The sequence below is a fragment of the Mercenaria mercenaria genome, chromosome 7 (assembly GCF_021730395.1).
Source record: "Mercenaria mercenaria strain notata chromosome 7, MADL_Memer_1, whole genome shotgun sequence".
NCBI lineage: Eukaryota > Metazoa > Mollusca > Bivalvia > Venerida > Veneridae > Mercenaria > Mercenaria mercenaria.
Genome location: NC_069367.1, coordinates 13,114,904 through 13,186,992, shown reverse-complemented (window position 1 = coordinate 13,186,992; position 72,089 = coordinate 13,114,904). Strand labels below are relative to the sequence as shown.

Sequence of the window (72,089 nt, the reverse complement as noted above, 5' to 3'; positions counted from 1 at the left end):
TCACGATTCACATTTGTTTGCCGAAATGGCATACTAGGGAAAAGGGTTTCTTGCACCATGTATTCTTTAATAAGAAAAGTTTATTATCTAGAACTTCATTGTTTTAACACTTATTGAGACAGTATTTACTTTAGGTGATGAAATCGAAACACTATTTCAAGTAAGACAAGATCTGTCAACCTCCATCCCCTCCCACTACTGGAAAAATAAGGAGCAATTGCTTGTAAATTATCTGTTATTTCCAAAATGGATTTAGGTCTGAATGGTATTATTGCCAGTAACAATTATTTCAAAGTCCTATTGCACAAGAACAAAACAATATCTCAAATTCCAAGATGCATGTTAATACCGCAATAATATGTGACAATTTCAGATGTGTGCTATATAAAATGTATCTGTTTTATTGTAGAAATATCCAAAAACATACCAAGCAAGTACAAATTCCTCACTTTATAATTTTGTTGACGATGTGCAATGATATCCCAGAATAATAAATAAAGTAAATCACTTTTGATTTTTAAATGCAAATGAAGCCTCTCGGGACAAACTGAAATATGGGTGAAAACTATCGACTTTTAAAAATGTCAAGCACGCCTACCCACTCGTTGGAAGGGGCCGGAAATCAGGGACATTCCTTTTTAATTATTTTTTACTCTTTATATTTTCAGGAAGAACTTAAATACATGCTACGAATTTGTGGAAAGTAAGATTGGAGCGGGATTTGCAAGATATGGACGTTTTGTTTCCCACCATGCTTGGAAAATTATAATGGCAACAGTCATTGTGAACGGAGCGCTTGGAATAGGAATGATAAAGCTCCAGAGTGATATTGAAATCGGAAACGTATATCTTCCTTTTGGTAAGAGTACTCGCTTCATGAGCTTTTTACACAGAAATCAGAATTATAATGTTTGTTAAACTTATTAAATTGGTTCGTAATATTGCAGAAATATTACTTATATTTCTCGCCTTTTCCAAGTATTCATGATACATTTCATTGTCTCTTATGCTATTGTGGTGGGAGGGGCGTGCGGGAGGGAGTGGGGCAATCAGCTTAACCTACCAGATTTTGGGACAACCAGAAATAATTATTTCCCCATAGTGACAGTAGACATCACATCCGTATCAGTACATCTAATTGCTCTCCAAAAGCTGGCCTTTATCCTTTATCTACTGTTAGCAACAAGATTGCTGTAAAAAATTAATTCTTTGGGTCAACATTTGGGGATGAGGCAGACCATATGCTACCCACCTCCTCTCAAAACTGGGGTCGGGGGCGCCATCTCACCCTGCCCCTCCTCTCATGCTCCTACGCCTATAACATAACACATACTACTAACAAGCACTTCGATCAATGTTTGATGATAAATGTTAGTAATTTTTATATCATTCACAGGAACAGAGTCACGGGATGATCTCGCACGGGTAGATGACATTTTTTCTGATCTTAGCGGCTCTAATTTCAACCCACTTACAGTGTCAATTGTGGACGGTCTATATGCAAGGGTCATTGTTAGAGCTACATCAGGAAATCTTCTCGACAAGACAGTGTTAGAAGAAATTAAAACGATGTCGAACTTCATTCAAAACATCGAAACCAAGAACGACAATGGATCGACAATAAAGGTGATGTTGGTGTGATTGATTCGATGTCATACGGAGCGGCAGTTCCTATGACGATCTTCCAAAGTTGCTATATAATCTCAGGTCAGACCCGTAAGCATCTACGTAAAGTCTAGGTAATGTTTCGCTGCAGATCAGTTTGTTGTTCTAAGGCGGTTTTTACGCCGAATTGTCCTGAACTGAAACGGCGAGATATCATTTTTTTGTAATTTAGATCCGTTTATCTGCAAGCTCATCAAGAAGACTGTTTAAACTCATGTGTGTTTGTAGGCATATTCATAGTCTCCATCGGTAGCCCAAATGAACGACAACTCAAGAAGACTGTTTGCAATATTTTAGTGGGAGGATTGTGCAAGATACAGTCGACGCTCCAGTTTCACTGGTTCTTAAACTTGCCTGGTGTAAAGCACCCATGCATGCAACTCAAAATTTTAGTAATTTCAGTTAGAGGAGCGGGGTCTAGAACTAAAGACCCCTAATTTCGTAGGTAGATAGGGTAACATTGGACCACTTCGTCCGTTCTTGTTCAAACCATGTATGTATTTTATACTTCAGTTTTCTGACGTATGTGCTAGATCTCATTCCCGCTGTGCTGTGGAGGGGAACATTTTCTGGGATGAAGAATTTTTCAAAGCGATAGACAATAACAATGTCACTTATCCTGTGTTTGTCTCTTCGTCAGCTGGCGGTCAAGATTATTCTTCAGTTGTAGGCTAGTATCATGTATACAACGCATTATGAAAACTTGGAACAGCTGTATCCAGTGCCATTTGTACATTCACAAAATATTCGCTTTTAATCTTTACTTATTGTCAGTTGTTACTAGTCAGGTCCATTATGTTGCTTGTTTTGGTTTTGACTTCTTGGTCCCATGTGTTACTAGGAATAGGTTCATGTGTTACTAGGAAGTTAAATGAAAGGGTTAGTAAGGTTATTCCATAGTCCCTTGTGTTAGTAACGAGACACTTTTCACTGAATTCTACTGTTTTAATGCTGGTATCTAATTGTGAGTTAATAATGCATCATGAAAGTACACTGCTATAATGGGTGAAACCAATAAACCTGTATTGTTATCCCATTCTTAAGCAAATTATTTTAAAATTTTAAAATCAAAAGCACAATACATGTACCAAGGGTCATCTTCAAATACCAAAACCACTTTGAACGGGAAAACCTAACTAAATAGATAAAGGGAGATAATTGTAATTCAAAAATATACCTACCCTTAAAATCAAGACTGAAGGAGAAATCGGTAAAGAAATTTTGTTGTAGAATGTAAGCTGTCGCCAGATCCTCAAAGACATTTGCAGACCTTTGCAGCCAAAACCATTGGCTCTTAGATGTCTTCAATACTTAATGAGTTTTAAGCTCATAATAAAGTACATGTAATACTAAAAAACTAAAGTTGACAAAAACAAACATGTTTTATCTATATTACTGGCACCAAAAGAAAATTTTATATATGTTTGATTAATTTCTTAATTGTATTATGATATGTAGGAAAGGTGACACTTGACAGTACCGGGAAATATTTGACAAGTATGGAATTTCTTCGCCTTGGCTTCAACATACGGACGGACGAGGATAAATACAAGGTCATGGCCGAAAAATGGGTATGATCTTCTTCCACTTTCAATGTGAGATCTAGTTCTTACAAGACGGGGCAACAAAGCAAGCAGTCTATCGATATTTTGGTGTTTATTGATAAAGCGTATGAAAAATTGCCATAAACTGGACATAAATGACCAAAGAAATTTAACACTTTCCTTTAAATTCGTTGTTATATGTTTCGTGTTATACGCTTTTATGTGCATGTGTAGTTGTCGGGATTTCAATTTCCTCTCATTACGTGCTTATTGCAAAACATTAATAAAAAATACAAGATCCATTATAACTTCGTTTATCTTTACTTAAATTATCATTTGTAGGTAGCAGAATTTCTAATACGTCTGCAGTCATACACGGGCAGTGACAAGTTTGAGTTCGCGTATCGTCATCATAATTCCCTGAACGAGGAACTCGACGAGAATGTGTCAGGAGATATAGCACTGTTCGCCGCCACAATCGCCATGATGATAACATACGCTTGTGTCGCCACATTATCTTCAAGGTATTATGGAAAATCACAAACGTGGAACCAAAATTAGCAATATTACTTTACACATCACCCTATCCATATGATATTAAAATGAATGTTGGCTCTAATTTAAGTCAGCTTCGTTTCGGAGATAAAGGTGATTGCAAGTAAGCTCTTCGAAACAAAACTTCATTATTGCAGCTGTTTGTTTAACATATCGGACATTATACCAACGTGCTCTTGGCTCTGTAAAATTCTGATAAAATCCTATCGTCTGAAAGCATATAAGCAGCATCTGAAAAATTTAGATTTATTTTTCTACATACTGCTACACTGTAGCAGTTAAATGAAATGCATGTCAATTTAACGCATTTATGAAGATATACCCTCTATACCGTATAGAATAACGGACCAAGTTGGACAACGCATGTGGCTAGGTTTCGGTGGGATTTTGGCAGCAGGGCTCGCAATCGTGTCTAGTTTTGGTATCTGCGCTACTTGTGGTGTCGATTTCGTCAGTATAGTTGGCATCGTACCTTTCCTCATAATTGGTATGTCTATTTTTTCACTTCTATTTGCACACTAATGTGGAAGGACCGCCGACAGACAGTGAAAAGGCTTCTATATTATCACATTATCTAAAACTTAAGAAAATCTTTGTAAGTTTAATCAATTGCCCTTTCGACTTTTACCGGTGCATTTTCATGAGACTTTTCGTTCAGAAAAGACTAGACTAGACAGATGACGAATTTAGCTACTCAGCTAATATTCGATGGTCGACGGTTCTACCCGGGTGTCAGAAAAAAAGCTCGTAGGTCTTTTTCCACCATGAAAACTGGGAATTCGCCCACTGTATCAGTGTCGCTTAAACCCAAGCGACAAAAAGCAAACAAAGACATTGTAACTTTTTCTTATAACACAATTTTAGCATAAATGTAAGAATAATACTCGTATTTAAGGATAAGAATTATCAACACTAGTTCAAAAAATGAAATCTAAGGTTACCATCCACATCAATCTCATCTACAGCGTAAACACCACGTACAATCGTTACTTTGGGAAACCGGATCGAACGGTTGATTTTTCTGTTATTAAGAAATGACCATCAAGGAAGGCATATAGCGAAAGATGTGCTCCGAACATTATGGAATACTCTGTGTCTTACGGTGACTCTTCGTTTTTCAATAAATATAAGCTCTTTTGTCAATTACTTTAAAAAATCATGCGAATATAACAGGTAAACAATGCAGAAAATAAATATTATTTCCAGTACGTTCAAGAAACTGGCAAAACTGCTATATTACCACTTCCATGGTACCACAAATACATTTGTGACATAAATGATGAATTGAATTTGTCGGAAGACCGATATAAAGTGATTCATGACCGAACTGATCGGAAACGCATGCGACTGCAAAATGCCAGGAGACATATATGTATTCACTTAATTATCAAAACAGTTCAGATTTATCTACTTTCAGTCTGAAAAAGGAGCATTTACACACCAGTCTAAAACATTTAAAACCGTCAGAGAGATTTTACCCTCTGAGTATTACAAGACACATAATGGCGGACCAGTTCTTACTTAAGAAATCTTTAGAGGTATGCATGCGTTTTTAAATTTCATTGCGGTTTTTTTTTGACATTTTGGTAGAAACGCATCAGAACTCCATTTTAGTCTGAAAGGTTGTTCCAAGTCACAGCATTTTACTTCTTATCTCAGAAAAACTCTCTCGAAAATACATGACCCTTACCTTTCTCGACATTTTATGCCAGTTTTAATTGTTTGCAGTTATAATCTGAAATGGGGCAAACAAACTGTTGGCATTTCTTATACTTAATATAGAAAATGTAGAAAATAAGATTCAGTACATGCAAGACCTTTTTTATGTCTAAACATTCTGACGTGAGTGCGACCGAATTCCTGCCTTAACGATAGTATAACAAGGTCCTCAGAAGAAGTATCCATTCTGAATGTTAAATATAAAAACAATACTTTCGTTTGACTAGGACGTTATTGGACAAGTTATCGCTGTTTCGATGATAATTGATAAGTATTCCCTTGAACGTTGTGACAATGAACCGAGAATTCGTTGTATTTTGCAGCGCTGAACATGCTCTGCTTACGATCGTTTGGTTATGAATTGCCTTATATCAGTCTTCCAAGAACATTAATTCATCATTTGTAGCACAAACATGTTACATGAATGTATCCGTGATATCATGGCATTGGTAATATTGTATGTTTTGTAGATTACGTACTGGAAATAATGTTTTTTCTGACACACGGAATTGTTAACCTGCTATGTTCGCATGATATTCTGAAATACTTACCATAAGAGCTTAGATTTACTGGAAAACAAATAGAAACGAGTATTCTACAATGTATTGATCACATCTTGTGCTATATGCCGTCTTTGGCAATAATTTTGAAATACCACAAAAAGGCTTTCCTACCCAAAATCACCAAAACCGCTCAATTTGTTACGAATTCATACGCTACTTATCCGGTTTCTCAAAGTAACGATTGAACGCGGTGGTAAAAAGGAAAAAAAACTATTTCATATGACAGCTATGTTTTAGGTATTGGTATTGACGACATGTTCATACTGCTGTCCGGTTTATCAGAAGCACAGACAAAACAGTCGGTGGAAGACAAGATTGCGGAAACATTACGTATTTCCGGTGTAGGGATAACAATAACTTCCGTTACAGACTTCATTGCTTTTATGGTCGGTTCGGGATCAAGCTTCATCGCCGTCAGAAATTTCTGTATTTATACAGGTACTAGTCAGTAACTAATTTTAGCATGACTGTTGCTTATTGACATGAACAATGCACAAATAAATGAATTCATATAACATCTATCAGCCGCATTTTGGCTACATCTGACAAAAAATTGAAAGGAATTGAAACAAAAGTCTTGAAAAATATTCTTTATCGTATTTTCACACAATTTCCTAGCATCAAGTGCTTTCGGCAGTCAAAGGTCCGTTGGCTCAGTTCACATCAAATGACAATTAGTATAATTCATAACATTGTGCAATACTTGTTATCAAATAATTTTTTTACTGATCCGTTTCGTGCCAAACTTTCGTTAGTGTTTTGATGTTAACTCTAGATTTAATATTTCACAGGCGTTGCCGTCGTTTTCTGCTACATCAACAACGTAACTTTATTCGCCGCATGCATTGCTATAAACGAACGCCGTGTTAGGGACAACCGTCACTACATGACCTGCAGACGCATTCAAACAAAAGAGGTCTTAAAAATTGAAAACAAATCAAAAAAATACATTTTGTGTTGCGGAGGCCGCCCACCCAGAAACAGAGAAGAGGCCGAGAGTTTTGTGGACAAACTTCCACGTTGGTTAATTCCAAAGATTGTTTTGAAGCTTCCTTTCAAAATTATGATAATCATTCTGTTTCTCGGATATTTAGCAGCTGCGATTTACGGATGTGTTAATCTGAAACAGGGCTTACTGTTCACCCAGTTAGTGAGCGATGATTCGTATTTTTTCAAGTATTCCGAATGGGAGCAAAACTACTTCAAGCGAAATGACGCCGTGACTTTTGTCATCCCGAGCACGCGCACGTATTCTAAACCGGAAACACAATCAATGATAGATGAACTGATCTCAAGTGTTCAGTCAAATAACTACTTCGACGATGATTTTGAAGTAAATTGGTTAAAGACGTACATGAATTCCGAATACATCAATGGCTCATCAGAGTCAGAATTCATTTTTGGTCTCCAAAAATTTCTAAGTGACCCGCGATATTCCATATTTGTAAACGACGTTAAAATTGATTCTATAAATAATCATATTACATCTTCACGAGTATATGTTCTGACGGTTGATTTAGAAGATAGCCAAGAAGAAGGCAAAATGATGCTAGAGTCTCGAGAATTAGCGAGCGCTGCAACAATTGGCTGTTTTGCCTTTGCGCCGTCTTTTGTTGTGTATGAACAATACGTTCGTATATTAGGCCAAACTCTTCAATCTGTGGGCATAGCTTTAGTGTCTGTGTTTATAATCACGTGTATCTTTATGCCACATCCGGTGATGATCATTTTTGTCACAGTGGTTGTTACAATGATTATGACTGGTGTGTTTGGATTTATGTATTATATAGATGTCGCTTTGAGTGCAATCACGATGATTAACATAATTATGAGTATTGGTTTCTCAGTTGATTTCACCGCACACATATGCCATGGCTACATGATTTCGAATGGTGCTACACGTGATATAAGGGTCAAACAGGCCATAGATAAAACTGGGGCACCGATATTTCATGGCGCTGTTTCATCTCTCCTTGGTATATTAGTTCTTGTCGCGGCAAAATCATATATTTTTAGAACATTTGCAGCTGTAATGTCTTTTGTTTTGCTTTTCGGAATTGCGCATGCGTTACTGCTGCTTCCGGTCATATTGTCATGGATAGGACCAGGTAGAATTAATTCTGGGGATGAAGGAACAATTCCGGAAGATAAACTCGAAAACGAAACAGTGAATGCTAATAATGATATGATTAACTTTAAAAAGTATGCCACAGTGTATAAACTCTACATTTCTGGTTCAGATGGTGAATATTCATGGCATAAAATCAAATAAATGAATTAAGTATTCCTACGCAATATATATACGGAATGATTTTTTTCTTGTGAAAAAAATGTACATACCACTACTTGGCTTTAATATATCTATTACCGACAATATTAGAACGAAAGGCAAGTCACATAAAATGGACTAATAACTGACTGTTTTCGCATTAGCACAGTGAAGTTTTAAATATAATTGTGTGTTTGTAGTCTTGTATCTCAACAAAATGTTCCTGGAAAAACAATATGAGCGGCTAATGAGAGTTAAGAAGTTAGAAGTAGTCCAGTGAGTAAATTTTAACATTTAATCGATATATACACACACACACACACACACTATATATATATATATACACTTAAAGATGTATGTCAGGTTCAGACCTTTTCAAGTGTATTGAGGAAAAAGATATGGTTGTTTTTATGTTTATTGGCGGCTAACATCAGCAAATATACAACACAGACGGATGTTATTTTACAACTATACAATAGTGTTCGGCAGCAAGATGAATATGTAGACTTATGTTCAAGGAACGATGTGACCATATAATCAAAGCCTTGAAATGTCTGATGGTTGCGGGTTTTTTGGTAGATTTATTTTCTGTTTAAATGCCAGTCTATGAATATACATGAATGAGAAGCAAATACAAATTTTATGTGCCTCATATCTAAGATGAACTCTGCCTGATCTAGCTTGTGATGTAACCATGGGCTGGAATACCTTATCATTGATAGTTCTTATATAATCTAAATGGTCAGTGTGAGATTAAGAACTGCTTGTTCATTGATAATTTATCCGCACTGTTCATGAATGGGACTATTTTGTGTAGCACATGAACATCCTTTGGATGCGATTCGGAATAAAATAAAGATGCTATGATTGTCAGAAATACACTTTAACTTTGGTAGCGGGATAAACCCGCAACCAAAAATCTTTCAGAGGCAATGCCATGAAAGAATGCAAAATCAAAATTATTATGTCAGTACGTCCGATAGTGGCTTGCAATTGCAGCAAAGCAAGATGTAATTTCTGCTTTTGTCAGTATTGTCCCATACAAATAATTTTTACGCCACATGTATTGGATTCTCTGGCATCATTGATATTATTAGAATAAAAGTACATTCACTCAAAGGCCGAATAATATTTATATATTCAGGGTTGAATTTAACAGGTATTTTAGAGTTAAAATTCAAAATGCCATGAATTCGAAGAGAGTATTCAAAATACTTGAAATACATTCTACCAGTATCATAATAATCTTAACATGTTATCTTTATCTTTATAATTATAATTTTTAGCACAAACCTTTTACAACGGTAGTAATTATTTTTAAGCGTTCCTTGACAAAAATTTACAGAACATTCAACATATGCCGTACCACAAGCTGCAAGCATCTAGACAACAAATTCTAAGTGGGAGGTCAGATATAAAAACAATATGGAACATTAATATTTTATTTTTGTATTTTCTTGACAATTTCATTCAAAGACTGGCCATGTATTTGTTACTGTTACGCCTCACATGCGGGTGTACCCAGCCCGTCTTTTTCCTTCCAGAAGGGCAAGCTTTATAAAAAGGGAAGAGCAATTTAATAGTTGATGTTAAATTTGTAATGAAAGAATAGCGTTCCTAAATGCATGCTTGTCTGGTTGTAATAATGATCTGAGGTCGAACTTGTGTATGTTGCTGTTTCACTCAATTTGTCAAGGTGTAATTGGTCAATCTAGTCCATCTGTTTCCCACAGAAAGGCCTCCAGAAAAGCATGTTAGATTTAAAAGAATAATATTGGATATCAATTGTTGTTTTAGTTTTACTAAGACAGCTATATTTGGTGTTTAATACAATAGCCAATGACGTCAGAGTAACAATACTGTAAACACACGTATTTTCGCGGGGTCAAAATTTCGCGAATTTTATATATTGAGTATGTTCTCTAGGTTCTATATTTGCGGAATTGTAAAAAAGTAAATTTGCTTCTTTCGGCTTTTAGTGAAAAGTTAGCTTCAGACTGTCTACCTTAAAGATCGATCGCTATAAATTGTATGGATGTGCAGTATAAGTCAAGTCGAAACGCTCCTCCTTAACACGTAACTATGTGTACAAGAAATTTGTTCATATCAATGCAATTCGTAACGTCATTGGGAAGCCAGCAATAGTTAACGGTAAAATGGACGGAATCTGTTATGAAAGTTATAACGCAAATATTACAAAACGAGATCTTAAATTAAATCAGAAACGTTCTTAAACAGTTCGGAACCATTTTTGTTTCATACATAGAAAAATGATGAACAGGTTATCTTATTTATATCTTTTTCATGACTTAAACTGTTGTTAAGCCTTGAACTTTGAGTTATTATTAGATATTTTGTGTGTGTCACTTGTTTTACTATTAAGGACCTTTCTAGAATTTTAAAAGTCCCTTCTGCAGCCTTTGGAGACCTTTCAAATGATTTATAGATAACATCTGGACAACTGAAATTAACGAATAAGTTGGTGGACCAAACAGAAAATCATTTTATATAGTTATAGCACATTAAAACGTTTGATGATATTTGTATTTTGTGAAACTGTTTATACATGAAACTGAAATGTAACGCTATGTAACTGAGATCTATATATCGCGTTATCAAATGAATCTATATTTTTTGTTGTAGATTAGGTTGATTATAGTTACACAGAAAATGCAAAACAAATTTATTTTTGAAATAGCTCTATCTTTTCACGTATGTTATCAGGATTAACTCTTCCGTTTGATTTCCGTTGATAAAGAAATGTGGTGACGCTGAATAATGTTCCATGTATCTATGATCGGCTGAAGAGGAGAAAGGTATTCTTAAAGTAAGCTATCAATTTCGGAGATAGAGGAATCGGAGTCTCAAATCAAAGTGCTGATAGTGCAGTACTGATAGAATGTGATTTATGATAGTACACGTATGAAAAGTATCCATTCCAAACATGACACGAGCACTTTGATAGTTAGAAACCAAATACATATAGGATTTGATTCAGCTGATCATATCAATATGATACTGCGATTTGGTGATATATACAGTTATGTTTACAACCCCCCTGTAAAGTAAAAATATGTTAGAATAAGTAAAGGCATGCAGCCGATAGATATTCGTAGTAATTTACTGCGCCATTAGTACATATTCAAAGTATGTCGAACTACCTTTTACTGGGCATTATTAGTCCCCTACTGGTTGAAAACCAGTTTCGGGGACTATAGGAATGCACTTTTCCGTCATTCCGTCTGTCCGTCCGTCCGTCTGTCCGTCCGTCCGTCCGTCCGCAATTTCGTGTCCGGTCCATAACTCTGCCATCCATGAAGGGATTTTAATATTACTTGGCACAAATGTTCCCCATGATGAGACGACGTGTCATGCGCAAAACCCGGACCTCTAGCTCAAAGGTCAAGGTCACAATTGGAGGTCAAAGGTCAAGAGGGCTTTTTTCCTGTCCGGTCCACAACTCTCCCATCCTTGAAGGGATTTTAGTATTACTTAGCACAAATGTTCCCCATGATGAGATGATGTGTCATGCGCAAATCCCGGACCCCTAGCTCAAAGGTCAAGGTCACAATTGGAGGTCAAAGGTCAACAGGGCTTTTTTCCTGTCCGGTCCATAACTCGCCCATCCATGAAGAGATTTTAATATTACTTGGCACAAATGTTCCCCATGAGGAGACGACGTGTCATGCGCAAAACCTGGACCCCTAGCTTAAAGGTCAAGGTCACAATTGGAGGTCAAAGGTCAACAAGGCTTTTTTCCTGTCCGGTCCATAACTTTCCCATCTATGAAGGGATTTTAATATTACTTGGCACAAATGTACCTCATAATAAGATGATGTGTCATGCACAACTTTCAGACCCCTAGCTCAAAGGTCAAGGTCACACTTAGCAGTCAAATGTTAACATAGCATGAACAGGGTCTGTTTCGTGTCCGGTCCATAACTCTGACATTCATTAAGGAATTTTAATATCACTTAGCACAAGTGTTCCCCATGATGAGACGACGTGTCATGCGCAAATACCAGACCCCTAGCTCAAAGGTCAAGGGTCACAATTGGGGGTCAAAGGTCAACAGAGTTTTTTTCCCTGCCCCGTCCATAACTCTGCCATCCATGAAGGATTTTAATATTACTTGGCACAAATGTTCCCCATGATGAGACAACATGTCATGCGCAAAGCCCAGACCCTTAGCTCAAAGGTCAAGGTCACAATTGGAGGTCAAAGGTCAATAAGGTTTTTGCCCTGTCCGATCCAGAACTCTGTCATCCATCAAGGGATTACAGTATTACTTGGCATAAATGTTTCCCATGATGAGACGACGTGTCATGCGCAACACCCAATACCCTAGCTTAAATGTCAAGGTCACACTTTGAGATCAAAGGTCAAGAGGATTTTTTCCTGTCCGGTCTATAACTTTGTCATGCAAAGCAGGATTTAGATATCAGTTGGCACAAATATTCCCCTGGATGAGACAACATGTCATGCGCAAGAACCAGGTCCCTAGGTCTAAGGTCAAATTCAAGAATGACTTTGTACGGGACATTTCTTCTTCATGCATGGAGGGATTTTGATGTAACTTGGACCAAATGTTCACCACCATGAGGCACCCTTGTTTTTAGAATTACGTCCCTTTGTTGTTACTATAAATAGATTTTATTGTAACTTTTTTATTACTGGCGGTAGAGAAAAATCGAGACCACTTTTCTGTGGTACAGCATGCATGTTACATCCAATTTTTAGGTGTATTTTGACATATCTCTACCTGGTAAAGAGTTTCTTGTTGACTTGTATTATATAGATTTTTTTTTTTTTTTTTTTTTTTTTAAGATTAATTTCCCTTTGTTGTTACTATAAATAACTTACATGATAACATTTTTATAATCAGCCAATAAATTTTAATCCAAGTGTTTTGTTATAACATATTGTATATATAGTACAATATTGTTTATACATCATTGACAGATATCAGTTCATTATGTTATACTGCAGTAGAGAAAATTAGGTGCCTTCCAGTAGGGGACTTTGTATTGCATGGCAATACTTCATTCACTTGTTACTTGTAAGTTTGTGATGAAGTCCACGGCTGCCTTCAAGGTAATGATAGAGTAGGCCAAATTTTTGTTCAGTAACGATAAAGACGTCAGAGATGGTAACTTCTGCATTGAACTACATTGTGCAACGGATAGATACGAAATAGTTGTGAGACAGTCTATTCCTGATTAAATTCTGCGCGGTTATATAGAGAAGGTGATTTTGATAAATTACCTTCCAGTAAACAAGAAAATAGCATATTCGAAGATGAATCCAATGATATCATATAGATATTGCATTCCGGAGGCTGATATGAAAAATGGTCACCTAGAGATATATAAATATCGACCAATGGGTCATTTTTCATATCACCATCTCAGAAATGCACCATTTATTTCATCATACCGAAAACATATTAAAAGGTCTAAACATCGACTGGCAAATCATCAAAATTAAGATTACAAAATAAATAAACAAACAAAAAGAAGGAGATATATATTAAAAGGATCATTACAATAGTAGCTAGATTTGGGATTTTGTATTGGGTTCTCGTGGATTTTACAAGGACGGGTCACACTCGGCGCGTGCGCGCCTCGTAAGATCCGATCTTTCAAAATCCACTCGAGCCAGCTTCCAAGATCGAGCTACTGTATTATTAATCCCTTTATATCTCAAAATGTTCAAAATGGCAATAAGAGAATTTTAAAACATGGTGATGATAAAGCAAATGTTAACAATAATGAAAATGTATAATGACACGTAGGCAGTCACTAGTAGGCCAATTTTCACTATTCCGAATTATGTCTCGGACTTGACAATCTGCATTCGTTAACAAATAATAACTGGAATTGTGGTCCGCATGGAAGTCCGTAGACTGGTTACCGGGTTGAAATGGATTTTCTCACCAAAGCTAAACATTTTTATCCCGCTACCCAGACCGTTAAATATAATTGAGCCGTGCCATGAGAAAACCAACATAGCGGGTTTGCGGCCAGCATGGATCCAGACCAGCCTGCGCATCCGCGCAGTCTGGTCAAGATCCATGCTGTTCGCTAACAGGTTCTCTAATTGCAATAGGCAATGAAAGCGAACAACATGGATCCTGACCAAACTGCGCGGATGCGCAGGCTGGTCTGGATCCATGCTGGTCGCAAACCCACTATGTTGGTTTTCTCATGGCACGGCTCATATATTGACTGAGTATACGTGTATGAATTCTTACAATCAGGCAGAATAAACAAGAGCTGTCACAGGAGACAATCGCGCTCTACTATTTCGATGCGTGATAGCGAAACTGGGCGCATCTGAGGAAGTTAGAGCTGTCACTGGAGTGTTTAATGACTCCAATGGTGGTCGAAGATATTGCACAATAGTTTGAGTCTGTGTCAACATATTAAATGATAAGAGAGATAAAGATAAAGATAAAGTGTATCAAAACACTATAAAAGTATAATTCTAGGCAAAAAGAGGACATAATTCATAAAATATTGGTGCAAGAGTTATGCTCTTTTGTGTCATATGACTAGATGATGATGTGGAACAACTACTTCAAGTTTGAATCAAATCAATTTAGTAATAACTGAGATATTGCGAAAGTACATCAAAATTAATCTTAAATTGTCAGTAAAAGGGGGCATAATTCATGAGAAATTGATGCCAATGTTAGGCACCTTGTGTCATATTATGTGGTCGATAATGTGGAACAACTATTTTAAGTCTGAATCAAATTAATTTAGTTATAGAGTGAAAGTGCATCAAAATTTAAGTAAAAGGGAGATCATTCAAGCAGTATTGGTGCAAGAGTTATGGCCCTTGTATCATTTGACGCGAGTGATGATGTTGAACAGCTATTTCAAAGTTAAATCAAATGTATTCAGTAATAACTGAGATAGAGTGAAAGTGCTTCGAAATTTCAACCCGAAATTCTAAGTAAAAGGGGGATAATTCATTAGATATTTGTACCAGAGTTATGCATTTTGTGCCATATGATGTGGGAGATGATGTGGAACAACTACTTTCAGTATGAATCAAATCCATTTAGAAATAACTGAGATAGAGTGAAAGTGCAACAAAACTTAAACCTGAAATTCTAAGTAAAAAGGGGGTGGGGGATAGTTCATGAAATATTGGTGTGGGAGTTGTGACCCTTGTGCCATATAATGTGGATGATGATGATGAATAACTATTTTAAGTTTGAAATAAATCCATGAAGTAAATACAGAGATAAAGAGAAAGTGCATCAAAATTTCAACCAAGGTGCGGAAGAACGCAGACGTCGACGCCGACGACGTTCCGAGTAGGATAGGTTTCCATACTTTGTATAGTCGAGCTAAACAAACTGTGAAAACCCTTAATAAACACAGAACGAAACTAGACAACATAATACCACACGATTTAGTCTGTTCATGAAAGATGATGAAATTAAGAAATAATTTATAGCAAAATAGTGCTTTAACACTTTTTGTCGGGCGTAATAATTGCACGAGGGCGCAGCCCGAGTGAAATTATTTGTACGACGTATTACCGCCCGGGTGTATAAATAGTGTTAAAATACGGTTTTGGTATCAATTATTTCGATTCTAATATGCCCATAATCTAAAACAGTAGATAAAATATAGAAGCGCTCTTTCTTAGTCGCAACAAAAACTTTGACATCACCGCACGTTAACGTGACGTCATTCTAGCGTAAGAGTGTTTTAACAGAGGTAAGCATATCAGAATATGTAACACTCCTCACGTTCCCTAACACTAGCATAGTTCTAATGAAATGAAAGTTAACTATGTTTCTCTCGGATTTTGTGTATAGGCCTAATATGTATGCCATAATATACTGACTAAAGGTTAGGGTTAGGATTACCAAGGTTATAATATACATATTTAAATCGCTTGAATCCGGTATATACCGGAGTCTGTATTGTATGACAGGCGCTCCAGATCTGTTTTTTAATCACAATTGATATAGAATGTCCACAATAGCTGGTCCGAAAGCAGCAGAAAATACAACAATACTGAGACATGTCTAAGATGTGTCAAATCTGTATATGGGTATGTTTCTGTTAAAATATAAATGATATCGAGACAATGTTATAGAAGAATATGAGCCTGTAAAACTCAACAATATTATACACAATGATTTAGAGATGATACCTAAAGAATCAAACTGCATCTGATATTACTTTCTGTTGAAAACTTAATACCAGAGTACCTCAATTATATAATGGTTTCACTTTCATATTTCATTTTTCATGCTGAAAGGTAATATTTAATCCGAAAAATTTAGTCCTACTTGGAAAAGTGAAGCCGGTGAAAGACAACTCTTCTAGGACTATTTAGTTATGTGAACAAAGTATGCATAGATTCGGATGTGTTTCCCAAAAATATAGTTTACTTCAAGCTCTATGAACAATCATTCAAACAGAAAAATTGAGCGTTATCTTTCATTTTCAAACGAATTTATTCAAAGACAATTTATTTTATTTATTACTGCCGATAAATTACAGGTGTGGTATGATCATATGAAAGAAAGCATTATTCGTGAGAAAAAATATAAACAGACTATATGAATTTTACGACATCGAATCCCTCAACATTTTACAAAATTCGTTTGCCGAGAATAATCAAGGCCTTAAAATGTACGATTTAAAACAGAGCGATATAAAAATGTATATTCTATCTGATGGTCACACCAAAACCATACCAAAAACTATGCCGAAAGAAGTTATTTCACTTTTTATGACACGCACCTTGTGTTTACAAATGTACCTAATTTGCATATTGACCGATGCGTGCGGAACAGCATTTACCTTGCGGAATCTACCGTTACAGAAACTTCTGTTAATATAATGCAGACGTTCTTTAGTATAAATAAAATGGTTGTGTTAGTTAAAAAGAAATGAGAATCACCTTTCTTTAGCTAATCCACAAAAACAACGAAGCCGGTATCGCTGTCAAAAGTTCCCGTATTTACTGCGCGGTGCTGTGTTAAAATATTGCTAGTGTGAGAAAAGCGATATGCGCTTCAGTTTTGCACTTGATTTGTTGTTGTTGTTGTCATTGAATACGTAGCCTTAGGTACCATCTCTACACAATGGCATCCATTCAAAATAAAGTATGTGAAAAGACACTTTGAAAGCATAAAATGCAACCAAACAAAATTATAGCAGACTCGGTTTGATTAAATCTGTTCATGAGAGGTAATGGAAAGTGCTGCACCTCTCACGAACATCCCCTATCCCCACCCCCACAACATCAGCTTAACCGTTATTCCATATAGACATTGAATGGACTGCATGATCCAAAAGGAATAGAGACTTTTTACGTAGGTAGAGACGTTTTACGGCCGCTACATAACACATAAAAATACTGTTGTGACAGTTGATAAAATATGTGAAAAGATAAAACCTATTTATTGACGGCATAAGCAAACGAAATATTTGAAATTAACCCTTGAAAATAGTTTTCCTATATAATCTATTGCTCAAAATAATGTTTTGTTTTATTTATTCAATCGAGAAACTAATATTGATTATCGAGTTACTTTCAAGGGGGGGGGGGGGGGGGGGGGGGGGGGGCAATCTATCATGATATGCCAGTTGAAATATAATAAGGCTGGGGATGATTCCAAGTATAAGCAACAGTATATTTCTTTACATTTGTGAATGTTTTAGCACATATGACATATACATTAATTTCTCCGGTTCAATTTGATGTAAAAATATTTATTCTTGTTGAGTATCTTCTTTCTAAAATTATCACCTTCACTTACATTGAGCATATAGTGAAAATCACTAAAATTTCCAATTCCTTTCCCTTTACAGGCAAACGAATTATGTTTTTTTTTCCAAATATACAACTTATTTTTAAAAAATCCGATTCATTTTCCTATCAACAAAGAAGGCTGCAAACCGTGAATTATTATACAACAATTAACCTTTCTCACGTCACAATTATTACGTCATAGCGTCAAACGGCATAGCGGCGCGCTGGAAAAGAAACCAATTGAAAACGGGCAAATATTTAATGAATGCCGTCAAGGATGTACTTTAAAGTCCTTGGTAACGTGTTAGAATCGAAATAATATATCTCATTTAGTGATTTGCTCTTGAATAAAATCAATGTTTGTCGTTCAGATGCGTATTATTATATCACTCGGACTGCGCCCTCGTGATATAATTCCTTTGCATCTGAACTCCAAACAATGATTTATTCAGCGACAAATCACTAAATGAGATATATTATTTCTTAATTAGCACATATTGAACATTATGATGACATATTTACAACTTTAAAAAGATAAAAGCTACTTACTTCCATTAAACGCCAAAGTTAACCAAGAAACTAAAAATCTGGCGGTTATCTTATCGCTATATTCTTACTCATCCCCAGCTTTTATTATATTTGACTGGCTTATCATAGTAGGTTGTCCCCCTTGAAAACTATCCGATAATCAATATTGGTTTCCCTACTGATATTAGTTTGAGCAGTAGATTATATAGGAAATTTATTTTCAATGATTAATTTCAAATATGTCTTTTGGTTTGTAAATATTTTACCAGATATGACAGTAAACTTCAATTTCTTCTCTTCAATTTAATGAAAAAATATTTATTCTAACTGAACATCTTCTTGCTTCCAATTTTGTTTTAAAAGTATCACCATCGCTTATATTGAACATATAGTGAAAAACACGAAACTTTTCAATTTCTTTTACTTTAGAGGCAAATAAATTATATTTTCCAAAGCATGACAATTTATTATCACATATGTAGGTATTTTTGATTTTATAAACAATACAATAATATAATTATAAGTGTTTTAGGGTAAAGGCTTCTTGCTTCCATTTTACTTCAAAGTGTATCAAGAAATAAAAAAAACTTGTGGATTTCTTAAATTTCTGACGTAACTTAAACCGTGTTAATTTACGGAACTGCATACACCAACAACTGACATACGATTCACTATAGTCTTTTGGAATAATAACGTTCATAAATGTCTAATTAGTCAAAAAATAGAAAAAAAAATAATAAAAGAACAGAATAGAACAGAGCTTTGATTTTTCACCAAACTGTGTATGAGAACAATACGAATCAACATACATTACATAATTTCTGACTGAAAGCTAAATATCTTTGGGATACTGAAACATTCGACGACAGGAGAATAACTATGTCAAAGAATAATTTTCTTATGAAATAGTGTAATTTGCAAGCTAGGCGCTCATTGAAAGCTGGTGAGAGGGGGAGAGAATGTGTACATTTATTTAAACAAAAGACACAGCATGGTTTCCACGATATGCAAAGAAAGGTGAAATTAACAGACGCGCAATATCATGTCTATTTTAGAAATGAAATCCAAGCTTGTAAAAAAGAAGAAAAAATGGCGTGCTTTCCTTGAGTTTGCACGGCAGGATTATCTCTTTAGTACGACCTACATTTTTGTCACGGCTTTGTTCGTGGAAAGCATGCAAACTAGCCACCTTTACAGCTAAAGGCTTTAGTAAACACGATAAATTTGATTTCATGATTGAATTGTATAGTATGTACAAACACATATCTGAATGGTATATTTGATTCATGTATATCATTGATTATACAAGTAACTTATACACTATAAATAAGTAGACAGGGTGAATCAGACCTAATTGTTTAAAAAATGAGTCCGAATCTCTATGATACATCAATGCTGATAAGAAGAATCAGACACTTTATTCATAATTAGATATATTCTTTCTTTCTTTCTTTGATTTCTATGGAAAACCTTGGATTAAGGCCAGTTAATAAAACATGTATGTACGTGTTTTAGTAACATTTTTTTTAAGGTTTGTTAAATTGCTCGGGTTTTTCTTTGCCATTGCCTGTCAAATACAGTATTGCTTAGTTTATTACTTTATTTTATCATGTTTTAGAGTAAACTTCTAGGCATGAAAGTTAAACAAAAGTACCGTTACATGGACAAGAACAATCAGACAAAATGGGAATACATGTATCTTCACACAAGTTTCGTTTTTCTCGAGGAAAACTATTATACATGTTTTTGTGGGAAAGCTCGTTTATGAAATAATTATCGGATTTCAGTGTTTAGCGGGATTCAAAGTGTCAAAAGAAAAGAAAAGAAATTTATTTAAATGTTTTCATTTTCTGTTACATGACAACACGCATTTTGCAATATCATAAGCTAACATAATGGGTTTTTTTAGAGAAATGTTTTATATCTTTACGAGAATAATATTTCTATATGAATCTATAAAACAACATGATTTATATCAAAAACTGGCCATTTGTTGCTTTCTATGGAGTAACTTGCGAGCTTAATTTCCATGCAATACCTAAAGCAAAAATTTAGATCAATGCAAAATCCATGACAAAGAATATGAATGACGCGACCTTAGCTAATGTAAGGGATGCAATCCAATTTGAAGGGAATTGCTTTAACAAGTCAATAATTAAGGGAGAAAATTCTTGCAAATTCTCGTTAAAAGCTGACCATGTTACGCGGTTTTGATTTGCAGAATTAGAAATACCAAGAAATGACAATTCTTTCCAGGGATATGAAAAAATAAAGTTCATAATAACGAGGAAAGTATACCTTATCAGATAATAACAGAACAGAACAGAACAGACTATCTATTCCAGCTGTTTTAAGAAAATATGACCAAGGGCTGAATAATTACGAATTAATTAAGGCAAAACAGTAAGATATTCTAAAGCATTTGATGCTAGGAGAAAAAAAGTCACTAAGAGTCAGATTGTGGAAAAGAGTGTTATCTTGTTTGTGATTTCGGCGAACTGTAAAAGTAACGAGTTGGGAGCGGAATTGGTGCAACTATTTGAAAAAAAAGATACACCGTAATTTTTACAGATCACGGGAAAATAACAGACAAGCAATACCATGCTCATTTTATCTAGGAAAAACTAAGATTAAAAAAATAAAAGAATGCTTTCCACGAGTGTGTACAGTGGGATTAACTAGACCTTACTGCGACTTTCATTTTTTTGCACGGTTTTGTTCGTGAAAAAGCATGCAAAACTGTCACAATTATTGCTCGGGTAAATTTTATTCCATGACTGAACTGTATAGTCAGCGCAAACAGGAATGACACTTTACATATACAAAAGATTCATTACTTGAAAAGTTTCCGTAGACCCAACTAGAGCTATCACTAAAGGTGATGAATGTACCCCCCGCATGCACTGACACAGTACATTGCAATTTGATGCACATAAGATTGCATAATTATGTGGACTGTATGTATATAGACTGTATGTATACAGTATAGTAACAAAAAACAAAGTCCCATAACTATGCAGAATATTTATCTAAAAGAATGTAACATGCACCATGCACAACTAGGGTTGGTACTGATCACTTGTGTGAAGTTTCATTAAATTGTGTGTAAGGGTTTGGTAGATTAGGCACGCACAAGACTGCATATGCAGACTGTATGTACATAGTATGTTAACAAGAAACAAAGTCCCATAACTCTGCAATTTTTGTCGCTGAAAGAACCTAACATGCCCCATGCACAACTACTGTTGTTACTGATCACTTGTGTGAAATTTCATTAAATTGTGTCAAGGGGATGAGGAGAGATGGTGCGCACAAGATTGTGTCTATGTATATAGTATAGTAACAAAAAAATAAAGTCCCATAACTCTGCAAATTTTTTTCTGAAAGAACCTAACATGCCCCATGCACAACTACTGTTGTTACTGATCACTTGTGTAAAGTTTCATTAAATTGTGTCAAGGGGATGAGGAGAGATGGTGCGCACGAGACTGTGTCTATGTATATAGTATAGTAACAAAAAACAAAGTCCCATAACTCTGCAAATTTTTTTTTAAAAGAACCTTACATGCCCCGTGCACAACTACTGTTGGTACTGATCACTTGTGTGAAGTTTCATTAAATTGTGTCAAGGGGATGAGGAGAGATGGTGCGCACAAGATTGTGTCTATGTATATAGTATAGTAACAAAAAAAAACAAAGTCCCATAACTCTGCAATTTTTTTTCTAAAAGAACCTAACATGCCCCATGCACAACTACTGTTGGTACTGATCACTTGTGTGAAGTTTCATTAAATTCTGTCAAGGGGATAAGGAGAGATGGTGCGCACAAGATTGCGTCTACGGACAGACGGCCAGACGGACAGACGGACAGACAACCTGAAACCAGTATACCCCCCCTTACAACTTTGTTGTCGGGGGGTACAAAAATGCAACAGATGCCATCATTTCATTCCTGTATTTCAAAAATGTCCGTGAGGATACCCTCTGACCAACTAAATAGGAGGGCATGACCCCCTAACGTATCTCAAATTTTGGAAACAAATGCAACAGGGACCACCATTTCATACCTATATTTCAAAAATGGCAAAAGAAAGACCCTTTGACTCCACTGTCGGGAGAGGGTTAATCTCCGTACCTCAAAATTTGCAGCAGAGGCCACCATTTTTATATATATTTTTCAAACATTTAAAGGCAGACACGCCCTGATCCACCTAAAATGAGGGGTTACCTCCTTCCGTACTTAACCCCACTCCGTTCGCCGATGCCGCCACCATTCTTTAACTGTTGCTGCTCCCCGCACCCCAATGAAATATTTCTGGAACCGGGTCATTTATACATACACTTCGTATTGCTCTTAATTTTATAAGAGATGTCTGAAAAGAATTTGTCGTGTTTTCGTGTCGGCGGGGCGAAAACCCGACAACACGAAAACTCGACAAATAATGTATTTGTCGTGTTTTCATGGTGTCGTGTCGGTTGGGCGAAAACACGACAACTAGAACACACGACAAATACCTAATTGCACAAATCCATATTATAGGCATAGTACTAGAGCCGATTTACGCAATCGAATACCGCCGGAAGTAGAACATTTATGTCAACACCAGTTTCGTATTTTCACGTGAAAACGGCCGAAAACTGAGAGGTTATCAACAAATTATAAGTTTACGGGTACCATGAGGATTTTTCATGCATTTAAACGGTAAGTATAATGTTTATGGATTATTCAATACAATATGAAAGTAGACTGTTACGCTTTAAATGGAAATTATGAAAGAAAAGTCGATAAGAAAATATTGACTTTCTACTTTCACTTTCATTGTCGCTTTTTAAATTGCCCAAAAATGTTCTTTCTATTAATTTGTTTTTTCTTGTTTTTTGTTTGTAGATACATAATCCTATGGCAAATTAATGTGTGAAGTGACAGCTTATTTAAAGCATCCGTTATTAACTAGGCCTAAGTTTACCGATTTTTCCTTTTAGAGTGACCTTTGACCTTATATTAGCTTATAGTCTGTTCTATGTATTTTAGCTGTAGTCAGAACAGAATGTAATTGAGACAATCTGACTAAAGTACATCTCCTATTACGCTACGCATAGGATCTGAAAACGACCTATTCATTGCTCGTTCTGACGCCCTTTCACTAGCCAATCAGAGCCAGCTACAACTCTTGCAAATCTACCTCAGCATTGACTTTGATATTTACAATTCTTATGTCGTAATGTATCAGATAGATGTTAGCTCAGTCGGTAGGCCACTTGCTTGTAAGCGAGGGTCCCGGTCGAGTCTGAATAACTGCATATTTTTCTACCTTTGACAATCGAACAGTCGCCTGATTGGATAACATAAAAATAGCAAAAATGGAAATCAAAATATACAGAAGACGAATTAATGGTCGTTCTCAGACTTCGTTTAGAAATCAAGTACTTTATCAGATTGTAATTGAGATAAAATGAATTTCAAATAAACTGTTGCAAATGTAGGAAAAGAATATATAATAATATATTTATTATAAGTTATTGAAATATTATATTATAATTACCTCATTTCAGAAAGAAGTACAAGCGAACAGATGACACATTAAAGTGGCTGCAGAAGCTTGAAAAGTTAGATAGAGCAGGGGCAGTCAAAACAGTGGGATAATACTTCTATGTAATTTCTTTTTAAAGGCAATTTATACAGGATGGAAGGGTATCTCATACAATGTTTTACAATTTACATGTAGTTTTATCTCTCTTTATGATGTTGAGAGTAAACAAGTCAGTGACATCTAATTAACACTTTGTCATGTAAACTATTGACAGTTGATATATATATTAGACAACATTTGATAAAATGCAATTGCCTATCAATATTAAAAAGAGCAAACAGTTGACAATTAACAGGCAGGTCATTCTTCTAAATGACACCATAAATAAACTTTCATAATTTTGTTTTTCTTCAACTTCTGGATTTAGACTGGAAGCCATTCCAAACTATGAACTGGTAAATTATATAAGGAGTCATGTAATGATTATGGATGGGATACATTATACGTTAATGGACAATAATAATTTGAAATAATAATATTTTTTAAGATCAAGGTGTTAAGGTGATTTTATAAAGATGGTGTTATGGTTTTTGCATGATGATTGTTAACTGTTCACAGATTTTATCATTTATATATTTCAGGGTGTCCAACATGTCTAGTCAGGTTGACATAAGTGAAAGATGGTCTGATGGTACAATGATGTACAAATGATACTCTTTAACAAGTTGAACATGTCAAGGCTAATATAATGCCAGTTATTAAAATTACATTCCCCTAAACATTTAACATATACACATTGTAAATGTCATTAAAATGATTTTATGAAGTTTCATGAAGGATGGTACAGCCAGTGTTGATCTGTATGACTTAATTAAACACAGATATTGATACCTTCAGGTAATTGTTTACAATATTCAAAGAGTTACAATGTAATTCAGTTATTGATTTGGTATATATCACTTCTAGAGGCTTGTGTAAAGTTTATTTCACATGAGACCAAGGGTCAAGTATGATATATAAACTTTACACTTACAAAAAGAAATTATACAGTACCAAATAATTACAGACTTATGAATGTAACTTTCCAAATATCTTACATTTTTCTCCTGAAATTAATTAAAAAGGTAAACACAATTCTATTGTTATAAGCTTAAAAAGGTGAATGTAAGATATAAATTATGAAATGTCAAGTCTAAGGTGTGTTTTTTTCAAAGTATTTAAGATATAGAATAAAATATAGCCTGCCATCATAATATTCAAAAATAAAAAGTGTCATACATATATTTTAGGTCAAATAGTAAGGTCAAGTGAGTGACTTAGGGTCACTATTGGCCTCTTCATATATTCTACTAAAATGGGTCTTATGCATAAGATATGTTGAAGTTTTATTAATCTAGTAACACTTTTATTCTACCTTATATTCAGAAATATACATATTTTGAATATTAAAGAGCTGCAGACACCTCGAATACAGAGTAACTACAATATGCATTTCTTTCTTCAGATATATACCTGTGAAATCTTCAGTGTCACCGTTCAGCTATTGTTCAAGATCAGTGTCTGCAGCTTGCACAGTTCAGTGTAGAGGAGCCTTCTGAATCCACTTTGTTACATATTTGCTGTTATTGTAGGACACGCATGTAGAGAGCAGCAAGTCCTGTCCAGCCGTGCATGTAAATGTGATTCAGAAACTTTGAGAATATGTAAACATTACACTGTTATAATTTTCAAAATACTGTGTCTTGTAGTGTATCAGTACTGTTTTGTCTCAGTTTATAGCACAGTAGTTCACAAATCAAACATAAGACCATAGTGATCAGTATTATTAAAATCATTAATTATTTGTATGGTGACAAAATTTAATTTCGTGCAATACCACAGTAAAACGTTTGATAATTTTCGCTTTTAAAGTTGTAAGTTTAAGGTTGGCATAATTTTTTTTTTCTTTCATAAATCTAAAAAGTGATTGGTCATTATAACTGCAATATTATTTTAGTATGACAAAGTTTATATTGAACTAAAACACTAATGTAAATTTTTGAACTAATCAATGCATTTTCTTCAGTCTTAAAACATTTGTTTATCGTACGTGTCATGGCCCATAACTCCTCCATATTACTTGTGTTTTGTCCTTTTTCATTTCACTGAAGAATAGGTAGAGGTATTGCACATCCATTTTTTAGCATCCTGATTTTGTAGAGTGTTGTATGTAAGGTTTTATCTCGAAATTATGTCTCATCTAAAGGTGGGGAGAGGTATTAATTATGCCTTCTCGTCTATCCGCATTAAGCCTGTCTGGCTTTAAGAGGACAAGCTGCTGGCAAGATTTTGATGAAACTTCACAGGACTGATCAGTACCAAGCATAGTGTTGTGCATATCGCTTGCATGTTTCGTTTTGATGCACTAAATTGCAGCCATAGCTAAAAATAGAAAAATCTTGTCGGTTTTCACAGGTTAAAACTACTTAACAGATTTTGATGAAACTTCACAGGAGTGATCAGTACCAAGTATATTTTTGCATATCACCGACACTTTCCATTTTGCTGCACAAAATAGCCGCCACAGCTAAAGGTATACATAGGTGGGAGACATGTTTTGTCATAAAAATGCCTAAAGCACCTTCCACTTTGTTAATGAAAAATGTAACAAACGTCTTACAATTGCAAACTGTAATAATTTGACATTAAATGCACTAGTTCCATAACTGCATTTGGCTTTTTTCATAATTATTGCCCTTTTCTTACCATAGCAATATTTTGTGTAACATGTTACCTCATTAAGCATCATAAGATCAGAAAGTTCTATGATTCAGACATGTTGGCCCTTTTTTACTTGTCATGAGTATGTTTTCAGTATTTTAAATTGTCATTACTTTTTGTTGTGCCAGTTTACGGAAATGAAGACTTAGTTGTCCAAATGGTGTGCCTGTGCCTGTCGTGATTTGTTTGTCTGGACAATATATTATTGATTAGTCTTCACGAAACTTTGCATGTTAATTTCCTTAAGTTCCCTGTCAACTTGGATAGTGGCACGGTTACTTTAGAAACACTACAGTGATGTAACCACTGTACTAGTCAAACGTTTTGTATTTCAGATTTTATATCACATTACAGGCTACTGGTCTTCAGCAGCCTCCATAAAACTTTCATAAAGTTTCCAAAAATGTTGTATTTTGATTTGAACTGGCATTATTCAAACAGTAAGAAGTAGTACTATAAGGCAACATTTGACCTCTTTTCGAGTAATTTTTGATTTTCTCTGTTACTATGAAAGTGCCTTTTCCTAGAAATTGGTTGGCTTATTTTTGATGATCTTATGTTTTTAATCAATTGTGGCTATGTTCTTTATCTCATGAAAATTTCCATTTTTGTATAATTCATATTTTTTACTGTCAACAAAGTGCAATACCACATACTTATCACTTTCATTAACATACCTGTACTATTTTCATAAAACATTATATAAATCATTATATAAATCATTATATTTCATATAAACAGAATTAAATAAATATTTAAGAACATCAGTGTTTTCTTTGATTGCTACACGAAACAGACCATAGGTCAATTTAGGGTCAATTCTGACACTTAATATGCAAATTGATAAGGGAGATAACTAGTACTGTCTTAAGTAACCAATATTTAGTTACACAGTTACCTTTCCTTTACACAGGTAGGACTATTTGTTGTTGATCATCTTTTGAACATTATTCCATTACTGATGACAGAACATTGAAAATAAAAGTTGTTGTATCATGCAATGACATCATATATGACAATATTTACTTTTTTTATTCCATTTTTTAAATATTCTTTAAATTAGGTACAATGCCTACATATTATTTCAATTGATTGACAAGTTACTTATTTATGAAGCAACAACATTTTCAATATTGATCCGTCAGGCAAACGGGATGAAAACAAACGTAATACGAGTGCATCTATCGAACGACATATGCATGTAATTTACAGTCGGCAGCCAATATGATATATTATTTTAAAGTAAAATATTGTGTCTATTTCTGCTAAGTGTGGATTATTAGCCTATTTAAATGGCAAACAAATGAAAGTGTAATAACAGCAATTTACTGACTGTCCATAATTGGGGGTGTGAATAACCGTTGATATGGATGAAAAGGATTAGGTTGCATTTATAATTGAAGGGTACAGTAAAACTGAACGTTTTCGAGAATACTATAAATGCAACTATGCAGTGATACTTACCTTATTATACTAAATATGTTCACTTACGACTTAATTTTCGCGAGAATCGCGATGGATATGATTCCGCGAAGATTTGTATCCGCGAAAATATCCACGTTTTGAAAAACGCGAAATATAGTATCCGCGAACATTTCTAGGTTTACAGATCATGAAAACACGAAATCCGTAACATAGTAAGCTTACACAATGTTATTCTTTTTTGTTTTTTTTAATGAAATGTTTTATGTTTTACAGAAATATTCTTTCTATATCCTTTCCGAGCCATAATGTCATCAGTGCGCCCTTACTCCGTTACGGACCCCTGTGGGATTTTTGTTTATCCCGAGCTCAAATATCGTTTCGTAGATGAAAAGCTAAGATGCCGTTCTACTAAAGCACAGGTCATTTCAATTCGTTCGAAAATGCTGAAAACTGACTCCCTATTAGGACAAAAAGTCTACGCGCATAATTATATTTAGACGGGATGACCCCTTCGCGTGACCCCTGATTATCGACGAATCAAAATACGGCTTTCGTTTTCAAGTTTAGCACTTCTACTTTCATTTTCTTTACTTCCGGAAATAGCTGAAGGAATTGGCGCCAAAATTAGTAAATATACAATCCATTCATAAACAATTCAGTCAATGCAATGCATTTCAACGCCGTCTAGCCTAAAATTCCATCCCGTCCAATATATTTGCATTCAGTGCAATGTATTTTGAAACCATTTAATGCAAAACTTCATTCCGTCAATCTTAACATGGAACGATGCATTGAAAATCTTGTTGCGATGCACCGTACAACAAAACATAATAGCATTCAGCTCAATGTGAAGATGAGTACGTGCAGTGTAAAATGAAATGATTTATTACAACTTGACGCCGTCTAACGCATATTGAAATTAAAATTTTAGGCAGTTTTACTTTTTGAAATTCTTCTTCACAATATTTTGTTTTAAAAAATAATTACACCAACTGATATAGATTTTTTCAATGTGTACTTGTGCATTTTTATATTTTTTCATTCAGTAGTTTATTTAAGATTTTAAAAAAAAGGACTCCCTTATGCGAGCATGCATAATTCTGACTTATATGGCAGTAAAATGTTTCTAAGAGAGGCACATGAGGGGAAATATTTTGAATAGATCTACTTTAAATTCAAGATATTAAAAAATATATTCAGTTTACTGTTTTTACGCGTGTTACCGGGGAGTATCATCGTGCTTGGGAGAATATCAGAGAACGTAATTTAATAACAAACTCGCCTCTATGAATCTTGTTTGCTACCCAAGCTACGTTCCCTGAGATTCCCCCGCACGAATACCCTTGTATATAACTCATACTTACCGGTACAGTTGTGTAAACGTACTGATGTTTATGCATCAGTGAAGCACCACGAAAAAAATGATTTTTTTTTGTTAGTGTAACTGCCTGTTTGAAAGGGAAATTAAAATGACTTACTTTCCTAAACTATTAACTATTTGTATCTTAGCATGCATACTCGGTGCTACAACGTTCTTTTATGTAAAGAAAAGTGTATACATCTTTGACACAAATTATTTCAAAATTAATTCTGTGTCAAGAGCAGCACTAAAAGAAACCGGAAGCAAACAATGCAAGGTAAGATGTTTTCTATGACTGAATTTCTTTTTGTCTCAATGAAATAATTTTTAAAATTATTATGGTATATTATCGTACGTACATATAAATATATCAGTGCGTCAGGTTATATAACAGTATAAACAGATAAACTATGCTATTTTGAAATTATGAATTAGGTGGGTGGGGTACATGATATCATTTCTGAGGAATGTCGAAGTTTCTGTAAAACAAACTTTATTCCAATGTGACCATACATTAAAACTATGAAGCGCTGAACTCTTACTTTAATTAAAAGACTAAAGTGGGAAAAGTTATCAGTATGTTCGTGTCACAATTTTCGGTGTAAGTATTCTATGTCATCAAGCATAAATGCGAAAAACTACAACATGCACGATAAAGTTGAACTATCCGTGTAAATGAGCCGAGAGCTATTTTTCTTTTTCCATCTATTGCTTTTCTTAAAAACACATTACAATTAACCAGGCGTCGGCAAAATTTGTCATTTTTGTGTACATGCCTTTACACATTAAAGTCTGAATAGGTATGGTGTGCGAGCAGAGCCTGAGTGCTTACGCAGTGTGAATACATACTTTTCAGGTCAGAGAGATGGCCTGTTTGTACCAGGCTGGTCCAAATGGTTCATAACAGATCATGTTTACATAGGCCAAATGAACCATAAAACATGAGACGCACGTCTTTTTTTTTGTTTTAGAAGAAGACTAACAATCATTGTATGGGTATTCGCATCATGGCATGGATATTTTTAGTCCAACTAATTTGACGCGATCCTAGGAAATATTGAGATATTTTTTTTCAAATGTGCAAGATCCCCACTCGCGGGCAATATAAAACAATCTGAACGTCGAATTATTTTGACTAGGATATTTTATGGACCGAACTTTTACTTATGGAATGCAACTACATTTGAATGAGTTTTACACTTAAAACCTTTGCAAACAGGTACGATTTTTTTTTTGTACATTTACACACTGGATAACCGGCTTTCCTGACGCCCGCTGGAAATGTAATCCAGCTGGAAATGTAACCCAGCTGTAAAACGGTTGGTAAAGTTTTTCATTTATTTCTGTTATGACCATGGCTTACATTTACAATTTCTGGGCCAAATTCGATCGATATGTCTTGAAGATATTTCGCAACATTTACTCAGTATTGAAAAAAAAAATCGAGCAAAAATCCAAAGTTTAGCGCAAATTGGTTTTTATTTAAGACATTACCAGCGTCGTCCAGATAGCCGGTTTCCCAGTGTGATTTAGGTCACCATCGATTTTACAAAATTCTTAAAATAAAATAAGGTAATTGTTGGATATCTTTATTTCGGCCATTTGTAAAATCCGAAAGATAAAGGAGGTAGAAAACATACCGGCTTCCGCTGATCTGAAATTCAACCGCATATTCGTATCCCCCTGCATCCGTAATGGCGATTCAAGAATAAAACTGAAAGGTGTGTGTGTTGGTGGGGGGGGGGGTGGGTGGGGGGGGGTCGACGTCAACCGAATTTTTAATTGACGGTGTGGGGGTTCATCGGAAAATCAAAATGGTTGGTGGTTCCATCATAAAATCATAATTATGGGTGGTGGGACCATCAGAAATCATAAAATGGATGGTTGTCGCCCACAAAAATCGTCTTTATGGGTGGTGGGTTGACTGTAAAAATAATATAAAAAATGGGTGGGTTGGTGTTTGATCACCTGTCTAAGAAATAAATTTTATTCAGAAACTGTTCATTAAATATTTGTGTTTTTCTGTCTCGACCTTTGCAGTCACTTGTTCTAAATAACGCGCGAAGATTAAGTTTGACGTAATAGAATCGTGTCACCAATTATGTACTATATCTCGCACTTGTGTATATGTCAATAAAGTCCGTGGAGACCGTTTGATACTTCATTTTTCCCGCCTTTCATTCCCACTCGTCTGATTGGCCCGTGACGCGTATAGATAAATGCACTGTCATATACCAGTTATGGCTGTTTCGCATACACACGAGGCAGACCGAAACGAAAACATGCGTGAATAGAGCAAAATAAAAACTCGGATCCGGAAACCTTTTGTGCCCCCGATGAGGTAGTGGGGGCATATAATTTGGTCATTCCGTGCTTCCTTCCGTGTGTACCGTCCGAGCGTCCTTCCGTCCGAATTCGTGACCTGCCTATCTAAAAAGTATTTGAACGAAGATTCATGAAACGCTTCATGAGTCTTAATCATGAATATAACTTTGGCGCACCTCCAATTTTTCGTTGGGGTCAAGCCCCTATTTACAGAGTTAGGCCCCAGAATATATATCAAAATGCCACATTTTTTCACCCTGAGAACGCAACCTAGCTCAAAAAGTAATGATAAAAAACTGGTTGAAAAAACATGCATAAGTCTTTATCATGAAATAAACTGCACAACTCTTTCATTTAGCTGCTCCGCCCTCCAATTTTTAAGGTTATGGGCCTTGAAATAGTAAAAACTGCACATTTTCACCTAATTGATGTACCTAGCTCAAAAAGTATTTGAAGTAAATCCATGAGACCTTGCTTGAGTCTCTATTATCATAATGTGACCTTGACACATTTGGCATTCTCATGATAATCATAGCGATTATTACGAGATCGGCCCTGAAATAGACCAAAAACGTGGATTTTTGCGTGTTATGCCACATAGCTCAAAAGTATATGGCCTATAATAAAGAATCCTTTCAAAAATGTTTGTTTGGTGCTTTACCCCAATAACCCCTGCAAAAAATTGAATTATTTCCCCTTATTTGTGACAAATGTACCAGTGGAGGGCACACCCTATGTCCTACAGACACATTCGACTTTAAAAGAAAATGTGCAAGTCGTTAAGATACCAACATCATAATATTCCCGACAGTCAATCTCGTTTATTATCATGGGAAGTCACTAATGTCACACACAATCATATTTACTGCGTATTACGCACATGTTTTCTTTATGGTGGCATATATCTGCCAATCACATAACAGCTTATATATGTAGACAGTTTTTCTCTAAACATGTTCACATATCCAGTTATTAACTTGCAAAAGCGTCAAAATTGCGTGTTATCCCAATAATTAAAGTTAACAGGACAAAACTGTGCCTGTTGGTGCCACACGTTCTGCCATCCAAATATCACATAAATAAGTTTTTACTGTGAAAGTTGTTCAGATATCCAGTATAATATTAGTACCCACCTTGGCGATTAACGGTTAAATTTTACGACCCTACACGGAATTCCACAGTATAGAATATTGAAAACGGGCAGAAAATGTATAGGCGGGCCGGGTAGCTCAGTCGGTAGAGCTATAGGAACGGTAATTCCGAGTTCCCTGGTTTGAGGTCCCGGTCTGCTGCACATTTTCCTAATCCTGTGACATTGGCGCCCAGCATGGGGCCGTGACGGTATTACACTGGTTAGCATTCGACGCCTGTGATTGCTTGATTTATAAAGTACCTACTAAAATTCGAGGACGAATTTCATAATTGATGGGGAAAAATGTCACGGTAAATGACTGAATATTGAAACAGAGAGAAAAACTTGTAGCGGTTGGTTAGCTCAGTCGGTAGATTACCGGAACGGTATTCCGAGGCCCCGGGTTCGAGTCTCGGTCTTGCTTTACATTTAGACAGAATGGATGTATCTTCATTTGTTCCGTATTAATACGGAACGATTACGGGATATTGCCAATCATAATTGACCAGCTGACAAAATTCAACATATTTAATTATCGTAAGTGAATATGTGGATGGCAGTAGTGGGCACTAACAAGCAGTTTTTACCTGTTAAGATACTTAAGTGGATAACAAGCTGTTATGTCAATTGCCAGATAATAACTGAATAAATGACATTTTTACGAACAATTTCGAGATAAATAAGTGGATATGTGGTTGGCAGAAATATGCCACCCTATTTCTTTGTTAATACGTGGCCTACATGTATTTGAGCTATATTCATAGACAATACTCCAACACTACTCATTGAGTACACTAAAAAAAATTGCCTAACGGTCACGTCTTACTCAGGAAAAAGATCCAATTATTCATAAAGGTTGAGTGACATCAGTCAACTCCCAAGATGATTGACTGTTGAGAGGTCCTGTTGACCCTTGAGTGTTTCTCAAGGTCACATAAATGTAAGTTCTGATTATAAATTACAATATATAAATAATTTGAAGTAATTATAACAGTGCCATGTTAAAACGGCAGATCATATTTATGTGGAAGGTATGTTAGGAAAAATAGTATTATGTTTTCTTTTTAGAATACATGTTGTTGCGGAACGAACTAAAACGCAAAATAAAACCAACAAATTAAAAGACTAATTTTTTTACCTTTGCTTTGAAATGTGAAACTTCTATTCTGTTAGTTTCCAATCAAACAATAGACAGACCAATCAAAACTAATGATTTTTTTTTGCCAGTTTAAAGTATTAAAACAAAGCCAAGCTCGTAACAAGAAACATTTTTAAAAACTTATATTACATTGACCAAAAAATGTGACTTCCGAATTTTAATATCTTTAACCTAAATATTACCAGTCTAAATTAATTTCCATTATACGTTAAAACCGAATGAGGAAAAGAGATCATAAGTTGTCCCAACCAAGCCCACCAGAATTTCCTATGAAGATTTATGTCATGTATTTTTTGCACAGCCCATTAGAACACGACACTTAGTTTCTAATCTGTCTCAATGATATTCTGCAAATTGAAATAAGAAACGCATGTGAAAAATCAGCATCCTAACAGCTTTGAGTAGTATTAGAAATACCGAAGCGAGCGTTTTTGACCCCCCTGACCCCTTGTCCCTATTCAAGTACTGGACTATAATTTTACCCAAAACTTAAACACAAACTTGCTACCCTTAAAACCCAAAAAATATTTTAAATCATTAGTTAAACCGAATGAAAACCTTTGGTTTAAAAAAAACCATAAAAAAGAATAAGTTCTTTGGTCCTGGACTGGACCAATGCTGACAATTTAAAATCCACAGTTACAAAACCCAGTACAACCAACTAAAAAGTTTTAAATACATATAAAAAGATTTAGTTTACAGAATAAAATATAATGTTTGAAAAGAAAGAAGAGTTTACTGATAATATTAATCCTTATTAAGTTACAAACAAAAAAAAAACAAACGGGAGAAAAATGATAAAGGCTACTTGTATCAACATGTGGAAAAAATGAAATCAAAGTTGTTAAAAGTACAGGGGTAATTAGATACACAAGCAATGTTACCTTTTATTACCTAAGAAAGGTTAACACTTACCAGGATTAATTAATGTGGGCCGGGAATTCCCCTAGATAAAGGACCCCCAGCCAAAGAACAGGATGCAGTATGTAGGGACCATGATTTTGCTACGACAGTGGTGTAAAAAAGGGAATACATGTGATAAGCAAAATGCTTTTCCAATATAAATAAAAACTAAATCAAATACAATTGGAGAAAAGATTGAAAAACATTTAGTTGTAAAACCGGCTACAAAACGAAATGACCCCCATGGTCTCGACAAAAATCAAAAAACGGAAAAGGGGGTAGAGTACTACCCCAGGAATCACATGGACGATGAATTAGCAGAAGAATTACACAAAACCAATTAAAAGAAATTTAGGAACAGAAGAGTGATAGTTAATGATATTGATTGAAACTGGTCAGCTGATTAGGTTTTGGACCTGCAAAGCTTTTTCAAAATAAATTAAAAGTAAAGTTACATGTTAACCGTAAATTGATAATTTAGTAAAATATGCTTGGGTTATCCCATTAAAGAAAAAAACAGGAGAATTTGTTACGAAGGCATTTGAAAAATAAATTTTAGAAGGACGATTACCAGTAAATTTATGGGTAAATGAAGGAAAAGAATTTTCTAATAAAAGTTGAATCATTTTTGAATAAAACAAGATTATTATTACCATACATTTAATGAAGGAAAAGGCAGTAGTATAAAAGAGATTAATAGAATTTAAAAAGAAAAACTGTGGAATATATTTTACAGCAAAAAAAACTTAATACTTATTTAGATGAAATTAGCGATAATGGTTGATAAAACTAACAAAACAAAACATTCTAGTATAAAAATGGCCACCAAACGAAGCTAGAAAAAACTTAATAAAAGTACTGTTTACTTTAATTTTATATGGAGATTTAAAGATACCAAAGAGTAAAAACAAATTTTAAAATTGGTGAGCGATTTCCGCTTTAAGCAACATAAAAGACATTTGATGAAAAGGATATACACCAAACTGGACAGAGAAATATTTAAAAATTATAAAAATAATAATACAGAGGTCCAGAAACAAACACGATTTAAAGATTAAATTATGAAAAAAATCAGGTTCATTTTATGAACAAGAACTTTTACCTACTACACAAGAAGTTATTTGAATAGAAAACGTTATTGAGACGAGACTATACAAAAAACCAGCTTTAGTAAAAAGGAAAGGTTACAATGAAAAATTTAATAGTTTGGGTACCATTTAGTGAATTGGAAAGAAAATTAATTTTAAAAAATATATTATATAAATGGTTCTATAAAAAAATTTTAATTTCTAATTATGGAATAGAAACAATAATCAATAAAATATTCACTTAACTAAACTACTGCTGCTTAACAGAAAAAGTTATAGCTAAGAATTTTTGTGCAGAGTAAGTACCGGATATATATATACAGCAGGTATCTTTGGTTGCTCAGCTGCATTACACTTGTTCCAGCTATTCCTATATTATGTAGCAGTTCTGCGGCTGTTTCCATCAGTAATTACATATTAACTAACAGAACAAAAACTTGACGACAAGAAATTTATTTTAAAAGCCAATCATTCACAAAAATAAAACAACTAATAACAAAAGCTGCACGGATTGAAAAGTAAATAAAGAAGAAGAGAAACAATTATTCAGGATATTTTTTACAATACTAATAGAAATGCAGAAAGAAAAAAAATTCAATGCCTTTTGAAACGTATTGAAGAGAATTTAAACTTAACGGATATAAAAGTAAAAAGAAGAAGAGTAATATTAACTATAATTAAAGATTTTTTCTATAAGTATTTTATATAAAAGAGAAAACTTATATCATTGGAAGGTAGTATATAGCATCAGGAAAAAGTACGTTTTTTAGATAATAATAAAGAAATATAATCCTAATTTTAATATAATTTCCAGATACCAATTCACGAATGTCAAAATGTTATGGAACCACGGTTGCAACCGTGTCCAGCTTTGCAAATTATAAAATCATATAACCTTTAATTTGAAACGTGCCCTGCTCAGAACCTTCCAAAAATTTATTTCCTTTTCAGCTAACAACTTTAAATCAGTCATATAAAAATGTTATCTACTGCTAAACATTTTGATGGGTTTCCGTCCATGACGTAGTTATTTAACTAACAGTAACGTTTATACAAAAACAACATCACGAAAGGTGTTATAAATGACCCGATGTGCAGTATACAACTTATCTTAACTAATCAAATTATAAAACCCAACGAAAAAATCCAATTGATGGATTTGTTTATGTTAAACCGACCCAGAAAATATTTTTAAAAAGACAACAAAAAAGAAACAGAACGGAAGAAAACAAAGTTGGTTTAGATTATATAGAAAAAATACACAATAACACAAGAATGTTTTAAACAGAATGTTTTTTCAATAAGTATTAAAATTTTAACAGTTTATATCAATATAGAAAAAAATGACTTTAAAATCTTATTCAAAAGATATAGAAAATATTACCTATTTTTTAAAATTTCTTTAGGTGCGTTTTAAAGATTTTTTCTATAAGTATATATATATTTAAATGGATAATAGAAAGGTAGATAGAATGATTATGTCAAAATTATCTACAACTTTAGGAGAAATAATGAATCCAGAACAAAAATTCCAATAAGAAGTCTTAAAAGAGAAAGGAATTAAATCAAAACTGGATCAAATAGTTCGCGATGAATAAAAAATCATGCTATGGATAAATTACAAAATGTTATAGATCCTTATCTTTTAAAAAATAATTTAATTGAATGGGAACTGAGGTTGTCCTATTAACTGAAGAAGAAAATGATTAAAGATAATGTGATTGCCAGAACCAATAAATATCGAAACAATCCTAAAAAAGTAATTGTAACCGACTGTGATACTAATGAAAGAACAAACATATAAAAGCACTTACAAAGCATCTAAAGAATTTTGGTATTAATGCGGGTTAATAAAAAGTTTGTAAGGGACAAACCGAATAAAATGTGGAATATCAAAAGTTAATGGAAAAAGATAATAAATATAAATATTTTATTTCTTCTTAAAGATAATTTAAAACTTATTTATTTTATTTTTTTTTAATTATTTTTTAATTATTTTTTTTTACTCCTTTTTTGCTTAAGGAATTTAATTTTCAAAATATAATATATAGATGGAAATTGGAGAAGATCTACAAAACAAAATAAAAAGAAAATTGAAATTTAAATTACATAAAACAAGATCCAAAGAATCCATTATATTTAACTATAAACGACTCTTATGAAATACTTAAATCTTGAACTAAAACTTTAAACGGAATAAAAAAACACGTTGTTTTAAAAATAACTTTTGCAAAAATGATAAAACTGAAACAATATATAAAAATCACTTATTTTCAATCAAAGGCTTTAGAAATTATAAACACAAAAAACGAAAATAAAAAAAACTTTACATCAAGCTTTTGATGAAATAATAAATAGAAATGGTAATTGATATTCTAAGGAAGTGGCAGGAGAATAGAGTCAGGTGATGCTAATTATATAAAAAGATATAAGTAAAGTCCATAGGCTGCTTCAAGTTATTTAGAATTAACCGAAAACCATTACAAAATTCAATGAAAAGGATTAATAAATATAAAGAAATGATAACGAATGATTGAGATGGTGGTCCATTTAAGCTTACAATATCCTGTAGAAAAATACCCCCAAAAATTACAAAATATAAAAGACATATAAACTATCTTGATATACTGGAATTAAATTATCCTGTACATTAAAATCAAATACCTAAAATAGAAGTTTTAAATGAAAAATCATTTAATAGTAATTCGATATGAAGAAAATAGAATTTATCCCATACTACAAATCAAAGTAACAATACGAAGAACACCTGTGAACATGTTTCTATAACTAATGATAAAATAAATGATAAAATAAACTGATGATACTGTAAACCCTCAAGAACTTGTTATCCAAACAACATTATTTTGGATAAAAGACTTTAAAGATAAATTACTAACCAAACCAAAGACCAACATAGAAAATATTTTGTCAACAGTTAGCTTACAAATTTACTCAAGAAAGAATATTAAATGAAACACATACCAAACTGTATAGAAGCTATTAATGGTACCCAAGGTGTAAAAAAGCCAAAGAGGGAAGTAAAGTACAAATTTAAAAAATTATCATAAAGTGTTTAGCCAGTACCTTTAGTAATTATATGCTGATTTTTGAAATCAAAAACTAAAAAAGTTTTTAAACTGCTTTAACCACAACTGAATCATCATTTACTGAACCATATCAAAATCAATAGAATGTGGTTACGGTTTATAAAGTTGTTTAGTTGTTATGACGATAAATATACAAACCAACCCATATTATATAGAGGCCCCTAAAGCAGTTTATAAGTTATTGAAAAAATGCTTGAGGAAGAGGAATAGTAAAGAAATATTTTAAGAGCACTTAACAAAGAACAAAGATTCCTAAAAATGATTCAACGAATTTAAAAAAAACAAAAGTATTCGTCATATCTGCGAAAAAGAATATATAGAAGGAATACAATCAAAGTACGTGATCACTGTCATGATAACAGCAGCGAAAAATTTAGAGGAAGTGCACAACTCAGAATTAATATTAATTTTAACTAACCCATAAAATATCCCTGATATTTTTCATAATATAAGAGGTTAAGAACGTCATTTTATTATGCAACAAATAGAAATATAAAAAAGAAATTAATGTTAATTCCTAACAATATGGAAAGATATATTGCATTTATTATTTCTGACTTGGTCCTTTAATGATTCATTTCAATTTATGTCTCAATCATAGGATAACTAAGTAAAAAAATATTCCAGAATTTAAATACTTATCTCAAGAATTTGATTATATTTAATTTTTAATAAAAACAAAAGGAGTTTATGCCCATAGAATACATGTCTTCATTTAAAAAAATCAAAGAAACAGAATTACCTTCAAAAAAAGAGTTAAATACAATTATAATGAAACACACAGAATCTGATAATGAATACGAACATTCTAAAATATACTGGAAAAAATTTAAAATAAAAACAATGGGTGATTAAATCATGATTTTATATTTTAAAAACTGACGTATTACTTTAGCTGATGTATATGAAAATTTTAGAAAACTATGTTTAGACTCCAAATTAAGATCCTTTCAATATTTTAGTACCCTGATTAGCCTGGATGCATGTTAAAAAGACTGGAATTAAGTTAGAAATAATAAATGATAATGATATTTAATCTTTTTAATGAAAAGGGACTGAGAGGAGGACTAAGTTATTATTTCAAACAGATACAGTAAAGCAAACAATATATATATGAAAGAATTCTAATTCAAAAGAAAAAGCAAATACATAAGTACCTCGACGCCACTAACCTTTACGGTTGGCTATGTGTCATCCTATATACCCACGAAACTTTAAATTATATCGAAAAACCATTCAAGAAATTAATTGCAAAAGTACAAACTAACTTTATAGTTGAATGTGGATCTTGAGAATATCCAAAAGAATTACATAAAACCCACAATGAAATCCTTTTATCTTCCTTAAAAAATTAAAATACCAGATCAATGGCTTTCTGATTATAGTAAAAATATTAAAACAGAATTTGAAATAGAAAAGTAATGTAAAGAGTTAGTTCTCAACTTTAAAGAAAAACAAAAATTAATGTAGTTCATTTAAAAATCTTGATCTATAAACATAATTAGGGTTAAAAAAACAAAACTACATAAAAATATTAACTTATTGACGAAAGTCCATGGTTAAAAAAGTATAATTGAATTGAATACTCAAAAAAGATCTAAAGCAAAAAATTCATTATGAAAAGGACTTTTTAAAGTTAATGAACAACTCTGTATTCGGTAAGACGATGGAGATTTACTTAAGAGTGGTTAATATTAAATTAACTCATGATGAAAATATTTTAATAAAAATACATAGCCAAACCATCATTGTTAGTTCAACGAGTAATAACAATAAATTGTTTGGTATTCAAGAAACCAAGATGATTGTTATTAAACATACCTTGTAATGTTTGAATGTGCATTCTAGATTTATCAAAATAATAAAGAATGATTTTCATTATAATTACATTAAGGAAAAGTACGAGGTAATTGTAAATTGTTATTCACTGACACTGATTCATTAATGTTTATGAAAATAAAAACCAAAGAAGCATATGAGAATTTTTATTAGGAAAAGATTTATTTGATAAATAGGTGATTACGATAGTAATTCAAAATTTTATTTATTGATAATAATAAAAAAGTAATTGGAAAATTTAAAGATGAATCTGCCGGCCCTAAATTCCATGTTTGAATTTGTCGGATTAAAGAAGTAAAATGTAATTCTATTTATTAAGAAAACGAATTAATGTTAAAAAATGTAAAGGAAATTAAAAAACTTGTTGTTACGAAAACAATAGAAACCATTCCTAAAAAATTTTTTTACAAAGTACTTGTTTTTAATTCAACCCAAAGTAATCACACCTTTAAAGTTATTCGTTCTGATAAACACAATCTTCCAGTTATGTATATAATAAAACATCTTATCATGATATGACTAAAAAAGATATATTCTTGATAATGGATTGATACATTAGCTTTTATTCTATAATCAAAACTTAAATTAATTCTTAAATAAAACTTAAATTAATTCTTAAATTTTAAAACTTAAATTATAGAACCATAATTGCTAACTGAAAATTCATAACGTTTAAAGAATTAATATATAAATAACATCATTTATTTAATTCATTTGCATAATTAATTGAAATAGAATTCATTTTTTTCTGTTATTTTTTACATGAATAACTTTGAAGAATTACATTTTCTTTATTTTTATTTGTAATTTAGCTTCTCCATATATCTAATTTAATTGCATCAACAAGAATAATTAAAATCAATTAAAATTAATTGTTTCTTATTATTACCATTTTGAACTAAACCAGGACTAGCATTTACAGATTTCCCATTGAAATAATCCACCAACAGTATCTTGGGTATAAATGTTAAAAAAAACAATGGAAGGTTTTCTTAATAATTGTCTTTTATTTTATAGTTACATTTCCTCATTATATTATTGAAAATTCCCATTATATTAATTATTCCAGTTAAAATTAAAAAAACAGAGATAATAAGTTTAATTTACATGTCCCTTATTAAGTTAAAATAATTTATAATAGTTTGTTCATTTTGTTTTACAATATTATTTTTAAGTATTTTATACGAATAAATCATACAACGTACTTTATCTTGTAACATATTTAATGAAAAATAAACAATAATATCCGCAAAGCATACTTGTATTGTCTTGGTATGAACATTGTTTATTTACATTTGTATAATACTTAATTACTTCTTTCGGCGGAGAATCCAAATGGAATCAAAGACATATAATTTACATAACAAACCCAATGTGTTCCAGGACCAACAGAGCGTCCAAATTTATACGTCCACCCTCGTCCTTTTCTTTAATTATAATAAATATTTCTACTAAACACACCCCAAAAGTATTTATATTTAATTGTTTTACCCAATGTAACAATTTCAAGTTAATATAGGGTTTGTTTATAAATTCTATTTTCTATTTACTAAATTTTTTTCTTATAACTAAATTTTATTTTCAATTTACTAAAGTTTATTTTTTTTTACTAAAGGAAATCGTCTGTAAGGTCCTCCGTGTATGAATCAATCTGTATCCTTTCTCCACATAACAAGAAGTAATCAAGGTATCCAATACAATCAGCCAACATACCTAAAAACCCACCGTCTTGATTTAAGTTTTTTTTATATGTGTTAATTTAATCACTCCAGATCCTACTAGTTGCATTCTTTGAGTAGGATAAAGAAAATGGTGATATCATAATTTCTCTAATCATTACTCGAAATCATACCCATACCAAGAATTTTTCTAACACCAGGTAATGGCCAGTCCAGACAAAGCGCCAATTGCCTTAGAGGGGCTAATATTTAGAGCCCTTGAAGAATTGTTTTTTCCTAACAAACCAGCCAAAGCTCCTAAAAAATCCACCATTATGACCTTGACTGCATATGTTTTTTTGAAATTGTAATATCTATACCCATTAATATTTGCAACAGCTTTTTTAATTTGATTAATTAAGTGATTTGTTAAAAGTAAAGGAAAGTTATCCACGTAATAGTTCAAATGTTTTAATCAAAATGAAAGTGGAATTATGTTGTTGTCTGGCTCGGGCTTAAATTTTTCTTTTGTCCATACTGGTAAGGATAACTTATGTTCAATATAATTTGATGTCAATAAAACATTTATATTTATTTTATTATAATAATATTTAATTTATTTAATATATATTTATTTTATATAAACAATGCCGTTCATTTAAAAACCATGACAAGTTCATATAAACAATAACAAGTTCAATCCAATAGTAATTTTATTTCAATACTGTTACCTCATAACAAACAATGGCGTAAACACGAAAAATAGCTGCTGGAGGAATATTTAATATAGCTGTTAAATGTAATAATGCTTAGGATCTTCTGTAGTATACATCCTTATTTATATTCCAAGATAAAAAGCATACATCCCAAACACACATATTAAATAAAATCTATTTAAGAGACTTTCCAGTAGTCTTATTATTTTGTTTAAATAATCATTAATTACATCGTCATAAATACTAGAATATACTTGAGTATTCTGTGTCTGGTATAAAAATCACCATTACCAACAACAAGACGAAAAGAACTCAAATGCAAATTTCATATGCATGCATTAATTTTAAAAGTATCTAATAAATAGGGTTATGTTCTTGTGAATTAACTTTTGTCATGTCGATTGTAAAAAACAAAATACATGTTGAGGTTTTATTACACCAGCCGTATACAAAAGGTTTAATATTAGTTTGTTGTGGTATCAGTAGATTGTGACACCAATTCCCTAAGGTATGACCATCTTGCTTTTTTAAAATCTTTCAGTAGAAATAAGATCAACCCAAATTTCATTGAAAATTAAAACCGCGGAACCCATAGAATTAATTTGTTACAATTAACTCTACCAGCACAGCAATGCAATAAGCTCTAAAAATAATTCACATCATCTTCAGGGCTGTAGTGTTAATTTGAAATTTGACTTGGAGGAAAAATATAGTTTTTCTCAAACCCTGAAAAATGAATAATTAATTATGAATATTACATTTACCTCTTTAATACACCTTCGATTAAATCCTTTATCTAAAAGCAAAACCTTTATATATCCAACTTGATCCATCTGCATTCAGCATAGCATTTCATCTAAATAAAAAATTCATTTGTATCCAGTAGATTTTGCATAATCCTAATACAATACAACCAAACTCTTTACAATTATTACTTTGTAAAAATTAATACATCATAAACAATTTTTTTTTTACTCCATTTTGTTTAACCCTAACAGAAACGATTAAAGAAGCAGCAATATTAAATTAGAGCAATTTGCTTAGCATCTCCATCGTCACCAACATTATTACCCGATTAGTCAAGCTTAAATACTTTAAAACTAACTTCAAAAATAACCATTAAACCAATCAACATATAGCTTCTATCATTAAATGATAAAGTGTGATCTCCGTTTTTTTGATATTTGTTGCTTTAACATATTTCCCAGGACAGAATAATAAAGCTGTATCAAATTGCATAAGGAGTTAATACATATCTTATCACAATAAAGAATTTTTGTTCTAAACAAGAAATCTAATATATATTATTTTATTTTTTTATTAAAGTTAAAACTTTAAGTTATTATATCAATAATCTGAAAAAACGTTTAGTCGAGCAAAAAAAGCCCATATCTGACAATATTATTAAATTCTATATAACAAACCCCTCCTCCTTACTAGGGGGTTTTAACTGTAATCATTTCCCATGTAATTCTTAAGCAATTAAATTACCACTGCCGAGCAGGATTCATTTAAGTTTTTCAAAACAATATTAATCACAGCTAAATTTCCACTTCTATCCAACCTTTATGTTCCAGCTTTCAAGAGCTGCATTTCCTGCTGTTTCCAAGCTTTTTATTACCAGCAGTGCAAATTGAAGATGCAACTCCGCTTGAAAGCAATTACCGTAAAAAGTACCAAGAAACCTGGATCCGTGTATGATTTCTTCTAATTGGTCTGAGCATCAACATAAATAAATATACCATTATTTTTGTCATAAACTTTTTTGTACAATAAATAAAACTAAAATTTAATAAAAGATTTAATTAAAAAAAGTTTAAAACTTTAGTAATAATTAATATCCTTTTAAAAAATAGAGTAAACTGTTTCAACCTCACTTAAAATATAATTATTCTACCAAATACAACATAATAATATTCTAATTGAATGTCTCAATATATTTATTAAAATTCAGAAATATCCAACTCTTTGTGGTTCTTTTGTAACTGGAAAAGCACTAGTTAAATCAGCAGTACTTAAAGCATAGATAATATCAACATGAAATAACCATCAACACGAGAATTATCAATAAGAATCACAATGAATGTAAATTTACGACAGAGTTTAGTAATAATTAAGGTGTTGTAGTTCCCCATACATATATTTCTCATGCTTATTTTTCTCAAATCCAAGCAAAGAAAGACAAATTTGACAATCTAAAACCAACATAAAATTATCTGTACTTAGAAATCAAAATCTTAAAAACTACTTAAATCAAATACCAAACATATTGGAGCAATTACAGCTATATTAAATTCAAAATCATCAATACAAATTAATGTTTTCCCTAATAATAATTATTAGAATATACTGAGTAACTGTAAAAGAACCATATAGTAAATATGAAAACTTCCATACTTTACCATAATAGAAGACGAATTCCTTTATATTGTCAAATTCAACACTAAATATATGCCAAGAGTATGTCATATGAACATACAATCCAAACCACAACATATAGTTTTTATTTTAACTAAAATTAAAGACGACTAAATCGAATTGTAAAATCACGGTTAATTATTATTATCTTTAACTGTTTCAGAACAATAATACAATTTTTTTGATCCATTTATATAATTATTAAAAAACATATCTTTATTAAATAAAAACTAAGTTTACAAACTTTAATAAAAGTGAAAATACAAGAAAATAATTTTTATTATAACATTTCATTGTTGTTCTGGAAATAGTGAATTTCAATTTATCAATAGTATCAACATTTATTCAAATATCTTCATTTTTTAGGTTTCTTCAATATTAGATCCAGCATACAATAGAAACCACCAATAAACTCCCAAGTCATTAACCATTCTTTGATAACATGGACAAACGTCAAAAAACCTGTCCCCTAATTACTTTTTAAATTTAAAGAACTATTATAAATAGGTAATCTGTACATTCTGTTAAAACTATAAATATTTTTCCTGAATTAATAGAATATTATTTATTATTGTTTATAACAATAATTAATCAAATCAATCAAATCATTATACTACTTCAGTATTAAAACATTCTTCACCATTTAATCTATCCTTTGCAATTAATTTGATTAGACCATAAAGTTAAATACGTTCATAATTACATTTTAACATATTGTCCCATTTGTGAAACTTGATAAGGGTAATGAAGTTTTATTCCTTTCCACTAAATATAGGAGATAAATTAAAAGTTATTTATCAACGTTTTTTTTGTACTTTATCAGTTTCGTCTTGTCATGATTAAATCTTATGCTTCTTTCTTTCTATTTGGATCTTTCGATCTAGATTTGCTAGCTAATGGACCATTAACTTCACGATATTTCGTAGTAACATTACCTATTGTACATTGACATGTGTCCTACATATATATAATCAGGATTATGATTCATCTGCAGTAAATAATTAAAACATTTAAGACGGTTTGGAATATTCCCATAACTTCTAAAACCATCTGTATCAAATCACCATCTCAATCTACATAATGTATTTTTTTTTCTTTTGTCAATGCCTCCCCATTTTTTCATCCGAATCTTCCATTGTATCAAGCTCACCCTTCTTTTAATGTTGTAATGGTTTGTTGTAGTCCCGGAGGTGGGTTGTTTTACCATTATCTCTGTCACCCATTTTTAGATTATTCCTTTACATGTATCTTATCACAAGCAAAACTTTTTGGAAGTAACGCAAATTTCTCCTTAATTCCAGTAATGCTTTTAACCTGACTTATAATTGTTCTATTAACTTTCTATTTATAATCAGTAATTGGCTTATAACTTTCAGTGTACATATCCCATTTGTAGCTTTTTCTTATTTTTTACTCTCATTAATTTCTCTCTCACTAGATCTCTCATCTTTGCCCAACTAATTTTTTCTTATTATCATTTCATTAAGTTTTCGATTGCATTAATCAAATAAAGTAAGATAATGATAAATAATGTAAAATAATGAAGATCATTTAAAAAAAATAAAATTAATGTAATTATTATCAAAATTGAAAATTCCAAATTATGATACAAAAAGTATAAATCCAATAACATATACAAAATTATATCCATTTAATGCCAGATCAAGTTTTCTAGAATTGTATAATTATGTGGATCTTCTTGAACTGGAAAAACAAATAACAAAAATGCATATACATCAAAACCTCTTTTATATTATGAAAATTAAATACTTGTAATCTTAAAAAAACTCGAACAATCCAAATACAAGATTTAATTAACACAGGGTTAAGCCAAATTTGGCAAAAAAAATTAAATAAGATCCAATGAAATACATAAAATTCAGCTGATCCCACCAAATTGAACCTTGTAGAATCTTGACTTTCAAAAAAACAAAAGTATACTAGTTGATGAATTTTATGTGAAGATAAAAAATTCAAATGAAATACCAAAATACTTTATTCAAGGACTCCACAAAACTGTTGTTTTATTATATTTAAGTCAGTCTTTACTATAAAACACCAAAAGATATTCGAATTAACTGTTCACCATTATAATTTAAATTTTGAAAGTCCAGGAAAACGAAAAAATGATATGATTTGTAATGAACAAAATATAGATCGTGAATCATTCTAATGCAACAAAACAAAAAAATGATTTCTTAATAATGACAAACAAGGAAGTTTTAAAGAAAAAACTTTTACTGGTAAAATATAAAGGGAGTTTTTATGATTTAAAACAAATAAACGTGAACCTGAAAGGTAAGTCAAAGTTACATTAAGATATTGAATTAAGAGATTATGCTACTAAAAAACAATATACAAAATCTTATGAAGGACAATGGAATCATATCTCACAAAATATGAACTTGATAAACAATGAATCCGAGCAAAAGAATACTGGAGGAAATATAATAATCAACTTAGGAAATCCATGATAAATCCACCGATGTAGTTCAAGACGGTTTGTGAATAAAAAAGTTCAAAGTGTAATAGTACTATAATCTTGAAGATGACAAAAGAATAAAACAGACATTAGAAGCCAGAAGTACACGAAAATTAGAGATTAACAAAGATTTTAAAAATATACAATATTAATCTTGAAATTACAAGGTAAAAATGAAGAAGAAATGACATCTATGACTGATACTATTTAAAGAACTTGAAGAGAAATTCTGATTTGACAGATGACAATATAAAAAAAGTATTAAGAAACCAATTTGAAAAGTTAAACACTCAAGTTCAAAATTAAAAGAAAGTAATGAATTAAACATAAAACAAAAAGACAAGTTCATTTGAAGCTAAAAAAAGTACAAAAAAATGTCTCAGTTAGAAATTAGAACATAAATAAAAAAACTAAATACTGAAACTGAAAAAAGCCTAAAGAATTAATAGAATTAATTTCAAATAAAATTGCAGAATATAATTCTGAATTGGAAACGGCAGCTTCACAAAGAGTGATGATCATGAACAGCATTAGAGGATTTTAAGAAGAAATAATTCTAAAATAGAATGACTTTAAAAACCAAATTCGAAATTGGATTAGTATTGTTAGACAAACCGACACCATTTAAAGTATGCAGACTTAAGATAATAATACAAAAAGTTACAAGCAGATAGACTCAGCATAAAGCTAAAGATGAAGAACATAAAAATGAACTGGACCTTTGTATTGAAAAATCAGTTTAAACAAGGAGAGTTAATTACAGCTAATACTGAAGCAATTACTGCTAATACAGAAGCAAATAACACAGTTTAAAAATCACTAGAAAATTTGAAGAAACAACTTGTAGACCTGAATAATAATGATGATGCTACGTCACAATATAAAGTACTGGAGATAAGTAAACTAAAAGGTTTATTACAAAAAGCTATTAATGAATTTAATGATACATTTAATGATAAAATTTAAAAAAATTAATAAATGATCTAACTCACAGTTAAAATATCACTAAACAAGGAGAATCAATCACTGGCCAAAATACCCAAGTAATTACTGTATCCAATACTAAAGCAATAACCGCTAATGTCGAATGAAATGCTACAAAAGATGAAAAAATTTCTAATAATTGGAAAAAATTATAGAAGTAAAAGATGCTTTCCTTTAAAACAAGAAACACAAATAGCTAGAACAAAAGGCGTTGTTGACAATATATCTGCTTCCCTGGAAGTTGCTACAACAAAACACATGATGATTTAGCTGAAATAATACTTTAAACATAAAAAAAAGACAAAAAAATAGAAATAAAAGGCTAGAGAAAGTGTGGACATAAGTGTTTCTAAATGAATAAACAGTTTTTATACATATGTAAAAATAAAAAGTATTTATAACCGTCATGGTGCTTGGATACATTCAAACATAAGAAGGTATATGATGATCTGAACAATTTACATGGAAAGGAATTAAGATTTGGATTTGTCGTAGAAATATAAAAATTTTATACACACAACACCAACAAAATAATGTATCTGAACCAAATGTGGTTTTATGAAATGTTGAGTATTGCGGTTACAAAAAACTGAACTTAAATAATAGATATTAAATTATATTCACGGGGCCAGACCCATAGTGAACCGATAAACCAGATTAAAAGTCCAATAACGCAAGTTAATATTAGGCTTGGCATGAAGATAATGGATCCAAATTCTTGGTAAATATGGCAGATAAATGAATAAAAATAGTAGCTGAGGACTTATGCCACTGAATCGTAATAACTATTTATAACAGAAAAGAATTAAAAGTTGATCTATTACATGAACAAAGTTTTGATATTCATCCTAATAACGATTCAGAATCTGCAGAAGTAACAATTACGGCTTTTGTTGTGCCGGGTAGTTACGTCCAGATTATACATATCGGATGAACCTACATCGAATATTGTATCGGATGAAACCTTAACGGATAACATGTATAACCTGTATCGAAAGAACATTGCATCCCAAAATAGAAACCAAACTTTTGAATTAAAAAGCGGATAATTAAAGATTTTAATAGCTAAGTAATAACCCCTATAATATACTTACTAATTGAAAATAAGAACCAAAAACCTTACATTTTATTAATAAATAAAATCTGCCAAAGGTTTTGCCAAAGTTCTGCCAGGCAGGAATGTGGCCAGTGTCTGCCAACATGGGCAGAAAAATGCAGGCTTTGATTGGTTAAAACGTGTTTCCCGCATAAAACATTTTTAAAAAATGCACTTGATTCACCTTGACACAACAGGTACATAAATAACAAGTAGGAGTCTCACAAGAAGGACAAGCACACAATACACAATGGAATTGAATTTGCCATAGAGTAGATTTTTTCCTCCAGTAAAACTGAAACCTGATCATAACTTGATATGCACTGCTCCAATCAGGAAGTAAATACCTAAACGGTGTACTGTATTGTATTTAATCAAATTTTAATTGTAGCTTGTACTTTGATAAAGCCTGTGGATTTTAAATTGTCCAGCATCGGTCAGATCCCCGGACCAAAGACTAAATCTTTTTTTTTGGTTAACCAAAGGATTTCATTCGGTTTAAACTAAAGATTTTAAAATTTTTTTAGGTAATAAGGGTAAGCAAGTTAGAAATTTAAAGTTTTATGTAAGATTAAAAAAGTCCACTTAAAGCATAGGGACAAGGGTTCAGGGGGGTCAAAAACGCTCGATTCGGTATTTCCTAATACAACTGGCTTTTTAAAATGCAAGGACACAAAACATAAATAATAAAAGTTGAAATGATATATCTGTAGGTGGGGCCTCCGTGGCCGAGTGGTTAAGGTCGCTGACTTCAAATCACTTGCTCCTCATCGATGTGGGTTCGAGCCTCACTCGGGGCGTTGGATTCTTCATGTGAGGAAGCCAATCAGCTGGCTTACGGAAGGTCGGTGGTTCTACCCAGGTGCCCGCTCGTGATGAAATAATGCACGGAGGGGCATCTGGGGTCTTTCTCCACCATTAAAGCTGGAAAGTCGCCATATGACCTATCATGTGTCGGTGCGACGTTAAATCCAACAAAAAAAATATCTGTAGGTAAATTTGCGAGCATGAAAGCTACGCTGAACCCAATCTCCACAGTGCATTGGAAGTAAATGAGTGAAAAAGTTTGAAGACAAATTTTTGTATCGTATGCAACCCAAACAGCTACAAAATATGGATTTTCAAATCAAAGAAATGCCAAAATAGTCAATACGAGCGTTACTTTCTAGAATAAAACTGCTGTTCTTGTCACTTTTCGGGGGTGTTTTAACAGGACAGAAAACGTGTGTTAACAAGATTCTCGCGCTCACGTGCTGTAATAACACCTTTTATATATGCGCGTTCCATGGCAAAGCGTAAACGTCATTCGGCCAAATAACGGATAATTCAAAACAAAATGACGTCAATGTAAAAAAAAAAAACTCAGACATTCCTGCGCATTTTGTGGAAATTTAATGACGTTGAGTGACATTGTATTCGTTTATCAGTTTTTACGCGTTTTATGCTAGAATAACGTTAGCTCATGTTCATTTCTTGTTATAACATCTGCATAATCCCTCGGATACGTAGGTACCCTCGCCCTACGGGCTCAGGCACCAACCAATTTCTCGGGATTCTGCAGATGATATAACACGAAAATACATGCGTTATCCCTACATTCTAATGCGCTAAACTTGTGCACAGTTTTTCTAAAATACTTCGCCGCCATTTTTATTTATGGGAATTAAATATGATTGTTCTTTTACCTCAGATTTCCTTACTGAAATATATATGTCTCCTTATTCATGGTTAGAGATCTTGCACTGTCCGATCTCCTTAATCTGTTACCGATCCTTTACATTTAAAGAATAAACGCAATGTGTAAACATAGTTTTTCGCTTTACACACCTCTATTGGACAAGAAAGCCGTTTCACTTAAGATTTCTAAGCATCCGCTAGCAAAACATTAATGAAAGATCGGAACTTTTTTCTAAAATAAAGTTCAATTTCAATCATTTTCAAAATCTGGAAATAGCGCACATTGTGTTGAATATAAATAAAACAAAAATCCCCAAAATTAAACCATTTTAGAACTATTCCGGGAACTAAACGTTTCAGCCAAACAACGCATTTCAAGATGACACAAAACTGATTTTTCTTTGTAAACAATTTTAAAGTTCACTACAGGGAAATTTCTGAAAAAGTAAAAGTGCTTACATGTTTCAGTTTTACGTCCTGTAGAAAACAATCACCTCTCAACTTTAAATACATATATGTCATATAATTATTCCAGTATCAAAAACTGTCCGATCTTTTCCGTGAGATAAAACCAAGCAATTTTAACTATTTGTTTACACTTCAACCATGTGAAATTAAAGGCATGTATAGGTATCGCACAGTAATAAGGCGCCTTGAAATGTAAACAAACAAAACAATAGCATGAATTCAAATCAATACGCAACGTTTACACTGCAAAATTTAATAGTAATTCCTCGTTGGCCCAGCGGTATTGGTATCCGCCTTATACTTTTTCGTCGGGAGTTCGATTACCGCACCCGTAAGAAAGTATTTTGAAAACTAGTATTTAATTTCGTTTTTTTAGCTCACCAGAGCACGAAGTGCTCAAAGTGAGCTATTGTGACCGGTCATTGTACAGCGTCTGTCGTGCACATCGTCCGTCAACATTGGTTTTGAGAACACTCTAGAGGCCACAACAGTGACCCAATCTTTATGAAACTTGGTCAGAATCTTAATCCTGATGATCTCTAGGTCGGATTCGAAACTTGGTTATGTGGAGTCAAAAACTAGGTCAGTAGGTCAGTTCAAAGGAAAAGCTTGTGAACACTCTAGAGACCACATTTTTGACCCAATCGCTATGTACCTTGGTCAGAATGTTATCCTTGATGATCTCTAGGTCAAGTTCGAAACTGATTTATGTGGGGTCAAAACTTAGGTCAGTTGGTCAGATCAAAGGAAAAGTTTGTGAACACTATGGAGACCACATTTTTGACCCAATCTTTATTAAACATGGTCAGAATATTAGTCTTGATGATCTCTAAGTCAGGTTCGAAACAAGGTCTCGTGGGGTCAAAAACTAGGTCATTAGGTCAGATCAAAGGAAAAGCTTGTGAACACTCTAAAGACCACATTTTTGACCCAATCTTTATGAAACTTAATCAGAATGTTGGTCTTGATGATTTCTAGGTCAGGATCGAAACTGGGTCATGTGGGATCAAAAACTAGGTCAGTAGGTCAGATCAAAGGAAAAGTTTGTGAACAATTTAGAGACCACAGTTTTTACTCAATCTGTAAGAAACTTGGTCAGAATGTTAGTCTTGATGTTCTCTAGGTCAAGTTCGAAACTGGGTTATGTGGAATCAAAAACTAGGTCAGTAGGTCAGATCAAAGGAAAATCTTATGAACACTCTAGAGACCACATTTGTGACCCAAATCTTTATGAAACTTGGTCAGAATGTTAGCCTTTATAATTTCTAGGTCAAGACCGAAACTGGGTCATGTGGGATCAAAAACTAGGTCAGTAGGTCAGATCAAAGGAAAAGTTTGTGAACACTCTAGAGACCACAGTTTTGACTCAATCTGTAAGAAACTTGGTCAGAATGTTAGTCTTGATGTTCTCTAGGTCAAGTTCGAAACTGGGTTATGTGGGATAAAAACTAGGTCATTAGGTCAGATCAAAGAAAAAGCTTGTGAACACTCTAGAGACCAGTTTTGTGGCCCAATGTTTTGCTCACTAGAGCTCAAGGTGAGTGCTCAAGGTGAGCTATTGTGACCGGTCATTGTCCGGCGTCCGTCGTGCGACGTCCGTCGTCCGTCCTCCGTCAATATTTGCCTTGTGAACACTCTAGAGGCCACATTTGTGACCCAAATCTTTAGGAAACTTGGTCAGAATGTTAACCTTTATAATTTCTAGGTAAAGTTCGAAACTGGGTCATGTGGGATTAAAAACTAGGTCAGTAGGTCAGATCAAAGGAAAAGCTTGTGAACACTCTAGAGACCATATTTTTGATCCAATCTTTATGAAACTTGGTCAGAATGTTGGTCTTGATGATCTTTAGGCGAAGTTAGAAACTGGATTACATGGGCTTAAAAACTCCTTCTGTAGGTGAGATCTTAGGAAAAGCATGTGAACACTCTTGAGACCACATTTTTGACCAAGTCTTTATGAAACTTGGTTAAAAAGATGATCTCTAGGTCAGTTGTGAAACTGGGTCATGTGGGAGCACAAACTAGGTCAGTAGGTTAGATAAAGGAAAAAGCTTGTGAACACTCTAGAGACCACATTTTTGACCCAACCTTTATGAAACTTGATTAGAATGTTAGTCTTGATGATCTCTGAGTAAAGTTTGAAACTGGGTTATGTGGGGTCAAAAACTAGGTCAGTAGGTCAGATCTAAGGAAAAGTTTGTGAACACTCTAGAGACCATATTTTTGATCCAAACTTTATGAAACTTGGTCAGAATGTTGGTCTTGATGATCTTTAGGCGAAGTTTGAAACTGGATTACATGGGCTTAAAAACTCCTTCTGTAGGTGAGATCTAAGGAAAAGCTTGTGAACACTCTAGAGACCACATTTTTGACCACGTCTTTATGAAACTTGGTAAAAAAGATGATCTCTAGGTCAGTTGTGAAACTGGGTCATGTGGGAGCACAAACTAGGTCAGTAGGTTAGATAAAGGAAAAAGCTTGTGAACACTCTAGAGACCACATTTTTGACCCAATCTTTTTGAAACTTGGTCAGAATGTAAGTCTTGATGATCGATAGGTCAAGTTTGAAACTCGGCCATGTGGGTCAAAAACTAGGTCAGTAAATTAGATCAAAGGAATAGCTTGTGAACACTCTAGAGACCACATTTGTGCTTCAAAAGTTATGAAACTTGATCAGAATATTAGTCTTGATAATCTCTAGGTCAAGTTTGAATCTGGATCATGTTGGGTCAAAAACTAGGTCAGTAGGTCAGATCATTGGAAAAGCTTCTGAACACTCTAGAGGCCACAGTTGTGACCCAATATTTATGAAACTTAGTAAGAATGTTTGGCTTGATGATTTCTAGGTACAATTTGAATCTGGGTCATGTGGAATCAAAAACTAGGGCAACTGGTCAAATCAAAGGAAAAGTTTGGGAACACTTTATAGACCACATTTGTGACTCAATCTTTATGAAACTGGGTCAGAATGTTTTTCTTAATTATTTCTAGGTTAAGTTTGAATCTGGGTTATGTGGGGTCAAAAACTAGGTCACTAGGGCAGATCAATGGAAAATGTTTTCAACACACTAGAGACCACAATTTAAGTTTGAAACTCATGAGAATTAGTCAGAATGTTTGTTTTGATAATGTATAGGTCAAGTTCAAATCTGGATCATGTGGGGTCAAAAACTAGGTCACCCGGTCAAGTCAAAGGAAAAGCTTGTGAACACTCTAGAGGCCACGGTTGTAACCAAATCTTTATGAAATTTAGTCAGATTGTTTGTCTTGATAGTCTTTAGATCAAGTTCAACTCTTGGTCATTTGGGGTCAAAAACTAGGTCATTAGGCCAGTTCAACTCTGGTGAGCGATATATAGGGCCATCATGGCCCTCTTGATATGAAACTTGGTCAGAACGGAAGTCATGATGATTTCTAGGTCAAGTTTGAAAGTGGGTCACGTGGGGTTAAAAACTAGGTCAGTAGGTCAGATCAAAGGAAAAGCTTGTGAACACTCTAGAGACCACATTTTTAATCCAATTATTATGAAACTTAATCAGAATGTTAGTCCTGATGATCTCTAGATCAAGTTTGAATCTGGGTCATGTTGGGTCAAAAACTAGGTCAGTAGGTCAGATCAAAGGAAAAGTTTGTGAACACTCTAGAGACGACATTTGTGACCTAATCTTTATGAACATTGGTCAGAATGTTAGACTTGATGATCTCTAGTTCAAATTTGAATCTGGGTCATGTTGGGTCAAAATCTAGGTCAGTAGGAAAGATCAAAGGAAAAGCTTGTGACCACTCTAGAAACCACATTTGTGACCCAAACTTTATGAAACTAGGTCAGAATGTTAGTCTAAATTCAAAACTGGGTCAGGTTGGATCAAAAACTAGGTCACCTGGCCAAATCAAATGAAAAGCTTGTGAACACTCTAGAGGTCACAGATGTGTCCCTATATATATGAAACTTTGAGAATGTTTGGCTTGATGATTTCTAGGTCAAGTTTGAATCTGGGTCAGGTGTGGTCAAAAACTAGGTCACATGGTCAAATCAAAAGAAAAGCTTGTGGACACTTCAGAGGCCACAGTTATTACTCAATCTTTATGAATCTGGGTCAGAATGTTTGTCTTAATCATTTCTAGGTCAAGTTTGAATCTGGGTTATGTGGGGTAAAAAACTAGGACACTAGGCCAGATCAAAGGAAAATGTGTTCAACACTCTAGAGACCACAAGTTAAGTTTGAAACTCATGAGAATTAGTCAGAATGTTTGTTTAAATAATCTGTAGGTCAAGTTCGAATTTGGGTCATTCGGGGTCAAAAACTAGGTCACCCGGTCAAATCAAGGGAAAAGCTTGTGAACACTCTAGAGGCCACAGTTGTAACCAAATCTTTATGAAATTTAATCAGAATGTTTGTCTTGATGATCTTTAGGTCAAGTTCAACTCTTGGTCAGGTGGGATCAAAAACTAGGTCATTAGGCCAGATCAACTCTGGTGAGCGATATATACGGCCATCATGGCCCTCTTGTTTTCAGAACGATTCAACGAAGACAATACACGTTTATTAATCTAGTACAAACTTGTTCACTAACTTATATATGTCACTGTTAACACGTAATCATGTTTAAAGACGCCTCATATTTAATATGATGTAATGTTTTTAAGCCTTTCGTGAATAAATTAGAAACCAGAGAAAAACAAACTTACACAAAGTATATAAAATAAATACAAAATAGAAAAATGACGAATGCAAGGTACGAACCATCAAAACTATCACTACAAAATGGTAACATGTCTATCCACTCATCCTACTGCGCCATCAAGCCAACAATTGATCTTATTTCCAATATCTTTTGTTTTAAGGTTAAGGAGTATATCACCAAAACACAGAAATTTTTGATACACGAACAACATCGTTACTAATATTTTATCTGACCATTACATGTTCTGCCCTACTGTCTCGTACTTAAAATATTCTGAAAAAGTTGTCCCCCTTTGAAAATGAATGCCATTTGTAAAGAAATAAAAATAAAACAATTGCTGAAAACTGTGTTTTACCTAGTTATGTGAAATTTCAACTCTCGCACGCTATTGCAAATGCATCAAAACAAACATATTTAACAGTTCTTTGAAAATGGTGAGTTTTTAAAGGCGTTTGACTGTCCGGAAGTGGGGCTCCTTTAGGCAGTTCTTTTCCGGAATTCAATGTTTATATCAGTATACTGACACTTGTTTTATAGTTTTATGTTATGTAACGGTAGCGTGTATATTACTCAACAAAACAAGTGCCAGTATATTGATATAAACACTGAACTCCGAAAAAGGACTGCCTCAAGGGGCCCCACTTCCGGACAGTCAAACGCCTTTAAAAACTCACCATTTTCAAGGAACTGTTACACATGTTCGTTTTGATGCATTCGCAATAGTGTGCGTGTGTTGAAATTTCACATAACTAGGTGAAACACAGTTTTCAGCAATTGTTTATTTTTATTTCTTTACAAATGGCATTCATTTTCAAAGGGGGACAACTTTTTCAGAATATCTAAAGTACGGGACAGTACGGCAGAACATGTAACGGTCTGGTAAAATATTGGTAACGATGTTGTTCCTTTATAAAATATTTCTGTGTTTTGGCGGTATACTCCTAAACCTTAAAAGAGATTGCTAAGAACTGATTGTTTATCCATATGTTGCTAAAAATAAAAATGTCATAGTACAGAGCGGGACATACTATCACGAGATTCCCGTGCATTTTGAACCTCGTGGTGAATAAACTGAATTTACTTTAAAGTATGGTGTCTTAGCCGAGCCAGTTATTAGTTAATTTCAGGCTAATTACAAGGCTTGTGACATCATCTAATGGTCTTCTATGAAGATTGTTGAAATCGTGCCCCTTGGATGAAAAGAGGCCCCGCCCCGGGGGTCTGAACTTTTACATAGACTTATATAGGAAAAAACTTTAAAAATCTTCTTGTCTTAAACCACAAAACCTAGGCCTTTGATATTTGGTATGTAACATTGCCTTGTGATCCTCTACCAAAATTGTTCATATTATAGTCCTGGGGTGAAAAGAGGCCCTGCCCCGGGGGTATCAAGTTTTACATAGACTTATATAGGCAAAAAGTTTTAAAATCTTCTTGTCTCAAACTGCAAGGCCTAGGCTATTGATATTTGGTATATAGCATTGCCTTGTAGTCCTCTACCAAAATTGTTCAAATTATGCCCCTGGGGTGAAAAAAGGCCCTGCCCTGGGGGTCCCAAATTTAACATAGACATACAGAAAAAAATCTTCTTGCCTGAAAGCTCAAGGCCTAGGCCTTTGATATTTGGTATGTAGCATTGCCTAGTGGATCTCTTAACAAGATTGTTCAAATTATGCCCATGGGATGAAAATAGGCCCTGCCCTTGGAGTCTCAAGTTTTACATAGACTTAATATATATGGAAAAAAAACTTTAAAGATCTTGCCTGAAACTGCAAGGCGTAGGCTTTTGATATTTGGTATGTTGCCTTGCGTAGTGTTCCTCTACCGAAATTTTTCAAATTATGCCCCTGGGGTGAAAAGATGCCCTGCCCTGGGGGTCCCAAATTTAACAGACATACAGAAAAAAAATCTTCTTGCCTGAAAGCTCAAGGCCTAGGCCTTTGATATTTGGTATGTAGCATTGCCTAGTGGATCTCTTAAAAAGATTGTTCAAATTATGCCCATGAGATGAAAAGAGGCCCCACCCTGGGGTCACATGTTATATAGGAATAAATACTTCAAAAATTATCAGATCATATTTCCTAGACTGTTTAATTATAATTACCTGATGACCCCAAGTGATTAGGGGTCACTTGTCTGTGACCTTGACCTACTGAGCTACTTTCTTGTTTTTTAAGATACCGCCTTGAAATCTTGATGACGTGTCGGTTTTGCACACCGGTTTTAAAACTGACTTTCATTGACCATGAATGTGGCCTACTGACCTACTTTGTAATATTTTAGCATCAGTTTGCCATTATAAACATGTGGCTCATATTACTCAGGTGAGCGATTCAGGGTCAGCATGACCCTCTTGTTACAAGTCTTTCATCACAGTTTGATATTTATGACAAATATGGTACATTAGGCCGATGTGTACTTGTCTTGTTATGGGTCAATTCGGCCAGCTTCGTTCTAATTAACCAGACTATTGCAATCAGGCCATCTCTCTGATCTGCTTTTTGTGCCCCCTCCCCATGAGTGGTGGGGGCATATAGATTTGTTCTTGTCCTTGCGTCCGTCCGTCCGAAGTTCATGACGCGCCTAGCTCAAAAGTATTTGATATAAATTGATGAAACCTTGCAAGAGTCTATATCATGACATGAACTTGCGCACCTTCTATTTTTCGTCTGGGTCTGCCCCCTATTTTCAGAGTTATGGCCCCTGAAATAGTTAAAAATGCACATTTTCACCATGTGACACGCCTAGCTCAAAAAGTATTTGATATAGATTATGAAACCTTGCATGAGTCTTAATCATGATATGAACTTGCGCACTTCCTATTTTTCATTTGGATCGGCCCCCTATTTTCAGAGTTATGGCCCCTGAAATAGTCAAAAATGCACATTTTCACCTTGTGACACGACTAGCTCAAAAGTGTTTCATATAAATTTATTAAAACTTGCATGAGTCCTTATCATGATATGAACTTGCGCACCTCTTAATTTTCGTCTGGCTCCGCCCCCTATATTCAGAGTTATGGTCCCTGAAATATTCAAAAATGCACATATCCTCCTTGTGACGCATCTAGCTCAAAAAGTATTTAATATAAATGGCTGAAAACTTGCATGAGTCTTTATCATGATATAAACTTGCGCATCTCCTTTTTTTTGGCAGGCTGCACCCGCTATTTCTAAAGTTATGGCCTCTGAAATAGCAAAAAAATGCACATTTTCACCTAATTATGTGCCTAGCTCAAAAAGTATTTGATGTAAATTCATGAAACCTTGCTTGAGTCTCTATGATGATGTGACCTTGCACACTTGGCAGTCTTCTTGAGAATCTTAGCGCTTATTACAGAGTTATGGCCCTTGAAATAGCCAAAATAGTACATTTTTTGTTTGCTATGCTCATGGCTCAAAAAGTATATGGCCAAGAATAATTAATCCTTTTCATAAAATGTTTGTTGAGGCTATACCCCATTAAGACTGCAAACATTTGAATTATTTCCCCTTATTTTTGACACATGTAACAGTGGGGGGAGGGCAAACCCTGTGTCCTGTGTTACGACAATGTCAGTTTAACATAGGAATTTCACATTGTCAAAATAGCATAGTCCTTAAAAAGCTATGCCTATATGATCTTTTTTCTGTCTTAATGAATTCTTTTAAAATTATTATGGTACTAGCGTACGCACATGTAAATACTCAAATGCGTCTGGCTGTATAAAACATATGTTTAAATGGCGTATGTCAAGTTGTTGTCATTAGACCAGATATATACCGAGAAACAAAATGAGCCGCGCCATGAGAAAACCAACATAGTGGCTTTGCGTTCGCGCAGTCTGGTCAGGATCCATGCTGTTCGCTTTCAAAGCCTATTACAATTAGAGAAACCGTTAGCGAACAGCATGGATCCTGACCAGCCTGCGCCGCGCAGGCTGGTGTGGATCCATGCTGGTCGCGTAGCCACTATGTTGGTTTTCTCATGGCACGGCTCAAATATTTGAAATAAATTTCAGAATTGTTCAGAAGGTGTTCCTAATCTTATCATACAGTACGGAGTTGGAAGAACAGCGACAACCCTTCAGTTCCAAATATTGTGCTTGATGATGGCTTTCCTACATGAAGATGAAATAAACGATGTTGGGTGTTATTACAACCGGAGAAACCTAGTAAAAAAGTACAATGTTATCAAATGCCATGATATCTCCTGGTATCTGACAGTCAAATGGTCTAAATGGGTATTCATGACATCAAATCATGCATTGTTGTCCCGGCGATTAAACTATATGAGAGGAAAAATAAAAGATAAAAATACTACGATTCCGTTTATTGCTGATATTGATTTGGTCTCGAGAAGAGGTCACTACATCGTCCATGAATATCAACGTTTCTTTGGGATATCCGATGAAAAAATGCAGCATATCGTTGAATATTTGCGCTACTGGGATGTACTTCGGGTATGTTGTGGCATGCAGATGTCTGCAGATTGGCGAAATCACCTGGCACCAAAAGCAAAATACAAACAACATCATAGTTACCATAGCCCAACGTATCCTGCATGCGAAATGTACAATATAAGTCAAGTCGAACATCTACTTGTAAACACATATGTGTTCAAGAAACTGTCTCATATAGGTTCACTTCGGGACGTCATCGGAAAGACGTCAACAGTTGACGGTATCTTGAACGGAAGCTATTGTGAACGGTGTAACACAAATATTTCTAAAATGCATCTAAAATTCAATCAGAACTGCGCATGAAAATATGCCTTTACAAATTGGCGCATTTTAGAGGAGATGTTAAGAAGAGATTTCATGACTTATGCTAATGTTATCTGGTTATTGTTTATGCCACATGAAAATATATTGATCAATAGTTTAAAGTTTTTGCCTTTGTGAAAACTTAATAATATGAGCCGTGCCATGAGAAAACCAACATAGTGGCTTTGCGACTAGCACGGATCCATTCTGTTTGCTTTCGAAGCCTTTTGTAATTAGAGAAACTGTTAGCGGATGCGCAAGCTGGTCTGGATCCATGCTGGTCGCAAACCCACTATGTTGATTTTCTCTTGGCACGGCTCAACTATCTTTGTTAGCATGAAGATAGCAACAGCAACAACAAAATTCTCGTGTAAAGGTTTTAATATTGTGATTATATGCGAACTCTTCAGGGCCTAGCTGATGTTCATAACACATTTTTCAGTGTAATTTGTGTGAAGGTTCAAGTAAATCGACAATTTCAGCCAGGAAATATTACGAATAAAAAAGTCAACAACTTAACGAATCAAATAACTGTTCGAGTTCCCGGCTATAACCGACTATAAATAGTAATTTCTTGTATCTCCAAATACGAAATTTTGGTTTACATGGCTGTATTTTCATATTGGGTGCATAGGTGTATTTCACACCATTCTGGTAAGGCCTCATCTATTAAAAAAGTTGTTCATTGGATTGCCGCTCGTATATTTTCAGAAACACTTTATCCCCCGCCGATGAAATCGGGAGGGGGTATTAAAATGGAGTTGTCCGTCCGTGCGTTTGTGCGTGAGTACGTCCACGGCCATTTCTCAGTAACCAGCAGGTAGAATTTCATAAAACTTGAAATAAACATGAACCAACATACTTCGATGATGCCCGTCAAGTTTTTATCTGGGTTTGCCCCTTATTTCCAGAGATACGGCCCCTGAAATAGTCAAACATTCACATTTTTTCATCTTGTGACGCTCATAGGTCAAAAAGTATTTAATATAAATTTAGTAAACCTTGCATGAGTCTTTATTATGATATGAACTTGGGCTCCTCCTATTTTTTGTCTGCCTTCGCCCCCTATTTTTAAAGTTATGGCCCCTGAAATAATCAAAATTTCCCATTTTCACTTTGTGACGCACTTAGCTCAAAAAATATACGATATGAATGGATGAAAACTTGCATGAGTCTTCATCATGATGTAACCTTGAACAGTTTGCATTCTTCTTGAGAATCTTAGCGCTTATTACAGAGGTATTGCCCTTGAAATAGCCAAAATAGGGTAATTTTTGTTTGTGATGCTCGTAACTAAAAACGTATATGGTCTAGAATTATGAATCCTTTTCAAAAAATGTTCGTAGAGGCTATACCCTATTAAGACTTTGCAAACATTTGAATTATTATCCCTCATTTGTGACGAATGTACCAGTGGGGGCACACCCTGTGTCCTACAGACACATTCTAGTTTTGTTTGTTGTTTTTTTTTTCATTTTTAATTTTCCATCAGTATTTATAATCAACATGTGAAGGTTTCGGTCTCACACCCACCCCCACCCCAACACCCCCCCACACCAAAAAAATTTCCATTCCTTTTTTAGCTCACCAAAGTTGAGCTATTGTGACCGGTCATTGTCCGGCGTCCGTCGGCGCCGTCGTGCGTTGTGCGTCGTCCGTCAACACTTGTGAACACTTTAGAGGCCGCATTTGTAACCCAATCTTAATGAAACTTGGTCAGAATGTTTGTCTTGATTATCTTAATATCAGATACGAATATGGGTCATATGGAGTCAAAAGCTAGGTCAGTAGGCTAGATCAAAGGAAAAGCTTATGAACACTCTAGAGAACACATTTGTGACCCAATCGTAATGACACTTGGTCAAAATGTTTGTCTTGGTTATTTCTAGGTAAAGTTTGAAACTGGGTCATGGGTAGGTCAGTATTCCAGATCAAAGGAAAAACTTGTGAACATTATAGAGGCCACATTTGTGAAACTTAGTCAGAATGTTTGTTTTGATGATGTCTAGGCCAAGTTTGAAACTGGGTCGTGTTGGATCAAAAACTAGGTCAGTAAGCCAGATCAAAGGAGAAGATTGAGAACATGCCAGAGGCCACATTTGTGACCCAATCTTTATGAAACTTATTCAGAATGTAAGTCTTGATGATCTCTAGGTCAGGGTCGAAACTGGGTCATATTGGGTCAAAAACTAAGTCAGTAGGTCAGATCAAAGGAAAAGCTTGTGAACACTCTAGAGGCCACATTTGTAACCCAGTCAATATGAAACTTGGTCAGAATATTTGTTTTGATGATATCTATGTCAAGTTTGAAACTGGGTCATGTTAGGTCAAATCAAAAACTAGATCAGTAGGCAAGATCAAAGGAAAAGCTTGCGGACACTCCACAGGCCACATTTGTGACCCAATAAACATGAAACTTGGTCAGAATGTTTGTTTTAATGATCTCAAGGTTAAGTTCTAAATTGGGTCATATGGGGTTAAAAGCTAGGTCATTAGGCCAGATCAAAGGAAAAGGCTGTGAACACTCTACATGCGACATTTGTGACCCAGTCTTAATGAAACTTGGCCAGAATGTTTGCCTTGATGATCTCAAAGTAACGTTGTAAACTGGGTCATGTTGGGTCAAAAATTAGTTCAGTAAGCCAGATCAAAGGAAAAGCTTGTGAACACTCTAGAGGCCACATTCGAGACCCAATCTTTATGAAACTTAGTCAGAATGTTAGTCTTAATGATCTCTAGGTCAGGGTCGAAACTGGAGCATGTTGGGTCAAAAACTTTGTCAAGTGGGCCAGATCAAAGGAAAATCTTTTTAACACTCTAGAGACCATTATTCAAGTTTGAAACTCATTGGGATAAGTCAGAATGTTTGTCTTGATTATCTATAAATCAAGTTCGAATCTGGGTCTGTGAGGTCAAAAACTTGGACACGCGGTCAAATCAAAGGAAAAGCTTGTAAACACTCTAGAGGCCACAGCTGTGACCTAATCTTTATGTAATCTTGTCAGAATATTTGTCTTGATGATCTCTAGGACAAGTTCGAATTTGAAACATGTTGGGTTTAAAACTTAGTCAGTTGGCCAGATCAAAGGAAAAGCTTGTGGACATTCTAGAGGCCACATTTGTGCCCCAATCTTTATGAAACTTGGTCAGAATGTTAATCTTAATGATTTCTAGGTCAGGTTTGAAACTGGTCATGTTGGGTCAAAAACTAGGTCAGTAGGCCAGATCAAATGAAAAGCTTTTGAACACTCTAGACACCACATTTGTAGCCCGATCATTATGGGACTTGGTCAGAATGTTTGCTTTAATGATCTTTAGGTCAAATTCGAAGCTGGGTCATGCGGGGTCAAAACTCGGTCAGTAGGCCAGATCAAGGAAAAGCTTGTAAACATTCTATAGGCCAGAGTTGTGGCTTAGTGTTTATGAAACTTGGTCAGAATGTTTGTCTTGATGATCTCTAGGTCAAGTTTTAATCTGGGTAATTTAGGGTAAAAACCAAGTCCACATGGTCAAATCAAATGAAACGTTTGTGAACACTATAAAGGCTACAGTTGTGACTCTTTATGAAACTTGATCAGAACGTTTGTCTTGATGATCTCTAGATTAAATTCGAGACTGGCTCATGTGGGGTAAAAAACTAGGTCAGTAGGCCAGATCAACCCTGGTGAGCGATATATAGGGCCAACATTCTAGAGACCATTATTCAAGTTTGAAACTCATTAGGATAAGTCAGAATGTTTGTCTTGATTATCTATAGATAAAGTTCGAATGTGGGTCATGCGAGGTCAAAAACTCGGTCACCCGGTCAAATCAAAGGAAAAGCTTGTAAACACTCTAGAGGCCACAGTTGTGACCTGATCTTTATATAATCTTGTCAGAATGTTTATCTTGATGATCTCTAGGTCAAGTTCGAATCTGAAACATGTTGAGTTTAAAACTAGGCCAGTGAGCCAGTTCAAAGGAAAAGCTTGTGGACATTCTATAGGCCACATTTGTGACCCAATCTTTATGGAACTTGGTCAGAGTGTTAGTCTTGATGGTTCCTTGGTCAGTTTTGAATCTGGGTCAGGTTGAATCAAAAACAAGGTCACCCGGTCAAATCAAAGGAAAAGCTTGTGAATACTCTAGAGGTCACAGTTGTGACTCAATCTTTATGAAATTTAGTCAAAATGTTTGTCTTGATAATTTCTAGGCCGAATTGAAATCTGGGTCATGTTGGATTAAAAACTAGGTCAGTAGGCTAGATCAAAGGAAAGGCTTGTTAACACTTTAGAGGCCACATTTGTGACCCAATCTTTATAAAACTTGGTCAGAATATTAGTCTTGATGATTTCTAGGTCAAGTTTGAAACTGGATCATGTTGAATTAAAAACTAGGTCAGTAGGTCAGATCAAAGGAAAAGCTTGTGAACCATCCAGAGGCCACATTTGTGACCCAATCAATATGAAACTTGATCAGAATGTTTGCCTTAATGATCTTTAGGTCAAGTTCGAAACTGGATCATGTGGGTTAAAAAGTAGGTCAGTAGGTCAGATCAGAGGAAAAGCTTGTGAACAATCTGTATTTATGAAACTTGGTCAGAATGATTGTCTTGATGATCTCTAGGTCAAGTTTTAATCCGGGTCATTTAGGGTCAAAAACAAGGTCACATGGTCAAATCAAAGGAAAAGTCTGTGAACACTCTAAAAGCTACAGTTGTGACTCAATCTTTATGAAACTTGGTCATAATGTTTGTCTTGATGATCTCTAGGTTAAATTTGAAACTGGCATATGTGGGGTAAAAAAAACTAGGTCAGCAGGTCAGATCAACTCTGGTGAGCGATATATAGGATCGTCATGACCCTCTTGCTTAAAATACAACCTTGAAATTTGGATGACATGTACTCTTTTGCACACCGATCTTAAAACTGATTTTCAGTGACCTTAAATGTGACCTACTGACCTACTTTCTTGTTTTAAGATACAGCTTTGAAATTTGGATGACATGTATAGTTTTGCATGCCGATCTTTTAACAGACTTTCAGTGACCATCATTGTGACCTATTGACCTGCTTTCTTGTTATTTAAGCTACAGTAAAAGGATTTTGTTCAGCTGTAATATTTTTACAGATTTTAAAAGTAATCTTGCATAATCTTTACCTTGACACACTCCCCTAATTTTCTTGGTTTTTAAGCTTTAGCTAAGAAATTTGTCATTGTCAAAACAAGCAACTTTTCTAAGGTGGACGATATAGGCCATCATGACCCTCTTATTTTAAAAAAATGTTCAAACCTTCAACATCCACACCCACTCTGCCGCCCACTGGCACCAGATCAGAAAGAAAATGCCTCCGTGCGTGTTATACCCTACCCCTAGGTATTCTATAAGAACCATGGTCATGAACGGGAAAGTGCACCAACCCGTTTCAATCGTACATTTCTCATCTTAAACGCGCAGTTTGGTGAATGGGTGCCTAGTATATTGAACAAGCGATAATTTATCTTCCATCGTTCACCAGTCACTTTGTCTCAATATTCCATATTGCTGAGATTATCAACATATTTTATGCTTTCGTCAACGTTACTGAAAAAACTTGCTTGACCTTCCCTAATGAACATCCGGTCTAGAGGTCACGGCAGTGTGCACATGTTTGGCGAAACGTTAACAAACAAAAACAGAATTAAAAAAAATCACAATTTTACACTAAAACTCGAAATGATGAAATTCATCTTGTATATGATCTTTAATTTGAAATCGTACATTGGTCTGCATTTGTTCTGTTTATTTTATTCATTTTGCACATTTATGCTGCATTTTCACATTTGAGCGAACACGTGTAGTAAAATGACGATTGACATACATTTTCACAACAGCCAATCAGATTGGTTTTGTAATCTAGAACGGAACTTCACCAGGGAAGTTCAAGCAAGATTTTTGTGTAACGTTGAAATAACTATAAACTACGCGTTTTTTTTTTCTAAGATAAGATGTATTGAAAAAATGTGACCGGTATACAATGGAAGATAAATTACCACTTGTTTGATATCCATAGTACACATTTACCGCACTGCGTGTTTTAGGTATGAAATGCGCGATTGAAACGGGTTAGTATATTTTCCCGTTCATGACCTTGGTTCTTATAGAACCTAGGGGTAGGGTATAACACGCACGGAGGCATTTTCTTTCTGATCTGGTGCCAGTGCTGCCGCCAGCCATTTTCAAGATATCTTACTTGATTGTGCACTCTTAAGGACATCTGTCTTTTAAGTTAAAGTGTCCATGTTAAATGGCAACACTTGGTGCCAAACTACTCAAAGGCAGTATTTCAGTATTTCGTTCTAGTTATATTTCAAGCTCACATTTCAAATAACTCCATTTAATTCTTAAAGCTAAGCTTATTGCAGTAAACATATTCTTTGCAAAATAATTTCATTAGTCAGGATCAATATAACATGCATTTATTATGTACACTTAAAACATTTATTTTCTGTTAAATTGATTTTGACTAATGAAATTATTTGCTTCTTTGTAACATCCTTCACTTTTAGCCAGATATATTTTTTTGCCATTCCTCACCACAAACCCTTTCGCATTTATTGCATAAAATAAATATATATATCTTTATATATGCTATAGTTGGATTTTTCGGTATGTGTCATGTACCTGTGATGCACCATAATTAAACAGATTTGACTCAATCCTAGGAAATATTGAGGTAATTAGTTCGTCTATTCGAAGAATAGGGGAGCTATCCTACTCGCCCCGGCGTCGGCGTGAGCGTGAGCGTTATCGTGAGCGTGAGCGTCACACAAATGTAAGTTTGTGTACCACCCCAAATATTTTTAAAGTCCATTGAGATATTGCTTTGATATTTTGCATACTTGTTTACCATCATGACCCCAGTCTGTAGGAGGAGGCAACTCTATCCAGCATTTTGACTGAATTATGGCCCCTTTTCGACTTAGAATATGCTTATTGTTATGTTAAAGTTTTACTCATAGCTTATATTATACTATCAAGCACTGAGAATAGTCAAGAACGCTGTCCACTAACAGCTCTTGTTTTTTTTTTCATATGCTTAATCAAACACTCGAAAGACCAAAATAGTGGAAGCAATTTCCGATGAAATTTCCATCGCTGCCGACAATGTCACGAATTGGTCATAAATTCAAATAAAACTTACATGTATGGACAGGGGATTTAATTCCTCATTGATTTATGTAAAATTATCAAATAGTATCCAAAATTACAAATTTTCTTGTGATTTAAACATATGTATTTTTTTTTGTCTACACATTATGCGATAGCGATACAACCCAGTAACTTCACATGACTGTGTACAATGATTAATCATCATCCATTATTTTGAACCTTCAAAGTTTTGAAAACTAGTATGGAAGTCGCAACTTGACCGCGATGGTTGACCATAGACTGATTATTCATATCGATTATTTCATTGTAGAAATAAGGGTGTGTAGGACCCCCAAATGTAAAAATGGTCACAGATGTAAAAATAGTAACGAACGTAAAATAATTTTACCGTATATGTAAAAACTTTCTACAAATGTAAAACCGAGTTGTTACAAATGTAAAAAAACGTTGCTGGTGACATATGTAATAAAAAAAGCGTCACAAATGTAAAAACAAAATTTGGTCACATATGTAAAATCAATTTCCTACAAATGTAAAACACAATTTTCGCAGTCACCTTGTGATTTCATCTATATGAAATAGTTTCGCTTTTTATTATCTAAAACAAAAACTTTATAGCCGGAGTGGTCTACACAGTGGTATGTGTAGTGTGCGCACGTGTGTGTAGTAATGGGCGTGTCCGACCCTCAGTTTGTATGTGCCTTCTGCATGAAATATACAAGACAATGCTCCTAGCGGCGAGTACAGGTAAAGGAAGGGGAGGGGGGGGGGGGGGGGGGGGGTAATAGATGTTTTATTCGGAAAACGGTTCCATAAGAATCATGCTTCTTAGGCGTGAAATACAGCTGATGTTTACATTGACTCGATGTCATTCTAGAAATGTTGTAAAACATGAACTAAAATATCATAAAATGGCACTCAACAAAAAATGCGCAACTCCTAATTTTAGTATAAAAACCTATTTTATTTTATGCCCCCAAAGGGAGGCATATCAGTTTTCAACTGTCCGTCCATTCATTAGTTCGTTAGTTTGTTCGTTCGTTCGTTCGTTCGTCACAACGTTAACTTTTTGCATGAAGACACTTTACTCACGAACCACTGCACCCAGGACCTTCAAACTTCACTTGCTGATAGTACTTATTGAGTACATGACCCCTACAGACTTTGGCGTCACCAGGTCAAAGGTCAAGGTCACAGGGGCCAATGTTAACTTTTTGCATGAAGGCACTTTACTCGCGAACCACTGCACCCAGGACCTTCAAACTTCACATGCTGATGGTACTTATTGAGTACATGACCCCTACTGACTTTGGGGTCACCAGGTCAAAGGTCAAGGTCACAAGGGCCAATGTTAACTTTTTGCATGAATGCACTTTATTCGCGAACCACTGCACGAAGGACCTTCAAACTTCACATACTGATAGTACTTACTGAGTACACAACCCCTACTGACTTTGGGGTCACCAGTAGTCCTAAATATAAGACCTGACATAACTCATATCACGTTATAAGTTCATTTTAATTGATGTTTTACGTTTTTTATTAACTTTTTGCATGAAGGCACTTTACTCACGAACCACTGTACCCAGCACCTTCAAACTTCACATGCTGATAGTACTTATTGAGTACACGATCCGTACTGACTTTGGCGTCACCAGGTCAAAGGTCAAGGTCACATGGTCCAATGTTAACTTTTTGCATGAAGGCACTTTACTCGCGAACCACTGCACCCAGGACCTTCAAACTTCACATACTGATAGTACTTATTGAGAACACAACCCTACTGACTTTGGGGTCACCAGTAGTCCTAAATATAAGACCTGACAACTCATATCACGTTATAAGTTCATTTTAATTGATATTTTACGTTTTATTTTCCATGTTATGTCAGGTCTTAACGTTGAACTGAAATAACGTATAGCACAAAAATCGCTTCAGATCTGAATTTAGATCTGAAGGTTTTCTAAAGACTTTCTCGCAAAAATGACTGAAGCTTTCACTTTGAGTGTGAAGAATAATCATAAATGTGCTTTATGGCAGCGATAAAAGTTATATTTTACCTTATTTGTTATCAATTATCCGATTAATTAATCCAGTATCCAGTCCGTTGAAAATTTTGAATAGTGGCACGGTAATAATCGAGGGTGTTCCGAATGTAACATGATTTGCATATTAGAATCATTTCTTGAACGAAAGTTACCTTTTCTCTATCCCATACAGAGAAACTATAAATGTCAATATTCTTTCTATTTTCAGAAGAGGCATTTAAAATTTTTAAGGATCAAAATAGAAAATATACATTTATGATGAAAATAAATCAAAATTACAATGAAAATATTTTGGCGGGAAATATTTTTTCGTCTACCGCCGATCAAATTTAATTGGTACTTTCAATTTCGAAACAAGATTGTGGCACGTCAAATATAAACATTCGATGTCAAAAGGACGGAGCGTCATTTCGTGGATAATAATTTTAACCTTGCAGAATTGAAGCAAAGGTATTTTTGTTCCATCTAGGTACAAAGTTTACCGACTTTAAAATGTTTTAGAAATTGAATTTATGCTACACTTCTTTCATACTTAGCGTTTAGACGTCGAAAAAGGCTTTGATAGTAAAAATGTAAAATTCAGAATATTGAATGTTGAATGTCAAATGACAACTTTTTCACGTCTGATTATTTGGACTAGGGTCACCAGGTCAAAGGTCAAGGTTACCAGGTCAAAGGTAAAGGCGCTGCGGGGGCATCTTATTTTTGTCAGTCAAAGA

The 72,089-nt window shown here is 34.0% G+C and overlaps 2 protein-coding genes and 1 long non-coding RNA gene across 3 annotated transcripts in view; all 3 read left to right on the top strand.

Annotated features, from left to right (window-relative positions):
- LOC123554890 (patched domain-containing protein 3-like) overlaps positions 1–10,887 on the top strand; it is a 12,839-nt gene extending 1,952 nt beyond the window's left edge. The window contains exons 2-9 of the mRNA XM_045345306.2: positions 669–859; positions 1,397–1,626; positions 2,179–2,335; positions 3,124–3,236; positions 3,552–3,733; positions 4,103–4,251; positions 6,284–6,484; positions 6,838–10,887. Coding sequence (XP_045201241.2) covers positions 669–859; positions 1,397–1,626; positions 2,179–2,335; positions 3,124–3,236; positions 3,552–3,733; positions 4,103–4,251; positions 6,284–6,484; positions 6,838–8,318 — 2,704 coding nt within the window. The 3' untranslated portion in view covers positions 8,319–10,887. The remainder of the gene's footprint in view (positions 1–668; positions 860–1,396; positions 1,627–2,178; positions 2,336–3,123; positions 3,237–3,551; positions 3,734–4,102; positions 4,252–6,283; positions 6,485–6,837) is intronic.
- Positions 10,888–23,180: 12,293 nt separating this feature from the next.
- LOC123555617 (uncharacterized) lies at positions 23,181–27,687 on the top strand. Its single transcript, XR_006687346.2, has 4 exons — positions 23,181–23,334; positions 24,186–24,285; positions 24,805–25,060; positions 25,668–27,687. It is a non-coding gene; the product is annotated as an uncharacterized LOC123555617 (long non-coding RNA).
- A 1,992-nt stretch (positions 27,688–29,679) lies between these two features.
- LOC123555619 (uncharacterized) lies at positions 29,680–62,400 on the top strand. The gene is made up of 2 exons (XM_045346215.2): positions 29,680–29,985; positions 61,447–62,400. Exons 1-2 carry the CDS (start codon positions 29,818–29,820, stop codon positions 62,188–62,190), a joined length of 912 nt encoding a protein of 303 aa, XP_045202150.2. The 5' UTR covers positions 29,680–29,817; the 3' UTR covers positions 62,191–62,400.
- The last annotated feature ends 9,689 nt before the right edge of the window (positions 62,401–72,089 follow it).

Coding starts and splice junctions, on each gene's coding strand:
- LOC123555619 (XM_045346215.2), top strand. CDS start 29,818: ATGACTTACTTTCCTAAACTATTAACTATTTGTATCTTAGCATGCATA. Junction 29,986..61,446: donor CCGGAAGCAAACAATGCAAG/GTAAGATGTTTT, acceptor AATAAATTTCAG/AATTGTTCAGAAGGTGTTCC.